Consider the following 72,089-nt stretch of genomic DNA (forward strand, 5'->3'; position numbering starts at 1 on the left):
GTACCTGTCGAACTTCTTCCATGTCAACCTTTACTGATTCAACCTTTTGTCCCTTATTGATGGCAATATAAGTGCACTCCATTATAGGGACTACTTTTTCTATGTTTTGTGAGGATTACTGTCATTAGTCCTGGATTAGCACCCCATAGTAATATTTATACACATTAAAATAACTGGTAAGAAATATTTACATTAATATGGGTCATGTTGCATAAATTGACACTTGATGTCTTTTCTTTGGTGCGACCTTTCAACTTTGTTTTATGAAAACCTTTTGTCCCTGTTTATCTATTAACTAACATCTGGGGTCTATCTAGACACTATCGACCTTTTTACAGTCTATCTAAAGTCCAGATACCGGCATTAACACTGAAGAAGTCCATTGGCACTAATTAAACCCCACCTACATTCATTTCACCTGTGTGGGTGTAGCAATGGAGTTTCTGCCGAGTTCCTATGAGCTGAATTTTTTGCGGGCTCCACAGTCAGAAAACTTGCATGGTGTCACATGCCAGTTACATAGACACCTTCTAAATCGCAGGCTATAACATCCTATGAGTTTTGGAACATTCTTGCAGCGAGTCAAGACAACTCGGACCCTATTACATTGCATCCAGGGAGGGGAGGAATAGAACAACGAATAGGAAAGATCCTAGACTTTGTCCAATAGATTGATATTTTTGGAGGCTTTTCTGGCCTTTCAACTACCTGCAGTAGGGTGATGAGGGAATCATGTGCATCGGCCAGAAACAGAAGCATGTCGTCTGCATATAAAGCAATCGTACCCACAACACCACCAGCCCGAAGGCCTTGAATGTCAGGATTGAAACATACCAGACATGCCAGCGGTTCAACAACCAACATGCCTTACCAAGTGCTCCTACAGTGTAAATGGAGTTGTTGCATAATGATTAACAGATAAATGTGCAGCCGGGGAAGAGTAGAACAACTAAACCCGCCAGGAAAATTTGACACCCAAAATTTTCCAATACAACGGCCCCCAACCTGTAACATAGGCCATTGGTGATAAAACAAACAGCAAAGATTCTGCCTTGTAGAGTTTCCAGGCATGAACCCGGTCTGGTCAGGGTGAACTGTAGTGGTAATCACTGCATTAAGCCTTACAGCAAGTAAATTAGCTAATGTTTTGACATCTCTAGACAATGAGTTTGTGTTACAGGACTCTGGCAGAAGGGGAACTTTACAAAAGAAAGTGGTGTGGCGCTGCAAACACAATGGTACCAATTAAAAGACATAGGGTGGCGCTACAAAAACAATTGTACTTTGGGAATCGGGAACTTTGCCCCTACAATAATGACAAAAGTGGATTGATATATCCAGCCAACTTATGGTTTCTTCAAGGACCACACCTTACCTCCAGTTAATTGAGCTTCCAAAAGGCACATATCAGAACCAGTGCCATAAGTGGACCTGGGTGGCCCCATAGCAAAATGTCATCGTCCCCACTCGACTTACCTCTGCTACGTGGTTGCGTCCTCCTTCAACAGTGTGCTGGCCAGGCACATGTACTCTCCCGGTCGGTTCCATCTCTCCTCACTGACTGATGCTGGCAGTCAGGACATTCCCGGATCACAGCCACGCCTCGTCTCAGTCAGTGAGGAGACGCGGAGGTGGAGCCGACCGGGAGGGCAGATATGCCTGCTCTGTGCAGCGCAGTACACTGGCACTGCTGCTGATTCTTCTGTTCGTGTTTATGCCCAATATTTTAAAAGGGCAAAGCTTTTTTTTTTTTTAGCCATGTCTGGTTAGTAAAAGCATTGCCCTTTTGAATATCGGGAATAAAACAAAAGTGTTGTGTTTTACAACCCCCATAGATAAGGTGAAGGAGCAGAAGCCTACTCAAAACACACCACACGCTGTAAAGCAATTTCCCAGACTGCACATCACAGTGTATTACACTAATTTACATAGGTCTGTGCTGACTTCATGAGATGCTTCCTATAGATGGTACATGTACAGCATCTGTGGCTGCTTAAAGCATCAGGTATAGCTCAGGTATAACATCTAGTCTGCAGCAGACACAAGGAATTCTATAACAATGGTCTCTCTAGGGCAATAGTACAATATTCACAAAAGTATAATCAGAAAAATAAGTCAGAATATAAATAAAAAAATAAAACAAGTCTTAAAATCAAGACCATTGTATTATTCCCATATACACTTATATTACTCTCACAGCATCCGCAGTCACTGAACTACTCCCAGCATCCATCAGTATGCAGTTACCCCAGCATGCAAACTCATTACAGATGTGTTAAAATGTTAGTATAATGCAGTGTCTCTCTGTATTGTACATTAGTTAATATATCTGTATATCAGTCAATAGAGTGCTCTATTTCTGTAATGTATAGATCAGATATTAAGATATTTATTGTTATGGGGGACATTTTGTCATCCAAACCTACTACACCCATCACTGCCAGTGTATATAATGGGACAGGAGTTGGAGGGCAGCCTAGCATGTTCTAAAGCCTAACCATGGTTCTTGTGTGATGGCCACATCCAATTAAACCATCCCATCAATGCTCAGGCCACACCTAAAACATAAGACAATCTTAACTAAAGGATAGATAAGCATGTCAATTGATTCCATGGTTATAACCATGGAGTGCCGTGCGGAGGAGGAAAGGGGGAGGGGGTCAGAATGTTTGCAAGGAAGTTGTAACCATGCCCCCAAAATTGAGTGTCAAAATTCACCTATCAGGCCATGGATATGCCCTGCACTACTGAATGAATATGCACATGAACATCTACCTCAGGGGAGGTTTTTTTTATATATATATATATATATATATATATATATATATATATATTTTTTTTTATGTCCACCATGTAACTCAACAGAATAGTTAATCATTCACATATTCCCTGCTCCTAACAGTTTTAATGCTCTCCCCAATGATTGTACACACAGGAGGAAACTCATACAAATACCACAACGATGATCAGAATGAATCCATGGCCCAAGCACTGTAGAACAGCAATGATAACCATCACTCTGCCCTATGTTTTAACATGTATATTCTTCCTGTGTATTTGCTGCCAAATGCATCCTTTAATAGTTAACGGATACACAATTTCATAAGACATTATCAAAGCAAAATAATCCCCTATGTGCATACTGTCAAGACTATACCCACAATAAAATGATTTCCTTTAACCAAGGAAGCAATTTGTTTCCATCATAAAGAAACACTTTTCCAACAGAAGTGGCTCTTTATCTCATTAAACATGTCAATGTAATGCTCCCACTATACACATTTACAATAAAGCAAATCTGCTTACAATGAAATACTTAGTGTGAATTTTTAATACGTGCAAGATTAACAATTAACCATTCACCTGCCAAAGGCAGAAACACTTTGGTGCCCCTCAGTTGTGTTGGGGCCCACACCAGAACACTTCATGTCAGAAGTGATGAGGTCATATGTGGTTTTGCAAGTCTTCAAGTTTATAGTCTCACATTCCAGAACGTTCCAGAGATGAGAGTTACAGCACAAGGAGTCGAGTTCTGTTGTGTTACAGAGTCCAGTTATCCATTGAAAGACCCAATGTCGCTATACGACTCAGCAGCAGAAGTCTAACTCTTCATGACTAAAGAGTTTTAGTCTTAAAAAAAAGGACTCCATTTGTCCTCACGTTGTCTCTTAAATCCCCTCCCCCTAACCCCACTCCTACCATTAAAGTTCTGAGGACCACACAGGACATCACTGGTAGCCAGGCAGCACAGATGCAGCATACAAAACATGGCAGCACGCAGAGATGCCAGATATGGACTTTGTGGGAAGGTACACTGCCTTACAGGGCGTTTTTTTTTTTTTTTTCTTCACAGTAGAGGGTTTATTATTGGGGACAAGGGGTGAGGCTGGTATCAACCATTTGCAGCCAGTGGGCTAAGCAGGCAGAGGTAACAGCCCATGTATAGAATGGCCCACAGATTTACGGTCCATTACACCAAAACATCCTTCCTCTCAGTTGAGTTCACTGTACATTCCTGGTGTCAGCGGGGCGGGGGCTTTGGGTTTCTTTTTTTTGCTGGCACCCCCCGCACTGCCCAAGTTGATGTGACTTGGCTTTTTCTTCTTGGGTTTCCGAGTATCTGAGTTATTTGTACCTAGGAGCCAGATAACAGGAAATACAATGATGTAATACAAGGACGCAATATTTTTTCCTATAAAGTTATTTTCTATTGAAAGGTAAGAAATTTTGTTGAGGAGAATAGACTTGTAGGCAATGTTATTTACAAGGCCCACAAATCATTGCCTTGCCAACTGGGCATGACACTGACTTGTGGTAACACAGAATATCCACATATAGACAACCCTTTCATCCTTGTGGGACAGGACTTGCAGCCAGCATGTGAAGTGGGGACTAAAACTCAAATACCTCCTAGAATTGCTATAACATGCACAATGTTGTGATAGGAGACTAGATTTATCAGAATACAGCAGATTTTTATGAACGAGTGACAGCGCTGAGGCATATCGTAGTTAATATCTAATGACTATTGACTGAGCCCACAAAATGGCTGCTTTCTTGGCGTCTAGACAAAGGGTACCATTTAAACCAATCTATAAAATGACAAAGTATGTTTGGTGCAATGTCTGTATGATCGCAGTGGCGTCATGAGGGGTTGCGGGCTGCACAAAGGTGTCAACCTCGGAAGGGGTGACACCAAAATGCCAGCTCCTCTTCAGTGACAGGAGCCGGGTGCTGCAGGAGAATATCACGCTGCAGCACCCGCTCCTGTCATAGAAGAGGAGCAGACAGCCCAGTCTCCGCTCTGGGGGCAGCCCAGTATCTTCGGTGACTTTCATCCTGGGGCGACTCCGGCGCACGGGGGTATCAGAGTGCACACTGGGTGTCTGTGCCACCTCTGTCTGACCATATACCATCAGGTAGGATCTAGTGGTCTACGGTCATAAATCTGACATAGTAAAGGATGAAGCAAAAACCAAGGGAAGGGAATGGGGGAAGGTAGATGAGCACAGGATGAGGAGATATCATCAAAAAAATATGTATAGGGTAGAGTCATATGAAAAATCCACAATCATCAGGATCCAAAACCCTATAATCAATAGGGGTGTAGGAAGATAAACAAAGTGGAGGTGCTCCCCTGAGAGTATAAATCAATAGAAAAAAAGAAAGAAGGAAGAAAGAACTCTCTGGTTTGCATTGGACATATACTATCACTACCTATAATCACATATATATGATTTTTTCCCTATGGGTGTGTATGTATGCATGTATGTATGTATGTATGTACGTATATATAGATATATATATATGTTTTCTGCACAATTTTTATCCATATGTATTCAATCTATTAGGATTCACTCATACTATTCTAATTAATTTCATTTTCTCCCTGTTTTTATTTTTATTTTATTATTTTTTCATATCTTATTTATTTTCAACATCACACATCATTATATTCATATTATCCATTTACTCACTTCATTTATACATTTGACACATTTTTCTTCATCAACTACATTCTATAGCTATACTATTTAACATGCTTATTCCTAAACCCCACCACTCACCGCTATGTGCTACACTTCACCTTTGCTGTATTGCTCACTCACATCAATACACGCCATATAATCTATTATTTATTATTATATTATCCTCTCTTCCTTATTTCCATCTCTTTGTCATATCCACTCATTTATATGCCTCCCTACTCATGTAATTACACTCTACACACAATCCCTTTCTCCTCTCCCCCCCCCCCCCCCTTTCCCTCCGCCCCCTCTTCTATATGTTCTTCTCTTACTACTATTTTATATTCTCCATTCGTTGTGGTGGTCAACTAATATACAAAGTATTTGCAGCCAGCACTATTATTAATACATTTTTACACAGCGTTAACTCCCATTTATTTAATTAGCCACGTGCAGCTATTTTTGCTTTTACTCTTCCTGGTTTCCCGAATCTGGGCCAATCAGGAGGGAGCTTAATACGACCTATCACTGGGCGTCTTACATACTGCACAGCAGGACCTGGCCCTCTGATTCGCTGACACATAGGCTATAGGTAAGCTGTGCGCTCTCACCAGTATCTGAGGAAGCAGCTCGTGAAACGCGCGTCTGTTCTGTTTTTTGTTTTGTCCTTGTATGTCCATTTAATTACTTCTATTTAGGATTTGTACTGTACAATGGAAGTTATTTTAATGCATATCTATAAAAAGTTATTTATTAATTACGTAATTATTACAATTTAAGAGTGACCCCAACCAGAGAGTTCTTTCTTCCTTCTTTCTTTCTTTTTTTATAGTAAAGGATGAAATAAGATATTTCTAATAGCCTTACAACACCCTTTCACTGCCTCTTAAATTTCTTACTGGCTTTGGAGGAGGCAGAGTCAGATGGAGAGATATCAGATGATCCATCCCATGGCAGTCGACTCATTAGCGCCTGTCCCTCTACCACATCAAAACTGTCATTATCCGTACTGCCATCAGCCTCCGGGAGAGAACTGTGTAAAAAGAGAAAAAGAGTGGTGTTAACAATGTAGTGCTGGACAGTAGCCCTGCCTACAGTGGCCTTTTATAAGCATGTGATACAGCCCTATACCAGTCAGTCTCTTGAAAAATGAGCCACTTATGTTAAAATCGAGGGACAGTGTTGGAACCACTGGAATGAATGGTGTGCAGTGGAACATATGGGGCTAAATCGAAGTGTGCCTTTCCCCATTCCGGTTTGGACTTTTGCATTTTTTAAACTTTAATCAGGAGCTTCTAAAGTATGAAGCCATATATAATAAAAACTTACGCAGAAGAGCCTAGGAGGTAAACCCTGACAGAACGACGCTGATCATCGGTGTGTTGGGGACAACGTAGCGACCTGTATGGTTGAAGAGGAACAGAATAGATTTAACCAACATATTTCAGAGGCAACCGACTAGTATTCCAGTGAAATACTGCCATACCTCTCCATATCATTACCCTGCTAATTATTTTCTGAATGTGGACCTGCAATTTCCACATAAAAGTGGTTTGTCCCAGGATGCACCAAACATGTAATCCTCATCAGCCAAAGCCATCCTTCCGCCCCAGTTACCCAGTTTAAGTGCCAAATTATACCTTAGCACAAACAAATACAAACCAAACGCTACTTAACTGCCATTGAAAAGAAAAACAGATATATAGTCACATCAATATAAAAAACATTTTGTATAGTGGTATTAAGAAAATATGCATCAATTCAAGCCAATAAAATGGTCAAAATACCATAATTTAATACTGAAACAATGCATCAGCCCTTGTTACAATCTTTCTAAAGACAAAATACTTGCAACTATCTTATAATATGTACTGTAGCAGCAAGTCTTTGCTGCAAATATCATAAAAAATGCTTTGGATACTCAAAGTATTCATGTAAAATTGTGTATTTGTAATAGTATTCCAAACAGCTGTGTCCGGCTGCGGGAAATGTAAAGACAATCTCACCTCATTAACTTCTATTGGAAGATTTAGATATCCATTTGCTGGTATAAAAGAAAAAAAAAAGTGTGCTAATTGGGTAATGAGGGCACAAGCAAATGTCCTCTACTACGGTTTCCTCAGAACACTGTCCTATGTTAAGTGTAGCTGTCAGCTCAGCAGTCCTCCGTGGTCTGTTATGGCCGTGGTGGAAAAATGCGGCGTCCTGTCTGCGCTATATGCAAACAGTGGTGTGCAACAGGAGAAGAGAAGAGGTACTGCCTGGTAGTGCCAGCTCCCGAGCATTCATTTGCCTGTCATAGCCACAATTAGGTACAGCGTCCTGTCTCTGGCTGTTTACTCAGAGGTGTCCCAGAGCACAGTGGTGGGCGGCAAGTAGGTGCAAAATGCAACTTGCTGATACAAGGATTGTCCGTGCAGGCAAATGTGATAATGCTCTACTAAAAACGCGTTTCTTCTAAGAGGATATCTTCAGGAGGTTCACCTCGCCCACTTCAGGTCTACCTCCTGCAAAGGTTCAAAGGGAGGCAACTGAAGTGCTGATAGTACAATATTTAGATCCCAAGGCTCAATGGGATGCCAGTAATGTGGTCTATTTCTGAAAAAAGAGAGACTTGTACCTCAAGGGAACCTAACCCAAGACCCAAATTGAGGTCTGCCTAAAGAAAAAAAAGAATTGGTAACGAAAAAGTAGAATAAGAAACCTTCTCCTTATTACACCAAGCAATAGAACATTGCCAGACTGTTAGTTGTCTGATTACGTTCGCTCTTAGCTGCCGATGGCTTGCATCGTGCGCATGCATCACAGTGCGCGAACCACTGCGAAAGATCGGGAAGTGTTCGCTCACAGAGCATAGACAGCCCAGCAGAGTGAGTGACAGGAGAAGCCGTTTGTGGGTGGTAACAGGGGCAGGCCACTAGAAACGAGGGAGTGGAGGTACAAATGCAGGCGTGCCTGAGCGTCTTAACACAGTTTCAGAGGCGTGCATAATTAACAGGCAGCGTCATAGTACACATTACCTGACTGTTTTTTACAGTGAAGTGCTCGCAGTGCTTGCGGCAGGGTATAGTCTACCACAGTGTTGGCTAACCTTGACACTCCAGCTGTTGTGAAACTATATATCCCAGCATGCCCTGCCACAGTTTTAGCATGCCTTAATAGCAAAACTGTAGCAGTGCATGCTGGGTTATGTAGTTCCATAACAGCTGGAGTGTCAAGGTTAGCCAACACTGGTCTACCTCAAGCCCTGCGTTCGCTTCCGATGGTACCCGAAGAACCGATTGTTGCATACACTTCCAGGAGATGACGTGCGCAAGTGTGCGTCTTAAGACAGGCTGGTGGGCGTCCACATACACAAAGTGAACGCACGGCAAGACATAGTGGGCGTGCTTATGCCTTGCGATCGCCTGCCTTGCTGGGTGTGTTCCGAATTTGTATACGTTGGGAACGAGCGTACGCATCTAGCGAGCGGGTCTGAATTGAGCCCATAGTCTGAACCACTGAATCCGAGAAACCCTTCTTTAAAGTCTTGGCTGCAAAAGCCATGCCATAAAACGTAACTGTTGGATGTCCTGACATACAATCAGCTCTAGACAACAGGTCCTGTCAAAGTGGAAGACTGATCCCCAGATCCACTGCCATGTTTAGTATCTCAGAGTACCAAACTCTCCTTGGTCAGTCTGATGCTACTAATATTACTGGAATTCCTTCCTTTTTTTATCTTCTTGAGGAAGCATGGATGGAAAAATGTAACCCAGAAGAAAGTTAAAAGGTACCATCATAGCATCTATTAGGAAAGCTAATAGATCCCTGACTCTGCAACAAAACTAGTCCATCTTGCTGTTGAGCCGAGGAGCCATAAGGTCCATCTGTGGCTGACCTCCACTACTCTATCAGACTGTTTGCAACTTCCAGATGCAGAGACCATTCCCCTGGAAGAATAGACTGGCGCTCAGAAAGTCCTTCTTCCTATTCTGTATTCATGGAATAAAGAATGCAGATATTGCTGGAACATGGATCACTGCCCAAGATAGGATCTGAAACGACTGTCTCATGGCCAGGGAACTTCTTGTCGTCACCCTCGCCAACTGATTTATGCATGCTACTGCTGAGTTGAAAGCCAATATTTGGAACACAACCAAGCTTTTAGAATGTTTAATTCGAATGCAGCCTTGCCTACTGGACTGCTTTGAACAAGATCTTCTTTAATAGTTTCATACAACAAAGAACCGACTCCTGACCTTCAAAAGTTTTTAAACTAAATTTTGTATGTGTCTGATCTTTTCTGTTGGCAAGAAGGCCCTGGCTTGTTTGGTATTAAACATGCGGTCTAAAAACCTCATACAAATCGATTGGGAATCACTTTGGACTTTCGCAAATTGATAACCCAGCCATGGGACTGAATAGAAACAAGTGAATCTGCCTTGAAAAGAAAATAGTCTAGATAGGGAACAATCTTTATTCCCATAGCTCTTAGGAGGCCTGCCATGACCTTTGTAAAAAAAAATTTAGGAGCTCAACCAAAAGGAAGACCCCTGAGTAGGAAAAGGCTTCCTCCAACCGCATATCTTAAAAGACATTGATGGTCTTCCCAAATGGGCACGTGAAGATGGGCATCCTTGAGATTTATACATGCCAGAAACTAGTTTCCCTCCATTCCGTTTATGACTGGATCTTACCAATTCCATTCTGAATTTGTCCATTCTCAGTCTTGTATTTAAGTCCTTTAAATTTAAAATGGGTCTGTGACTCCTATCTGGTTTTTGGACCAAAAAATTGGAATAAAATCCTATATCTCTTTGGATTCTGGGACAACATCTCCTGAAGAGTTTAAGCCAGACACTTCTGTGCCGTCTGGTAGCCCTGTTGAAGTACCCTTCTTGGTTGCGGACCCAAAAGAGCGATAACTTAACCATTTTCTATTATACCTGTCTGTAGAGGACCTTCTCCATTGGCCCCTGAACGACAGTAGACGGGCACCCACCAAAGACACTTCTGGGTGTATGCCCTTCCTGTCATGCTGAATTATCCTGGAGAATTAGTTATAAATAAATCGGACAGGGTATCCCGATTTTCAATTTATCCAAGGTCAAGAACCTGACGCACTGTTTTAACCAGGTCATCTAACCCTCTAACGCTTGATCCTTCTTTCGTAATGAATACATATTCCTCAAATTCAAAATCTTCCTGATGTCCTTCCTCTTCCGAGGAAACATCAGAATCCGAAAATCCCAGCAAATGCTCCATAAACTGCCGCTTACACATCTTGGGCCTAGCTGAAGATTACAATTTTCTCTAATGAAGAGAATGTCCTTTCCAGACCCTAAAGCAGTCCTCTCCATCGCCCTGGCACAGGATGGCACCTCCCGGGACCACAAGGTTCTGGACCCCCCAGAAGAAAAACTGTCTGTGTACCACTCTGGTCCAATTTAGATGAACCCAATTGAGTATCAGCAATTTTGTTACTCTGACTAAACACAAAATTAGACAAATTTCACATTAACAGAAGCTATGGGCAGAGCGAAAGACTAAGCCCAAGCAGGTTCCTCCACAGGGTCACTGGGGACCTCTGTAACCGCAGATCACTGGTGTCCTTGCAGACAGCACAGTGAGCATGCATGTCCCCACTACGTAATTTAGCCTGACAGCTAACAAAAATTAAGTGAACTACTTTTCCCTCCTCCAGGTTTGGCCTTGGATGTACTCCCTGTTTCAGACATTTTTAACAAAAGTATGAACAAGGAGAAAAATACTGCAGTCATCAGAAGATCCTCTTTGCAGGTGTTGGACTGTACCATGTGCTGCAACTCCTCCAGGCTGTCTGATGATCAGCCTTACCACAGCATGTTACCTTTCTGGTTAAGGGTAGAAACTAGGTATATCCACTCCAACTTTGACCCTGTCTTTAGGGTGAAAGGAAGCTATTGCCATAGGTCCAGCAAATCCCCCCCTCCCCCACTAGGGAGGGTGGCCTGGTTTGGACTACTTCCAGCTGCTAGCTGACAGAATCTGTACTGGCCTGGTAGCAGTGTTTCACAGAAGAGTGCGCCTGCATTTCCTCCAGCGCTGCTTTCTCATATAGATCCTAAGATGGAGCTTGTGTTCCCCTACAAACGCTGCAATTGTAGTTGGACTACCTGCTGAGCCCGGCGGAAGAACTGGTTCTTGCTGCTGCGCCTTTCCTCTGCTACCAGGAACCTTCAGCAGACTCTCCTGGTACCTGCAGCTGTGCTTCCTGCCGGCTGAGCCTCAACAGCAGCAGGTCCTGGTCTTAACTACCTGTTGGTGCAGGCATAGTTTACCTCACAACTACCAAGCCACTATTCCCTGCTGAACCTCAGCAACAGCAGGTCCTGGTCTCAACTAGCCGCCAGTGCAGGTACGATTTACTGCTACAACCTTTTGGTGGCATGTCCGGGCCGCCGCTGCCAGACTGGAAGCTACATCAGTCTGCAAGGACACCTGGCCAGCCGGTGCATGCACCCCAACACAGCCGACTGCCCAAGAGACCGCCGGCATCCTCAAGCCTACTGCAGTCGCTGAAGGTAAGGAGAGTGGTGGTAACAGATAAGGTGCAGATAAAAAAGCACTAGGTTAATAACACGTTTTTGTGGAGTTTTTTGTTTATTCTTCTAACGCCTTTAGCACTTAATTTTAAACCTGAGCAAGCAGTTGTAGGAGTTTATATACACCTTTAAAAGAAAAATGTACCTACTAAATGGTAGCTCCACAACCCTTACTATGTTCAAGAAGTGTCCCCCAGATGGAGGAAGGAGAAAATATAACATTTCCATACTGCAAATGTGTACCTTATTACATCCATATTCAGATCTTAGCGTATGTTAAGCTGGGTACACACAATACAATTATCGGGCATATCAGCTGAAATTTGTATGATGGGCCTGACAATTGTATAGTGCAGAGGTTCCCAAACTCGGTCCTTAAGTCACCCTAACAGTCCAGGTTTTAAGGCTATCCATGCTTGTAGACAGGTGACTTAATTAGTACCTCAGACAATTTGATTTAATCACCTGTGCTCAACCATGGATATATCTAAGACATTAACTGTTGGGGTGCCCTAAGGACGGCGTTTGGGAACCTCTTATATAGTGCATTACAGTTGTGTTAGCCGATAAAGGTCTTCAAAAACGCTGCTGCAACAGTCGGATCGGGAGGTCGGGATTTTATGTACCGCTTAAAAATTCCAATCCCCAACCTAACTGATTAAATCAAACAGTGAGCTAAATATTGCTCAGTGTGTACAGGATGCACATTGATCAGAAAATCGCTGTCGGGTCAGAGCATTTATCTGATCTGCAGAGTTGACCTGCAAGTGTATACCCAGCATTAGAAATGTAGCCCCTTATATCTGGAGAGGCAGAATGAGAGTGGGCAATGGGAAGTAGAGTACAGTAAGGGTGTGTATTTTTAGCACACCCGTGGAGATGCAACATAACCTTGCAGGCATCCCCAGGAGTCATATTTCATGGGTAAGAGAGACCTGGTGTAAAAGGTTTTCTTATGATGGTTTCACCAGCAGCATTAACTAGCTGCTTCTGACTGACTGTATGTGTTCTGACTATTACAGCTAAGGGTTGGGTATGGGAGACCAGTCGGGATACCAGCTGTTAAAATACACAAAATACAGACAGACAGTGGCATCCCGATGCTCAGAATCCCAACAGGCCGGAGGAAGTATTCCAACACCCCCCCACCCATCCCTCCCCCCCTGCACCCTAACCCTCCCCGTTAGTGCCTGCCTAATTCCAACTCTCCCCCCATAGTGCCTAAACCTAAACCCCCCTCCCCCCGGCATTGGCATGCCAACTGTCGGGATTCTGTCACCAGGATTTCAATCGTCAGCATCCAGTGCGGTGGTCACATAACTACATCCCCCAGCTAATAGTACTGCATTGAGTAGTGTTGCAGCTATTTTATGTGAAATTGTTATTTCCATTCTTCTACTACAGAAAAAAAACAAAACACAAAAACAAACATCCATTGGATTTATAAACATTCTACGACAAGAAAACGATAACACTTACCTGGTGCACATCTTCTTGGTATGCTCAGATATTACACCACATTGCTATGAGAAAGCAATCAAAGAAAATTTACATTAACACTTGTTAGAGCCAAGACAGAAGATCTGCAGAGAAAGTTACTAAGCATACCGGCCGCTGATGATCATTACATTTATGTAAAAATAAAATTACTGTGATTCACAATAAAGACCTCATTAGAAACTTCCCTATGGCTAAGGAAGAACAGGGATCTGCGCGGGAGGGCACTCTAAAACAGACATGGGGTGAATGACCACTTATACCTATAATACAGGCAGTTTGGAAAGTCCCTCTGCAGTGACTGTGATAGTGTGTGTGACAGCCCAAAATTCAAATAGCGAGTCCTGACCAGTGATGTTTGGCAGCATTTGGGGTGACAGTTGGTGTGGCTCCGCTATTTGAATTTTGGACTGCGCTGCAGACCCACCTCTGGAGCCATCACTATCTGTCACACTTAGCACACTGGGGTAGATGAAGCAGTGAAATGAGTGAAGTTGCCCATGGCAACCAATCAGCTTTGACGTTGCATTTATCAAGTACATTCTATAAAATAATAGGTAGGCGCTGATTGGTTGCCATGGGTAACTCCTCCACTCTTTTCACTGCTTCATACATCTACCCCAATGTCACTGCGGAGGGACTTTCTGAACTCACTGTATAAGCTTTCTGATTAGAACTATGTAAGTAAAATCAATTGATCAGTGGAAACAATACATTATAACAGGAGCTGCATTGGAATATCTCCCCACTTTACAATACAGATGATATCTGAAACTCCAATTTTGGTGTCCTAAATGGATATGAAAGGGGACTCTCTCAGTTCAGACTTCTGTGACATCAAAGGCCCTGCCTCTGCATATGCCTACACCGAGATCAGTATGATTTACCGCCGGGCGCATGGCCGATGGTTGAAATCCTGACAGCTGAAGCCCGGCAGTGAAGATCCCAACAGGTAAGAATTTTCTATTTACTAACCTAAACCCCCCCTAACCCTAAATTAGGGGTGCCTAACCCTAACCTCCCCACAAGTGCCTAACCCCCCCCTTCCCCGCAGCCTAACCCTAATCTCCCCCCCGGGGGTGCCCAACCACAAACCCCCCTACCCCTGGCCTAACCCTAACCTCCCGGGGGGGTTCCTAACCCTAAGTCCCCCCAGGGAGCCCCTAACCTAACCCTTCCCCTCCCCCCGACTTACCTTCAATCAGTAAGCCGGGTGTTGGGCTCCCGGCGTAGGTCTAATGACAGGCGTCGGGATTTCATTAGATACTTGCCGGGATTAGACAGTAGGGAAGCCGGCAGTCGGGATTTCGTCCGTCGGCTTCCCGCCTACACCAGATCAAACAGCACTTTTCTTCTAAGCAAGTCTCACAAGCATTCAGTGTGTTTCTGTGTTAGAGAAGCATCTACAGTACCTCTTAACATAACGTGCTGCAGTGGCGTGAAAGAGCATTACAGACTTATAAAATTATGAATAAACACTCCAGTTATTTAAAAAGTTTGTTATCCAGCATAATATTTAATCGTGTGAGAGCTTACAATCACACAGGATTTTAAAAATGTTTTCTTAATTAAAAAAATTAAAAATAAAATTTATGAGCATTATTTTTTAGGAAAAAATAAATAAAAATTAGCTGGTTCAGTGGTTAACCACGTAGGTGATGTAATCTATCTTGCTGGGTCAGTAATTATCCCACCTGTTTCCTCAGAGAAAAATCCTGAAAACATGAACTAAGGGAAGTGAGGGAGGACTAGGGTTGAAAACACGTAACATAAGTGACCAGAAATGTAGCAAATTTGGTTACACACACTGCAGACTGAACTGCACTAATCAACCCACCCTCCCTCCTTTTGGCTGTTGTACAGCTCCAGAGAGGAAATGATCACATTGTTTCTCCTAAGTACTTCTGTGCCGAGCCCCTGCTTGGTTAGAGGAACTGATACGTTCCCCTCTGAGAAAATGTAAAATGTGAAGCATCGGACAGTTGGGCCGTGAAGTCAGCATTATGGGGCTATGATGCCAGTGGCAGAAGTCCCAGCAGAGAGCTAATAGTAGAGCTGTCTGCTCTGCAGCTCAATTTATGGAAAAAGAAAAGATATTAAGCATAAATAAAAATAAAAAACATTAGAAAGGTGTGGGCCACATTTTTCACTGGCATAAGATAAGATCTAGCAAGTTGGTTTGAAACATATTTCAAAGAGAATGCCTTTTCAGATTAAAGAATCAAGAGACCAAATTCAGGAGAAAACAGTAGTTGCTTAAGTGATATTAATTCTTCCCTTTCAAGCACAGTATCACCCCAAGTTGTGCCAGCCAGAAGGGTCCAATCAACACTGGAGTGTAAGTGTTGGATGCTGTGACACATTGGAGCCTACGCACTGGTATTCCTGTGATGCAGGAATGAGAGTCGGGCATGACTGAACTCGCAACTCCACACCTCAAACTTGGCTCAAAGAAGAATCGTACTAAGTGGCATCATGCAAGAGATTGTGAAGCACATGCTACAATCAACTTTATGCCATATATTTGTAAAAGTCTCTACTTAGCATAGAAGAGCACATAACATGCTTTAATGAACAACAGATGCAGAGAACTATAGTATTTTCTGTCATTCCTTGCGAAGACAAATTCTATAGCAGAACAAATAGGAAAATGTAGGCCTTACTGATGAAAACATTGAGAAATGCTAAATATATCATAGTACAAGGCTTAAATGCTGTGAGAATACAACCTATGTTTGGTATATACCCTGTGATTCAGCCTTGTTCGGAGATAAATAGATGCCAGACTATTATTAAAATATACATTAATGCAGATTCACTCACATTGGCAGATGGGGTAGAGGGGCCGAATTCCTTACCGTGGTTAGAAGGGTATGTAATTCTTCTGGACCAAGATTTTCATAACTAATTCCCGTACTACTGTACTGCAAAGGGAAAAAAGATGATGAGGGATATTTTTATTACACACACTTTCAAAATGAACTCCACTTACAGGCGTGCTTTCTTACAGCTGGTCACAAATTTAATCCAATTTCGGCAAAACATCCTTCAGAAGAACATACAAATTAAAAGCAAAAACATGAAAATATGTCTAAAATGTAGTTTTATTACTCAGCCTTGATGTTGGTGGGGATAGAACAACCTGCCGCCAATCAGATTGTGGGCATAGTTTCAGCAGAAGGAGACAGTGATCTCTTGCTGTTTTCTTACGGAGAAGCAGGAGTGCTTAATTTTTTACCCCAGATTCTTGGAGATTTCGGGGGGTTTTTTTCTGTTTAACTAAAAATTACACGTAATACTACCTGTTCAAACATCGCAAGTGTAATAGTTTAGACATATTGTTAACTTCTAGGAAAATACAGACTACTCTTTTTTGACGGCTCCACTGAGTGAGTAGAAGGTACGTGGGAAGCAAGTGTCCCTCAAAAATAGGGAATCTAACCAAATCTACTTTACAGCTGAATGTACAGTGTTTCAACATGACTTTTAACCACCAAATTCTCAAAACTATTATTTATTACGCTAACATCTTCAATCCTTCTATTGATGTGCCTACATAAGATGTATAAATGTAGCTCAAACAGCTTTACCAGATACCCCAATGCAGTTATTTTGTGGACCGAGACAATATTCATAAAATACAGATCACCGCTGAGGCAGTCCATTGCAAGAACGAGAACCTTCACATCTCTTGTATGAACTGAACAACCAATTAATTTTGTTTCACTACGTTTTATGCATAATATTTGTTAAAATCATGAATTTTCAAGGAAAGATCATAGTGCCACAGGGATACTGTAAGAGACACCAGAAATGTGCTGGACCAACATTCAGAATGAATGTAGCATATCACTGAGACAGGAGACAAACGGATCTCATTACTATTGACAATTACAATGAAGTGCCAAAAGTCATGGTATAGATGCCTAGTATCGTGTAGGACCCCCTCTAGCCCAGCGAATGGTGCAGCAACTTGTCATGGCATCGATTCCACAAGTGGACAGAAGACCTCTGGAGAGATGTTGACCCATGTCGATACCTACCCATAGCTTCGTGATATTTGTAGGTGCAGGATCTTGGGTGCGAATGGACCCATCCACCATGTTCCATAAATGCTCTATTGGGTTCATGTAGGACGTATGTGGTGGCCACACCATTCGCCGGAACTCTCCAGAATGCTCCTGGAACCAATTCTGGACACCTCTGGACCAATGACAGTGCATTTTGCTGCTGGAATATTCCATCGTTGTGGGGGTACATGAAGCCCACGAAGGGCTGAAAATGGTCAGCAAGCAATGGTCAGCAGTTACCAGTCAATGACGTGTTGGTGGACCAGAGAACACCAACCCATGCCACATGAACACACCTCACACAATTATTAAACCACAACAAGGGTGCATGTTGCCTTGTTGCCTACTGGTGTCCATGTCCTCATGGGATCTGCAACACACCTGAACCCTACAATCAGCACAAAACAACTAACAGTGTCACTTCGGACCAGGTCACATGTTGACAGTCCACCAGGGTCCAATTAGAGGAGTCTCAAGCCGAGACGCGTTGTCTGGCGTTAACAGAGATACTCTGGTAGGTCTTCTGCTCCCATATCCCTTGGAAGCTAAGCTAAAGAATGCAGCACATGCATCTGATACCTCCAGCAATAAAGGTGGATGTGAATTAAGCCAGGGTCGCTTGGTTACCATGGACAATTCTGGCCAGATGCCACCTGTCACGATCATTAAGCACATGTGGTCTGCCACTGTGCTGTTCATGGTTGGCGGTAATGCCTTCCATGAGGTATTCCCGATACGAACATGACACCTTAGATTGAGGAATGTTGAATGTCCGCACAACTTCGCAAATGGAATGTCCCATCCGCCGTGCACCCACTATCATGCCCGTTCAAACTCATGAGATGTCAGATTACTACTGATGCACGTCTGGGTATTTCAAAGATGTCACAGTACAATGATGCCACCTACCATTGCCTTTACACACTGCTATCCCATGACTTTTGGCACTTCAGTGTATATGATCAATAGCCAAGCTTGTCTATTATTTCTGGAAGCTGTAAAGGAAGAGATGAGGGCTGGAACTGTACCTTAAATGGGTCCGTGCTAACAGACAGATCTCCTTTAAAAAAAAAAAAAAAAATGAACAGTTGCATGAAAAAAATAAGAGACAAGTCATATTATGTTATTTGGAGACATAATGAGGTCATTTACTTAAAAAAAATAAAAAAATTATAATATATATATATACACACGTATGTATGTATGTATGTGTATATATATATATATATATATATATATATATATATATATATATATATATATATATATATTATCCTATTTAATTCCAAAAAAATTCTGATATAAAATCAGGTTTTTGATTTTTATTTTTTTTTAAATCCAATTTTATGCAACCCTGCTCAGTCAATTTGATTTAATCATCTGTGCTTAGCCATGGATGTCTCTAAAACCTGAATTGTTGGGGAGGCTTGGTGACCACGTTTGGGAACCTCTGAGCTAAAAAAATCACTGAGGCATGAAGAAGTCTGAGTGTGGTCACTATCTCCTAATTGAAAGGAGCCACGCACTGCACCCTAATATTTCAAACTTCCTGTAGCCTTATTGTCACATAAAGCACAATATGTCATTACGGGATGCAGCCATAATGTTGACATTCATAATATGGAGGGTTAGGCACTATAGGGAAGATTAGTCATGCTAACCACCTGAAGTGACACAGGATCCACCGTTAGTAACCCTGAAGCCACTGCCGGAAGACACCGCTGGAACCAAGTGACCCGCTGTACCAGTTAAGTCATCACTAGACCACCAGTGCATTTTAATCATGTTAATATTTCATTAGTGGTCACTGGCGACGTTCTCATGCTGACAATATACATATTGTTGGGATTCCAGCATCGGCGCTCAGAATGCCGACGCTGGAATATCAACACCAGTCACAATCCTGGCGCCAGCAACCAGAGCGCTGGGATTTAAACTATATTGTGTGTGTGTGTAATATCTATATCTCTCTCTCTCTAATTATACACACACACACACACACACACACACACACATACATACATGGGATATAGTTTAAATCCCGCCGGTCGGGATACCGGCGATCAGAATGCAGACGATAAGTAGTAGGGTTAAGGTACTGGTGGGGTATGGATTAGGCTGTGGGAGGGGGAGGGTTACGTTTTTGGATAGAGGTAGGGTTAGGATACTTATAGGTGTCAGTATCCTAACCCTGTTCGGATTCCTGGCGCCGGCATCCTAACACTGGCATCCCATATCCAACCCATATAGATATATATGGGTCATTCCATGAAATATAGGACACAATACATGAAAATTAAATTTCACATAACAGTTAACATTTTAGTATATTTTTTATCTTCTTGGAAGTAATTAAATATTTTACCTCAGCTCAGCGCTCTCCATTTCCTTTATTCTAACATTTTAGTATATGTATGCTGCTAAAAGATCGTACTATATTAATGTAACCATTAGTGACTTCAGATGATGTACTTAACATTGGTTCTACGTTGAATATGGTGGAAAGAATTACCCGAGTGAGATCAAGGACATTAGGGATGGTGAATACTTCGTGAGCACAATGGAGCAAGCTGGCAGCAACTGGAAATGGCATCACCACCAGATTAAATATTTATACATCTTCACAGTTAATCAGGAAGTTAAACAGGCCTATATTGATTAATTCACGTCGATTCTATAGATTTGAGTAATTTGTATCCAAGCCCTTTTGTCTGGAAACAGAAATGTAATGGGAGTCACATTCGTATTTCACATGTCAAAATTGATTTTAAAATATAGTTTGGTCAACATTCTTTCTTTGTGCATGCGTCAATCATAAGTTTAGGGTCTTATAAGTGTATAGTACAGTGGTTCCCAAACTGTGCGCCGTGGCACCCTGGGGTGAAAACCACTATCTGATACAAGCACCTACAAGGTGGTTGATTTTGACCCATTAGTAAGATTTAAGAAACAGGTTGATGACTTACTGAATGTGGGTCATGAACAGGGGTGGATCAGTGAGGAGACTTTAGCATTTTTGACGGTAGATCGTCCTATCTGTTCAACACTATATACGTTGCCCAATATCCATATGTTTTTCAATGATCCTCCTAAGCGACCCATTATTTCTGCAAGAGGGTCTTTATAAAACGAGCAATTGGCTGTAACAGACTATTTCTTGCAACCTATTGTAAAATCAAACACCTACCTGAAAGATACCGGATATTTTCTCAGTGAAGTGAGGCTGTTGGGGCCATTGCCCCTGCCTGCTTGGCACTCTCAATGTCTGTTCTCTTTACACAGTAATCCCCCATGAGGGTGGGATTCATGCGGTCAGGGAAGCGCTCCTAACCGGCCCTTATGATGGACCACCAATTGAATTTATGGTGTCTTTTACGTTTAGTATTGGAGCTAAACTACTTTATGTACCAGGTTGATAGGTTCATACAATTGGCGGGCACCACCGTGGGTTCCAACCTGGCGCCATCTTACGCTAATTTGTACATGCACCAGTATGAGCAGAGACATATTTTTGAGCATTTTTCTGTTAAGTTATTTTTCTTTAAGACTTACATTGATGGCATTTTTGTTATATGGAGAGGAGATACAGATTCATTTTTTGATATGGTGTGGTACCTAAATCTGGATACACCCATCCATTTCACAGCCGCTATTGAGGAAAATCGGATGCACTTTTTGGATGTGATTAAGTCAAGGTTCCACCCTGGGATATACATTATTCAGGAAGGAGACCGACAGAAATACTTTGTTGTGGGCCTCAAGCCATCACCCTGATCAATTAAAATCTAGTCTACCAGTCTCACAATTTGTGAGGGTTCTGAGGAATAACTCAGACCCAGAACAGGCCGATCTACAGCTAGCGGAATGCCACAATAGATTCTTGGAGCGTGGCTATAGCAATAAGTATGTAGAGAGATGCCTCACCAGAGCAAAAAAAGATTGTGATGGGCAAGCATACTAGATTAAAAAGGCCCACACTGATACTGTGATCTTAAACCTTTATTGTTATACTAATCTAAGGTCTACACAAAGGTCCATTAAGAAAAACTGGCCGATGCGCTCTGCTGCCCCAGCATTTAAGAGACTTAAGAGGAACTTCCCTCTTCTGAGTGTCAGCAGAGGCTGCATCTTGAAAGAGACCAGATATGCATCCAGAGTCCTCAGAAAAGAGGAACTGGCTATCCCAGAGAAATGGTTGCTTTAAATATCTTGGATTCACGACCAGCAGATCCCTGATAACTGGAAAATTCTTTTGTCATCCGCATAGCGGTCATAAAATGGAGCACAGGCTTACTTGTCAACTAGATGATGTAATCTACTTCCTCACTTGCCACTTGGGCTGATGTATGTAGGGAAGACAATCTGAACATTTAAAGAACGCATGTCCAACATAGTTTGTCCATCCGCCTTGCATACAACAAGGGCTCCACAGACAAACCTGTGGCTCTGCATTTTTTGAAAGAAGGTCATCAGATCTCTACTTTACAGTGCATGCTAATTGATTGGATTCCTCGTCTGGCTAGAGGGGGTGACAGGGATCTGCTGCTGTTGATTAAAAAAAAAAAAAAAAAAAGAGGCTAGATGGATCCATCAGCTGGACACCGTGGCCCCCAGGGGCTTGAATGAGATAAATCCTCTGAACATGTTTATTTAATGATCTGCATCTTCCACAATCTCTCTCTCAAAAAAAAAAAAAATGCATTATTAATATTAAAATATATATATGATTTGTAGATATGTTGTATTTAAGTTACATTTTAGGCTGCAGGCCTTTGGCTGCTGGTGCATAATATTTATAAGTGCATCATTTTAAAAGTGCACTTTACATTTCTAACCAAATTCGGCATTATACCGGTGTTAAACCGAAGTTAAACAGAAGAAGAGCACTAACTTCAAACCATTCTGAACCCAGAACATTTGGACAAAGTATAATCAAGAAATGTAAGTTCACAATCTCTTCACTACAAGCACTACTGTCTGCATAACCTGGACATTCATCACTGGACTCTGTTTACTCGCTATAAGAACTTAACACTTTACTTGCTAATATTTGTGCTGGCTCTCTGGTTTCACAAGCACCTCAAAGCTTACTATATTCAGTGACAATTTCAGTTTAACTCTTAGATAGAATGTCTTCCTACCTTAGAAGACAGATGACAAGCTAGGCAAAGAACTAAACCATTTTACTTCAATATTCCATTTCTTCCCCATTAAATCTCCACTTTCCTCCACTTAGTAATAAACTTTGGTAATTGTGCAGACACCTTTTCCTTCACTGTACTTTTACTTGCTCCTCTGCAAATCTTCTGCACTCTCTCATTCATACATCTAGTTTTCCTCCCCCTATTCAACTCATCCATACCATTACCATGTGTTCTTCCACTTCCCCCTCCACTAAGTGTCTACCTAATTCTCTGCCCCATCTACCACCTTTATCATTTCCCCCTTGTCGCCTCCACCTTCTTCCCCTCCGCTGTTTGCCTTCCACACTCTATACTGCCATTACTCCACTTTCATTCTCTTCTACCCCTCATGGGTCCTACTACCCTACCACTAGTCCCTCCTCCAAACCTCCTCTCCATGTCACCTTACCCACATCTCATTAAACTCCCTCCCTGCCCACCACCTACAGGTACCCTTCCCAGCACTGGTGCCCGCTGTTTCTCCACTACATTCATTTCAAGCACACAAATCAATCTCACTTTCTCGTTACAGCAACCCTGATAATTTCATTTACATCTCTCCCACAAACAAACACTGTCCCTCTGGAATGCCAGATCAGTCTAATAAACTCATTGCCACCCACGACCTTTTCATCTCCACAAACTCGCATCTCCTAGCCATTACAGAAACCTGGATTTCACCCTCTGACTCCACTTTCCCTGCAACGCTCTCCTCTGGGGGCCTCACCTTCTCTCACAACCCTCAGCCTGGGGGTCACCATGGTGGTGGTGTGGGGGTCTTTTGTATCCCAGAGGTTACTCGTACCCTCTGAACCATCCCTTCCTTTCTCTACATTTGAGGTTCATGCCATGCGCCTCTTCCAACCAGTACACCTGAGAGTAGCTGTCATTTACCGTCCCCCCTTGCCCTCCTACCAAATTCCTTGACAACTTCGCTTCCTGGCTCCCTCGCTTTCTCTTCTCTGAACTTCCCTCCATTATCCTAGATGACTTCAATATTCCAATTGATATCACCAAAGAATATTCTGCCTCCAGACTCCTTACCCTCACATCTTCATTTGGTCTCTTCCAATGGTCCACCTCACCCTCCGATGTGAGTGGCCAATAGTTTGACCTGGTCTTCACTCACCGTTGTGATATTTCTGATTACTCCAATTCCCCCTCTGTGACCATCACCACCTTTCTTTTAAACTATCCCTCTGTCCTTCACTTCCTCTACCTCCTAAGGCCACCATCACTAAGCCCAACATTGAGGCTATTGAGTTTCTTTTCCTTCCCTGCTTGACTCACTTCTCTCCCCTATCCGCTCTCTCTCCTGCCCTGAACAAGCCGCTTCCCTATACAATGCCTCCCTTACTCCTGCTCTGGATTTTGTTGCTCTGGTGATCACTAATCACCCTTGCAGATCCACACTCTTGTCCCCGGCATTCCAAATGCACCAGATACCTGCAAAAGTGTTCACGAACCGCCGAGCGACAGTGAAGAGGATCACGCTCTAAGGCAGATTTTCTCCATTTCAAATTTATGCTTTCATCCTATTAGTGCTGCCCTTTCCCTCTCTAAACAGTAATATTTCAAGAACCTCATCTCCTCCCAATCCTCAAATTCCCAGCGTCTCTTCACCATCTTCAACTCTCTCCTCCGCCCACCCCCTCCTCGCCCTTGACTTTACATCTAAAATTTACTTCACATCTAAATCCTTTCCCGGATCACCCCTCCCTATCCATTTTACCAACTGACATCCTTCTCCCCTGTATCTGGAGAGGAAGTCATGTCCCTCATCTGGTCCTCTTATTTTTCACATACCCACTTGACCCTATCCCTTCACGTCTCCTCCGCTACCTCTATCCTTCTGCCTGCTCCCATCTTGCCCACCTCCTTAATATCTCCCTCTCATCAGGTCCCTTCTGCATTCAAACATGCCCATGTCTTCCCCATTCTTAAAAAACCTGCCCTTGATCCTAACACACTCTCCAACTACCGTCCATCTCTCTCCTCCCTTTTGCCTCCAAGCTCCTTGAGCATGTTGTTTACAGCCATGGCCAAGAATGACACAAGTAATTGTGGGTTTTTGTTTGTCCACCCACCTCTTGAGGATTGACCACAAGCTCTCAATGGGATTAAGTGCTGGGGAGTTTCCTGGCCATGGACCCAAAATTTCAAAAGTTTTGTTCCCTGAGCCACTTAGTTATCACTTTTGCCTTATGGCAAGGTGTGCCGTCATGCTGGAAAAGGCATTGTTTGTCACCAAACTGTCCTTGAATGGTTAGGAGAAGTTGCTCTTCGAGGATGTTTTGGTACCATTCTTTATTCATGGCTGTGTTCTTAGGCAAAATTGTGAGTGAGCCCACTCCCTTTGCTGAGAAGCAACCCCACACATGAATGGTCTCAGGATGCTTTACTGTTGGCATGAGACAGGACAAAGACTTTTGGAAGAGGATGGCCTTGTGTCAAGAAGGGCAGCAAAGAAGCCACTTCTCTCCAGAAAAAAACATTAGGGACAGACTGATTTTCTTCAAACGGTTTATGGATTGGACTGCTGAGGACTGGGGCAAAGTTATTTTCTCTGATGAAACCCCTGAGGCATCTGGAAAAATGCTTGTCCAGAGAAGGAATGGTGAGCGCTGCCATCAGTCCTGTGACATGCCAACAGTACAGCATCCAGAGACCATTCATGTGTGGGGTTGCTTCTCAGCCAAAGCAGTCAGTATGTGGCCCAGAAGTTGATTCACAGCATGCCAGGGCGAAAAAGAAGGGTCAACACTGCAAATATTGACTCTTTGCATAAACTTAATGTAATGTAATTGTCAATAAAAGCCTTTGACACTTATGAAATGTTTGCAACATCTGACAAAAAGGTCTAAAAACACTGAAGCAGCAAACTTTGTGAAAACCAATACTTGTGTCAATCTCAGAACTTTTGGCCATGGCTGTACACAACCGCCTTATCACCTTTCTTTCCTCCCATTCCCTCCCTGACCCTTTTCAGTGTGGCTTCCGTTCTCTCCACTCCACTGAAACTGCCCTCACAAGTCAGCAATGACCTCCTTGCTGTACGGGCCATTACCCCCTGCTCATTCTCCTTTACCTTTCTGCTTCTTTCAACACTGTGGACCACCCTCTCCTGCTGCAAATCCTTCACTCCCTTGGTCTATGTGACACTGCCCTCTCCTGGCTATCCTACCTCTGTCTTCTCTCATGACTCCTCTCCCTCCCCAAATCCCCCCCCCCAGCCTCTTACGGTAGAGGTTTTCCCCAAGGTTCTGTTCTTGGACCGCTCCTATTCTCACTCTATACATCCTCACTAAGTGAACTCATCAGCTCTTTTGACCTCATTTACATCTCTATTCTGATGATACTCAGATCTACCTTTCCTTCCCTGACCTCTCCCCCGCTCTCCTCACTCGTATCTCCAACTGTGTCTCTGCTAGCTTATCCTGGATGTCCCAGCGATTACTTAAAACTTAATATATCCAAGACCGAGCTGATCATTTTCCCACCCTCCAACATAACCTCACTTTCCACCATTTCTTTATCAATTGATGCCACAACTATCTCCTCTAGCCCCAAAGTGAGCTGTCTTAGAGTTATCCTGGACTCCTCACTCTCCTTCAAACCACATATCCAGAATCTCTCGCAGTCCTGTCATTTTCTATTTGAAAATATTTCCAAGATTAGACCCCTTCTCACCTAGGATGCCACTAAAACTCTCATCCACTCACTGGTCATCTCCAGATTGGACTACTGTAACCTCCTCCTATCTGGCCTTTCCAAATCCCTTCGCTCTCCTCTCCAGTCTGTGCTCAATGCTGCAGATTGTCTCATCTTCCTCTCCAAACCCTCTGCATCTGCCTCCCCTTCCCTACAAACCTTCCACTGGCTCCCTTCCCTTCCAGAACCCAATTCAAGGTTCTCACACTCACCTTACAAAGCCCTCACACATTCCTCTCCTATGTACATCTCTGACCTCCTCTCACTTCACTCTCCTGTACGCCCTCTTCATTCAACAAATGCACACCGCCTCTGATGCCAATTGATTACTTCCTCCCACTCACGATTTTGCCCGTGCTGCACCCCACCTTTGGAACTCTCTCCCTCTACCCGTCAGACTCTACACCTCTCTTCGGTCCTTCAAACAGTCTCTCAAGACCCACTACTTCATCAAAGCCTTCCAGCTCTCATCTAAACTTGCAGCTACATGCTCCTTCCTCCCCGTCTACCCAATCTGTGTAACACCTGTTTGTCTGCCCCTCCCCTTTAGAATGTAAGCTCTTATAAGCAGGGATCTCTAACCCTCTTGTGCTTCTCCTTACTTTACTTTTATCTACTTTTTACTCCCCAATAGGGCACCTAACACTTGGTTGCTTTGCTCTGTTGCTTATCTGGGTGTTACGGTAGCTACTGTAGCAATGTATATTATCCTTGTCCTCATCATGTATTATATTGTACTTTAAATCACTGGTCAACCTGTTTATGTACTTTGTAAGGCGCTGTGGAACACTTGTGGCACCATATAAATGATAATAATAATGCCAGGTATATCTTCACAATGGGCTGTTTACACAACCCATTAATACATGACTGTGCTCTTGTGATTGGATTGTTTTTTCATAGCTCAGGGCACTAGGAAGCAAATTGAGGTTCTAGTGCCTGGATGCTATGGCCGTTCTGGCTTGTGCTCCATGGCTGTGGAGCGCATGATAATATTACTAGCCGGCGGCCCGCCTTTATGACAATGCAGGAGTTCTGCGTAACCATACGGAAGTTCCATGCATCGGGCGGTGACATAGTTTGGACTCTGCAGCTCATGCCTTTTGGGTATGTCGTTTTCTACCGGTGGGTCTTTCAGGCATCCAGAGTTTTGCCGGGCGATGCGTTCCATGGATGGAAGGCACGCTGTCAATTTGATTCATATACATTGGTTTGATGGTGATTTGTGCTTTGCATATATTGGGGATTGGACTGCATTTGTGTAGTAATTGATTGCGTTGTTTAGATACATCCACAATGTATGTTCAATGTGAGTTCTGAGTTAAATTAACACACTTCCTGGTTTACATGTGGCTTTTTCATCAGGACTAACAAAAAGCTAGTGCATCTTACCTTATAACGGCTATTTCACCTAGGTGCCTAAACTCCCTAAATGCAGGCCAAACTTAAATAAACAGGAATTTAAGGCACTACATGACTTGGCTGATAATCCGGAGTTGATTTTTCGCCCAGCTGATAAAGGGGGTGCCCTGGTTGTTCAAAATTTGAGTGACTATAAATTACAAGTAGCTACACATTTGGATGATACAAAGACCTATAAACGGTTGACAACAGACCCTACCATTGAATTGAAGGAGGAATTAATGAAGGTATTGGCTGAAGCTGTACACAGTAATATTATTTCTTCGAAATTACAAGAGGCTCTACTTCCGCAACATCCGATTGTGCCGATACTCTATACGATTCCCAAAATCCATTAATCTTTAAATAATCCCCCTGGTCGCCCAATCATTGCGGCCAGGAACTCGTTATTTCAACCAGTGTCGGTGTATTTGAATGCTCTCATGCAACCAACCATTAGATCACATCCTCGTTATCTTTTGGATACCTCCACATTATTGAGGAAACTAAACATGCTACCTAGTTTTGAAGAGGAGATCTGGTTGTGTTGCATTGACGTATGCAGTTTATATACTATAATTCCCCATGACGATGGAGTGGCTGCCACTATGAATTACCTCCATCAGTATCCAGATTATACAGGACCTGAGTTATCATTCGTTAGGAACCTGTTGTATTTGATTTTGACAAAAAATTATTTCATGTATGATGGCGATTTCTTTTTACAGTTAATTGGCTGTGCGATGGGGTCCAGTGTGGCCCAATCGTACGCTAATATTTTTATGTTTTCAGTTGAGTATGAGATTTTTTTTTCTCATTCTGAAATTGCATTTAGAATAGCGTTTTTTACGCGCTATATAGACGATTTACTGAGTTTTTGGAGGGGTCCTAAAGGTAGACCTCATTAATGTTATTGAGTAACATAATTTGAGTCAATCACCGGTGAAGCTCACTTATAACATTAGTGATGTCCAGATTCATTTTTTGGATGTGTTGATTTCAATTAACCTTGCCAAGATTACAACTAGTTTGTACTCTAAATTACAGATAGAAATAATTGTTTCATAATGACAGTTGCCATCCTATGGCACTAAAACGAGGGCTGCCATACTCAGTTATTGCGGGTTAAGCGGATTACCTCTGACCCCGGGTTGGCTGAAAGTCAAATGGATGCAATGATATTGAAGTTTTTAGATAGGGGTTATGATAGTCAGGAATTGGAGAAAACTAAGCAGAAGGTTATGAAATTGAATAGGGCGGATCTGTTGGATGGTAGGGTTCAGACTAATAAACCTCCAGCATTAATTTGGACTAGCCATTGTAGCAATGCTAGTTCTAAGATCAACAGAGCCGCTAAAAATTTATGCCCAATGGTCCAATCAGATATTGGTAGGACCGAGAGAAGTTTTAAAGAATGTATGGCACTCCATCGTTCAGCTATTCGCGCAGCTCTAAATACAGGGAACAGCGAACAGCCTGTAGCCAGGCATTTTGCCACAGTGCCCCATACCCTTGCTTCCCTTCGTTATCGCATGATTGATCATGTGCTGGCCTCTATTAGAGGTGGAAATCGACCTCTTAAATTACTCCAATGTGAGGCCCGTTGGATACACACGTTGGGGACCCTTGCTCCCAAGGGACTCAACGAACAATTGGGTTGAAACTGCTTTATGCAGGTGGTATTAGTCATAGGGTTTATTACTTATTGCTATAGTTGTCAGTCTGTTATATTTATGGTTATTTGAGGATATATAGAGATATATATATATATATATATATATATATATATATACACACACACACACATATATATATGTATATATACATACATATACACACATACTATCCAGTATTCATTGTTGCTGTAACATTAAGTGTAATTATGGGATGTTACCTTGTGCTTAAACTGGTTTTCATGGCGCTATCTCTTTAACTGTGCAGTCGTTATGGGCTGCTTGTTCTTGATTTACCCAATCACTGTTACATTTAGTTAGCCATTAATATTTTTATTTAATAGGGATCAGTCCATGTTTTATTAATTGTTGTTGTGTATTTACGTTTTGATTTTGTTATTTTTGCAGAGATCCGCTGTTATGCGGGTTTCCATGGTGATGGGGAGCACTGCTAGGTCATCAGCCAGGGCGTATCATGTGATCTGGGTTTGATTACGTCATTTTAGTGCTGCCCGCCGGGGGTGTGGTCCCGATGCGGACATGGTGCTTGTTCACTGGGTGAAATAGCCATTATAAGGTAAGATGCACTAGCTTTTTGTTAGTCCTGATGAAAAAGCCATAAAATAAAGGCTTTGAAACGTTGACAATTTACGCTGTTTGAACCTTGTCATCTGTACCAGGAGTGGCGATTACTGGTGTATCCTACATGAGATTTTTTTCAGTCAGGCACCCGGGCAAGTATTGGGAGTGCCGGACTCTTTGTGCTTATATATATATATATATATATATATATAAAATCAGGTGATGGTACTTGCTATGGGCATCTTGTGATCTTTGGGTCTTGACAAAGGGCCCAGCGTGGCCCGAAACATGCTTATTTGATGACACTATGCGAGTGAATAGAAGTTTTTACTACCTTTTTGCATATAAGACGACTGGCGAGTGCTCGCTCTACATTTGACTATATTATGGCTAACTTAGTACTACTTCTATGGTGATGCCCGAGTCTACGCACCCCAGCAGCATTGATAGGCTTATGCAGAGTAGTTTGTGAACATTTGTGGGAGCTCATCATGTTAACTACCTTTCCAGTCTCTCTCTCCAGAGAATTCCCTTAAGGTAGGACACAGGTTATAACCTACACATCAGGAGAAATATCTATTTATTTAATTTGCTAAAAGACATGAAACACTTAAATAATTTGGATCATAAAAATAATACTGTCACATAACATGTTCAGACAGTAAGTGTGAGCAGCATGGCCACATTGTGGTTCTCACTGGTGCCTCAAAACACTGAAGTCATGAGTCCAACTCCTGACCAAGACCCTATAAGTGTGGAGTTTGTATTTTATCCCTATTATGTTTGTGTGGGTTTGTTGCTGGTGCTCTGGTTTTCTCCGTTACGCCAAAAATATATTGGCAGGTTAACTGGCTACCTGCAGAAAAAAAAAAAAATAATAATTATATATATCTCTCTAGTGTGTGTCTCCAACTGGCAGTGCAGGATTGGTTGTTAGGGGGACATTTGCACCAGGTTTGCACATTACTCCGTGGGCCTAACTGAAACTAGCGTTCTACAGACAAAACTTGTGGCTCTACAGTTGCAGTTTCTTATTACAGCATGCTTCCATTCATTGGACCATAGCTCTTCCCAATACAGGCATACTGGAAGGTTTTGGTAGAAAATAGCTCGAGAGCCACAGATTATTTAATCCTGCTATAAACCTACCACTTACCATTCTTGTGTTTTATGGATTTTGATCTCCGTGGAGAGTTTGGGTTCTGAAAGAAACATATCATTGAATACTTAAAGAAAGGAAGTGGAAAAAAAAAAAAAAAAATGAAACCAGAAATGTTTCAGGTACAAAAATATTGAAAAACACCGGAGCAAAAAAATATCTAAAAATTGTAATATTAAGCAGGGGAAAAAAAACAAAAAAAACATTGGTTACACCAAATTTCTCAGCTGCTGGACTTTAAAGCCAAGTACAGCCGAGATGATCCTCATTTCTGTACTTAGGATAGGAAGCTTATTTTTAAATCACCACAACGTGATTCCACCTCAGAGGAGGAAAAAAAAAAAAAAAAAAAAAAAAAGGAGAATGAATTTGGCACCTAAAAATTATATTACAGAAACACTATTTTGGCTGAACAATCTGCCTTAATATAAAGTGTAAAATCATCTTACCTTTTCTGATTTTCTCTTCTTTGCTAAAAATTGGGGTGGTTGGGCAGGAATAAAGAATATGAGGGGTAGAAGAAAAAAAAAAAGAGCAGAATGGAGGAATATTATATTATAGCACAGGCGAAACAAAGTGCACAAAAAGGAAAAATTTCCAGACAGAATAAGCAAAACATAGCATGAGGATAGGTTAGGAACATGGGAGGAAAAAAAGTAGGGAGGAGGGGGAAAAAAAAAAAAGTAAAAGTAAAGGTCAGACCAGGTCAATGAATTAATAACAGAAAATCAGCATAATATTAGAATACAGCACTAGTTAGTTACCTCCAGACTGACTAAACGCACCTTTCTTCTCCGATCCGTAAGACCAGTCATTATCATTCACATCATCATTATCTTCCTGGTCACTCTCTGACTTGTTCATGTTATTGCTGCTCGCAATCCTGAAAGCCAATCAAAAAGGTAATTCTGCATGTAGCTACAACATAACCGACAAATAAATGAAAGCTGGTGGCTTTTCTGATCAAATCAGAATTGATTTTCTCAAAATTGTAATGAGCAGAGATTGGAGAGGGTGGCGGTGCTATATTGCAAAAAAAAGTACTATTGTAAATTAAAGATATAAATGAGCATTAGTATCTTTTCATTTTACATTCCCTTACCTCCGGTTTGCGATGCGGCTGCTGTTCCTTCCCATGCCCAAACATTTCTCTAGGTGGGGGGCAAAGCGGGAGGCTGCTATACTGCGATTGCAGTTAGGACACACACACTCTTTGCTTTTCCACTGGTTATAGACCTGACCAAAGATATCCACCCCTGGCTGGTCTATGATTTCTGCAAAGTGTAAACAAAACAGCAATGAACCAGTGCCTATAAGCAAGGCCATGGGGAGAAAGCAAACCCAATACGTTGTACAGCAGTAGTATACAAAGTGAAGACTACAAGAAATAATGTGATGTATTAAGGGAAAAGGGACAAATTAGGAAGTGCTGGAACTCAGGGTGTAACAATTATAAAGCCTAACAGTGTTATTAAGTGTTCTATAAAACCTTATGTGTATACATTAAAGAGGTTTTGCACCATAGTCCCTGCCTCTCACATTAAGTGGGGGGGTTCAATTATGTGCGATTATCTTGCACACACACACACACACGAGTAAATGCAGCTATATTTATGGTACCTCTGGACTCACGGATTTTTTGTTCGCAGCCCCATAGGAACACAACAAAAAATGTGCGAGTCCCCACCCCGAGAGGGGTGAGTTCCGATGCAGTTAGCAGCATTTACACAGTCGCAAAAAGCAAAATGCCACTACTCGCGAGCTGGGACAAGTTAATTGAATTCCCCTGATGTACCTAGTGCTGCTTCTGACCGGAGAAAGTAGACATGCAAAGGTGGAGGCAGCATGCAATGCCATACAGATTGGAACATGAATACAAGCATTTGCCACATTCTATGATGTTTCTGCCAATTGCTATGAAAACACTAATGGCAAATAAGCAGAGTAAAGACTTTCAGCAAGAAACTTATTCCATGATATAGCCAGTACTGAATAGGAAAATAGAACCCAGGCGCTGGAGAGTTGATTAGAATATCAAAATGGTTGGATGAGGTAGTCACCCTCATAAATAGCAAGCATAAATGTATTAAATATACAACCATAGAGTAAGGAGTATTCTAATAACGCACTCAAATCAGTTGTTCAATAAGAATTAGAGATGTAATATGTATTAAAACATATTGACAGTGTAACAAAAAATAATTAAAAAGTTAAGATATATGAAAATTATTACCATATATAGCAATTGATGAAAAGTAAAATCGTAATATGCACAGTGATCCCAATAGCACAGGATATTAAAAGATACAAAATTACTTCCAAGAGATTATTATTTGTATCCAATTTAAAGTTGTGCCAATTAGGCACTGTAATATTATATATGCAGTCAAATAATATAGCTCCATCAGCTGATATGTTCACTTACGGGGGTAGAAGCGTCAGGTAGTCACACTAAATTTGATTCTCTCTGTTCCAGATAGGTAACAGCTCCAGCTGTCTGGAAAGGGGATGCGGTGTTGAATAGTTAAGTCCGCAGCAGAGTAGGAGAGTATTAAGCCCCGTCTCAATAGTCAGAACAGAGGGCTGAATTGCAGTGTTCCAAGGGGAGCTGTGTCCACACTGAATTGCACAGTGAGCTCTACCCGTAGCTGAAAAACAGGCAGTTTGGTCCCTCTATTGGCTGTGAATTGAAGCAGGAATTTAGCAGGCACTTCACAGTGTACAAGTTGAATCCATTGGTTGGAAAATAATAGTAATAATAAAAAAATATTCCCAAGGGAGCACCAGAGGGCATATAAAAAGCACCTATGCGTTTCAACGCTCACAGCGTCTTTTTCAAGGTGAATGGAGGTCCATTTTGTGCATTAATTCTCAATTAGTTACATACAATACAGATGGTATCTGTTGGACAACTGATTTGAGTGAGATAATCAATGTATAATGTTAGGAGAGCCTGAGAATAAGGTATTTCTGTTATCCATGTGCTTTGATATATAAACTCCCCACATAGGGAGTGTTAGTGTGGACTGGTCACTAGGGTGGGGATGTTTTTACAAAGATTACTGATTTTTAATACATCTTCTAAAATAAAATATATCCTCAGTGCATTCAACTCAGGGAGAGTGTCTGAATTGTGTCCAACATATGTGGACAATGCCTTTGTCCCTCTGCGGACTCCGATCTCCTGAAGCGCTGCAAGAGAAGACTTGGCGGAAGCTCCTCCTGACTTGCTTACTAATGGTCAGTCAGGCAGAGCAGCGTTTCTAAAGCCAGCCTCCCACATGCAAGTCAGAAATCTCCAGATACTTTCTTATTGGTTGGGATAGGATGGGGAGATACAATAATATGGATACAAATGACAGGTTACATACCAAAATCCTTCATACTTTCTGGGTCAGTTTCATCCAGCAGAAAATATCCACACTTAACAGCTCGGTGGACCTCAAAACTCAGCCCCAAACACGTGTCCTCTACCAGATCAGTGTAAATGTCATGAGAAATGGCCTAAACAAAAGCATTTATAAGAGTCAAGAGAAAGCACTGAACACTTATGTTTATTTACAATGATGAACTATAATCTATAACAAGAAGTCAGATATTGCCATCTAGCCATGAAGTGACAGTTAGCAAGGATTGGACATTGAAGATCAATATACCAGAACCATTGATCTTAAGGGTTCAACATTCAGCAGGTTTTTATGATTTTTACTTTTTTTTTAAATCAATAGTTCGATATAGCAACGGCATCAGTAATTGGCCGCAATATGAGCATTGATATTATACTTGTACTTGGCTTTAATCTCCTTCCAGCTCTATTTGAGAGTCTTCTCCTGCTGAAAGGCTACAACTTAACAAGAAGTAGTCAGTGAATCTAAGTGGAAATACAAGTCAGTGCTGTACAGCAACCACTGCAGGCTATTATGGTACAGTACACACACTACATGCTGGCTGGCTCTCACTGCTCCAATCAGAAGATGGATTCTGTATGGTTCCGACTAGTTCTAGAGCCCATGATTCAGCACAGGATATTAAAGTATTGGATACTGGGGTCTTTGATTACAGTCTGATCAGATAAACTGGTATTTTAGTCAGTTATATAGTGCTTTCCAATACTTTAGTGGTCCCCACCCTAGGCAGATATTGCACGGATAGCTACTTATGGAGGGCTGGTTGTCAATTATATATTTTTACCTGACTATAGAAATGGAAAACATGCAGTTTTTGAATGCAGAGTTTATTCCTATAGAAACATGAATCACAATGTTTGGGGTAGTAATACGAGTCTTTGATGTAGGTGTTCTGTTAATTGCATTAAAATAATCTATTGTATATTTACAGTGGTGGCCAAAATTGCGGACACTTTTTGAAATTTTAATGTTTTTCAACTTCGAATGCTTATAAAAACCTGTTTCACTTCACACAGTGAAATGATTCATATATCAAATGAAAGGAAATTTAATGCCAATTTCAACACAATAAACAGAGGCCAAATATTTGCATTACAAGGGAAGTTATGCAGTGAAATCAACACTTAGGGTGAAAATCCCTGTGTACTTATGATGTTACTGTCATATCAGTATTTCGTTGGGTATCCTTTATTTTTCAAGACATTGTAATGCTAATGTTCTTCATTAGCACTACCCCCCAGTGGTAAGAGACTCCCATTTGTGTAACCTTCCCACCCCCAGTGTAAAAGGTCCCCATTTTTGCACATGCCCTCCTCCTACTCCAGTAACCAATGTAATATTTTAACTATGGTATGTGACCGTGTCAGTTAAAGCCCAGCTAGCTGTGATCGCATCCCATGCAACCATGCCAGTTAAGTGGTTACAGAGAACCTTGTACCTTGCATCCACACTTGCAGTTTGCAGAGTACAGAAGAACAGCGCATCCCAGGACTCAAGTGTAGTCTCTGCATTTGTATACAGGGAATATTATCTAATAGTGTGTAGTTTTTAAGAAAATTAATTTCAAGACCTGTAATTAAGCCTTGCCCTGCCTTTGTGAAGGCTGTAGTCTAAGGATACAGAGCTATAACTGGAGTTAAACTTGATTTGGACTTGGTTTTTGCCCACTCCATAATCTTAAAAATACCACAAGTTCTCAATCATTACAACTCCTGCATGTTACTACTGCAACTTCATCTGGTAGTTTGACATATTGGGGCAGATGTATGAAGCTGTGGTAAGTGATAAAGTGCAGAGTGATAAATGACCAACCAATCCGCCCCCACCTGTCATTTTTCAAACACAGCCTGTAACATGACAGTTGTGAGCTGATTGGTTGGCCGTTTATCACTCTGCACTTTATCACTTTCCAGAGCTTCATACATCTGCCCCATTGTTACTTATCATGGACTATTATTATTACTGCATTCTGCCTTAACACATTTTTGAAGTATGGCATCCGAGTTATTAATTAATTTTACCTTTTACTTTTATGTGCAATATACTGATTGCTTTCTCCTTACCTCCGACCCATGGACTCCCCCTTCTCTACTATCCCTCCCCTGTCCCCTTTCTTCCGAATCTCATTTACCCAGTATCTCTGCCCACTTCAACCTACTGTTCTCTCTTTTTTCTCTGTAATTTCCCACTGCATGTTACACTTGTATTAACTGCTCATCCTGCTCACTGTGACCTATGTAGCACGTCTTACTTTCAATGGCAGGATGAACAACTCGTTGAATATTTATGCAGTGGGCAACTTGTTAGTGTTCATTTTATCCTTGCATGTTTTATTTCCATGTATTGCTTACCGAACATTGTGACTAATGTAGTTCACCCAACATGGCTGCCCTGTCTGGTACTCTACTGTGTAGAATGAACAATGCATGGTATTGATGATTTTGCAGGGATCTTGCCCTGTATTTTTAAACTACCCCATAATGTTGCATTGATACCTGGCATTGCCTATTCTGGTCAGAGTAATCCTATGTAGTGTGCCTAAATGGCTGCCTCACTTGGAACCTTCGGGGGTAGGTTGAATAATCCTTGGAAATTGTGACCCAAAATGGCTGCCAGACATTTGTATTATACTCATGGTTTCTGTATTTAATTCAATCCTAAACATCATTTATTATGTTCATGGTTTATGTTTTTTCTTTCTAAAAATCGAAATCTCTGTATTATGGTCAATCTATTAAGCTCCTCGAGTCCTATTGGAGAAAAATGTTATGTAAAATTATTATCTATTTTCTCTCCCAAGGGGAGGTAGCATAGAAAAAAAAATATATTTTTTTTTTTTAAATTTACACAGCGAATACAACATTATGCAAAAAAATAAATGTATCGAGTCAAAACTGACCATTTTTTTTTATGCTAGAATATATTGTGAAACACTTATAAAAACTGGTGCATGTTGTAATCGATAGCAACCAATTCAAATTATATAATTTTGCTATTGCAGCTTAAGCTTGTGAAAATCTAAATTTTAGATAATATTTTTTGGAAGAAATTGGATTGATATATTATATATTTAATTTAAACGTATATTAAATATTCAAGTGAATTGTTACCAGCTGGCAATGTACAGTAGGTCTGCAATAGATATGACCAATTCTTAAGCTTCCAGCTGCATAAAATTTGATTACAATTCCTCACCTCTAGTTTACTGTTATCCAGGCCAGACAGAGACATGTCTTCCATTCTCATTTGCAACCAGTACTTGGGGGATGAGGATGCCTGACCAGGCAGAAAACAGGCAGCCACCCCCCCTTTTCTATACAAAAGGAAACAAAGGGAATAAATTGATCACAACATGTGGCATAGTCCAAGCTAAAGCTTAAACTATGAACAGAGGACAGAGACTGCATTCATAGGAAATCAAAGCTAACTCCATATGTGCGAGACAAACAGGCACCTGACAAGTACTAGGAAACACTGAGATGCATGTTTAGGGCACAGTCAGTTCGTAACTATATGCAGCAATTTAAATGGAGTTCTACATATACACACAGCATGAGTGTTCAGCCTGTGCAGCACTGTGTGTCCCAGGAAGCCTCATGCTGGGACTTGTAGTTTCTGACCAGATGGAGAGACATATAATTCCCTCGTAGCTGGTCATGTTATACATCGCATGCAGGGATATGTAGAATATAGTTGGAGGAGGAACACATACTACATGCCTGTATATTGCACAATACACACACTCCTCTAGGTGTGCAACATTCAGTACCCACATGCACAGCTCTACCCCAGAAGCAATACAGAGATTATCATACAACGTGCTATAGGCATGTGAGTCACGCTGAGAGGAATTTAATTGTTCATACCCAACATTACCCCCAGCCTGCCTCCACTGTCCGGTCTCCTCAGCACCTAAAACCACCGACCGCCATTTTACCTTATCAGGCGGACTCAATCACCGGCTGAGAACATCGAGCGATACACCACGCCCACTTGAGGCGTGTCGGTAAACAGCAGCAAGTTCTATGTTAATGGATCCACTGCAGGAGGAAACTGCAGCACCAGCGAGAGAGGGCCGGTGTTGCTAATGATACAAAGAAAAAGAGAATAGCGACAGCCAATCGGAAGGAGGGGAAAAGTACAGTCGCCAATCAGGAACGAGGGGTATAATCTGGATGTTGAGCAGCTGCCATTCGTAGGCAGAGGTGGGAGTGGTGATGTGGTGTTGTCATGGAAACAGAGCAGGGAGATAGGCTGCCAATCTCATTATAGAGCAGCATGTTGTTGTTAATAAGACATGGAGACAGATAGCACTTGTGTTCCCCCCTCCCCATTCATGCTCAGTTACATTTAAATGTATCATTATTTACATCATAGTTGCTAACTAAGGGGAGAATTATCAAATGTTGGAGAGAGAAACATTTGAGAAATAGCTCATAACAACCAATCATCTTCTAATGGTGCGTAAACACAGTACGATCAGTCAGCGATAACGATATCGCCGACTGATCGTCCTGCACCTTCCCGATGTGCTGGATGATCGTTATCGTTCATCCAGTACACCACCAACCCACCAACGATGGGCCGGGTCACTATGTAACCTGGTCGATATCGACCAGGTTGGCCTGCATGCACAGGCGATGGTCGATATCGTTATCGTCCATATGTGCCCGTGCATCGCTGGTCGTTTGTGGGTTGGTAGGCACCAAAAAATTAACGATCCGAACAATAACGATGGTCGATATCGTTATCATTCATATCGTGCATTTTTATCGTACTGTGGGCCTGATTCAGAGCCGCTCGTAAGCGGTCGCTCGTTCGCTCCGAGCGATGTTCGCACATCTGCGTATGGGTCGTAATGCGCATGCGCCAACCAGTCATTGCGGTCGGAAATCGTGCGCTCGCAAAACAGCGAGGGCCTGCTAATTTGAATGAGGCGTTTGTGGGTGGTAACAGGGGAAGGTGCTTGAAAATGGGGAGTGGAGATCCGAACGCAGGCGTGCCAAACGGTCAAAACGGGCGTTTAATGGGAGTGCATAATTAACAAAGCAGCGTCATCGACCACGTCACTTGGGTGTCTTTTAGCCTGAACTGCTCACAGTGATTGCGGGAAGTAAAACCTACCACAAGCACTGCGAGCAGTTCAGACGCCTTTCGATGTACTCGATTAATCTAATAATTAGCGGAGATGACGTATGATGCAAACGGCCAGGGGGCGTCTTTACAAAATAGCGAGCGCATGTTTCGTTCGCTCGCTCAGACATAGAAGCGTCAACAGACCGCAATGAGCGAGCGCTCAATTTAAATAGCCTGCCCCTTTTTCTGAACGACCGTTCGCAAATAGCGTCCGGCTCTGAATCAAGCCCTGTGTGTATGCACCTTAACTGCTATTTTTCTAGCACAGCCTGTAAAATGACAGAAGTTGATATGTTGGTAGGGTTACCAGCTTTGTTTTGACAAAATACAGTACAGGAGGTGTTGTTTGTCAAATCTGGGAGGTACGCCCACGTCCCCTACCGAAAAATAGAATATAAAATATTATTGTAAAGTGCAAAGGACTATGCTGCGCTATATAAGAAACTGTTAATAATAATAATACTACTATGTGTGGCATCACAAATGGGGGCACCGTGCACAACAAGGGGACAACCCTCAGTAGCGTTTGGCGGCCCCCTGCAAAGGGGGACATTTGTTACCCTGAGCAGCACTGCAAAGGGAACAGTGGGCCTGATTCAGAGCCGGACGCTCTTTCAGAGCGCTCGCTCTGAATCAGTGCCCATCTATTGTACTTTTAGAGCGGCCTCCTGGCAGCTCGCATAGCTGTGGGTGACCACCCACAGCTAGTGCGAGCGGCCAGGATGATGGTCGCGATGGTCAAGACCATCGCAACCATCGGACTTGCAACGAGACCCTTGTGGTAGGGTCTCGTTGCCGCAAGTCCCAGTGGACTTCTTGCTCTTACAGAGCAAGAAGTCCACCCACTGACATCACTTGTGATATCAGTGGGGCCGGCCCTAGATGGTAGACGTTCCCATGGGAACGCCTCCGTCTGGGCAGCCACGCCCCCGGCCCGCCCACCAAAGGGGGCGTGCTGTCACTCAACATCGACAGCACGCCCCCTTTGTAGCGAGACCCGGAGCGACGGCTTGCCCGTAGCTATCCGGGTCTCGCGCATGCGCACAACAGAGCCGCCTCCGTCATACGCACTGGGCCAACATCGACCCACTTGTGAGCGCTCAGAGCTCGCAAGCGGGTCTGAATCAGGCCCTGTGTCCCCCTCAGCAACTGACCCAGGCCCTTCCAACAAGCATGGGTCCAGGTAAAGAGTGTTTAATGTTTTTTTTTGTGTGTACTAAATAAATATACACCTTACCTATATGGTGGTTTCCCTGCAACAAGGAACCTCTGAAATAATTGATCCTCCCTGGGCAGGCATTGTCTTCAGTCAATATTCACTATTCATGTAGAAGATCACATGGCCCAAAAGGTGCCTGTTTGTGTAGGACTGTAAACAATGTCATCATTATACAACAGAGGTTAAACCAGACTCGTTCACCCTGTGTCACCTCCTGCCCCCTGTGTCTCCTACAGCCTCCTGCCCCCTGTGTCTTTCCAGCCTCCTGTCAACCGGCTTTAAAGCCTCCTGCCCCATGTCCTTGCTGAGGGGGAATCTTTGTTCTAAGTGGGCACAGAGGTGGAGTCTCACCTGCAGGAGAAAGGATGCCAAGGAAGGAATGATTGGATGAGTGCAGCCAGGAGCCATTAACTCAGAAGGCACAAAACTTCTAAAGGGTAACGGCAGGGGTCTATGGAGGTAGGCCATACATGCCTACCCTCCCGGTTTTCGTGGGTGGCTCACGATTTTTCGGGTAACCCCCGCACTCCCGGAAGGGTAGGCAATTCTCCCGCATTCTGCTCACTTCCTAGTTAAGTGGGCAGAATGGGGAGAATTTTCGCGGTGATCGCGGGTTCCCGTGTAGGTGGCGGGGCTTAATGACACGATTCTCAGTGAATTGCGTCATTTAGCCCCGCCCCTATTTATATTTAAGCCAATCACAACAATTTACTGTGACGGAGGCGGGGCTTAATTACACGAAACACCAGGTCCCGCCCTCCTCACAGACCACCTGCTTCTCCTACCAAGGTTTCTCCCAGAGGAGAAGCCAAAGGTAGGCAACTATAAGGTAGGCAAAGACTGTGCTGGATTGGTGCTCGTCGCTCAGCTTCTGCCTGGGTGCTGCTACGCGACTGAGAGAGTGCACATTACAACGTGCTCTCTCAGTCATGTTGATGCTGCATGCAGCGCATCGCACATAGGCTGAGAGAGCCTGTCACTCTGACCCAGAGGCAGAGCTTTCAGCTCTGCATTACACAGTCACTGCTGGGCGCCGGAAGGAGTGCGGCACAGCACCATAAGTTCACAACACATACACCAGACCTAACAATGGGACAAACTGCATCCCGTATTGTATCAATACCTTACTCAGAATGTCCCTTTCAATTATGGGAAAATCCTGTATAATACAAGAAGGGTGTCAACCCTATTGCAGAGGTTCCCAAATGTGATCCTCAGCCACAGCAGTCTCCTATGCCTGTGCAGGGGAGCGATCACAGTGATCGCGCCCCCCCTGGCTTTGCGCCGGGCTGAGGGGGCTCAGAGCGCCCCCCCTCCCCAGCGCACAGCGCTGCAAATCTTTTTTCTTTCTCGGCAAGGGGGCGTGGCCACACCTCCCGCGATTAGGCCACGCCCCCCATTACCGGGGCCCGCCACGGCTCTTGGCGGGCCTGTTTAGAGATATCCATGGTTGAGCCCAGGTGGTTAAATCAAATTGACTGAGGTACTAATTAGGTCACCTGTGCTCAACCATGGATACCTCTAAAACCTGAACTGTTAGGGAGACATGAGGACCATGTTTGAGAACCTCTGCCCTATTGGTTGGTAGGGGCAACTTCTCCAAGATTTGATAAATCTCTGCCTTCAGTTCTATTGACAGTTTTAAGGATCCCTGGAAATAACCCATTTTATTTTAAATACACTGTATAGTTCCCGTTGATATTATAATACAGTTTTCATGGATCTATAAGTTACTATTTGTTAGATAATTAAAAAAGGTATGATAAAATAACAAAAAACAAACATAACAAAGTTAAATAAGTAACCAAGTTAAATAAAAATGTTATTAAGGAATTTAGGGCTCGAATCAGACCCAGTCACTAAGAAGCGTTTACTCGTAGCTGGCCGATTTCCGCATTATGCACATCGCAATGCGCGTGAGTGAACCAGTGCGAGAGATCGGGAAGTGTTCGCTCGCTGCGCATAGACAGGCCAGCAGAGTGTGTGACAGGAGAAGCTGTTCGTGGGTGGTGAAGGGCTGGACATTATTAACGGGGGAGTGGAGGTGCGAACACAGGCATGCCTGAGTGTCTTAATGCCGTTTCAGAAGCGTACATAATTAGCAGGCAGCGTCATAGTACACGTCACCTGGTTGAATTTCACACTGAAGTGATCGCAGTGCTTGCGGTAGGGTATGGTCTGCCTCAAGCGATGTGATCGCATCCGATGGTACCCGATGTACCGATGGTTGCATGCACTCCCTAGAGATGACGTGCACAAGTGGGCGACTTAACACAGGTTGGTGGGCATCTGCATACACAAAGTGATCGCACGCCAAGACATAGTGGGCGTGCTTATGCCTTGCCGTGCGATCGCCTGCTTTGCTGGGTGTGTGCCGGATTTGCATACGCTGGGTGCGAGCGTACGCATCTAGTAAGCGAGTCTGAATGAGCTCCTAAGCACAAACACCATCTTTTTAGAAGGGTGTTCCAAATGCTTGCATGGGGGAGTCTTTTTAACAAGAATTGCGGCAGTCCTTGTACTGCCACAATACCCGATCTGTTATGACCATCGCAGGATGGTGGTAATAGACTACTATGATCAGGGGCGTATTAAAAGAGGAGGGCCCCCTCCTCTCTAGCCGGCAGCCAGCAGCTCACTGAACGCAGCAGACTACAGGCACTAGAGTAGACTCTAGTGGTATGCCAGAGTCTACTACGCATGCGCAGGTCACTGGGGAATGGCGTGGCAGCCATTTTCTTAGTGATTTCTCTACTGCGTCTGCGCAAAATGCAGGGAAAATGGCAGGGAAAATGCAGGGAAAATGGCCGTGGCGGCCATTTTCCAGGTGATTTGTACAGAGATGCTACCGCTAGTGCAGAACTCCAGAAAAGAGAGGATTAGTATTGAGAGTATTAAGAGAGGAGGGCCCCCTCCTCTCTACCCAGCAGTCAGCAGCTCACTTTAGTGCTATGCCAAAGCCTACTGCGCGTGCAGGTCACCCAGGAAATGGCATGGCAGTATTTTCTCTGTGTCTGCAGAAAATGTAGGGAGAATGGCTTCCGCGGCTATTTTCCAGGCGCTTTGTACAGAGATGCTACTACCAACGCAGGACTCCGGAGCACGGCTGGTTCTATAATTACGCATGGTACGCGGCCGAGTAGGGCACCACATAGTGGAGGGCGTCCTGTCTGCGACCATGCTAATTTATTTTTTAACACAAGGCAGCCAGCAGCTGAGCTCGAGGCGAGCCGCAGGCAGACTGTGTCACTCACTGTCACAGCTGCCTGCGCAGCACCACTGTCGGCTGTTCCGCTGCTCGGCGTACCCATCCCCTTTGCATGTAAGTGGTGACTGATGCTGCACATTACACCATGCATGCCACAAATAGGGCTGGGAATGGGCGCCGCATTAGTTTGAGCACGCAGCCCGCCTCTACTCTTTTTAAGTACAGGACGGAAGACAACGCTTCAGAGGGCACAAGTGGAGAACTGCAGATGGGACTCAGCAATCTCAGGCACATGCTCCAGCAGGACCCACCGCCAATATCTAACTGCAGAGGACTCCAGCAGAGACGGGAGCAACCAAGTTGCAGGAGAAAGGCACTGTGGAACAGTCACCAATGATCACATTTGAGGGGGCCAGTACCTCCCAGGGAGCATATATATCCCTGTACTGGCCCACAGGGGTACAGGGGTAACCCACGGTGGGCCCCACTGCCTGAGGCCCACCCCTGCTCTAGGCAGTGGTGGGCTGGGCCGGGGGGGCAGGGTGCCATGTGCCCCCCGGGCCGTAGCGTCATGCGGGCCGCGGGCAGTCCGTGTCACTGTGACACAGACTGCACCGCGTGTGTAGCGCTGACCGGACAGAGTTCGGTCAGCGCTACACAAGTGACAAACACACAGCTGCCGGCAACGGCAGCTGTGTGTTTGTTTTGATCAGCAGCCAATGAGAGTCTGTCAGACTCTCATTAGCTGCTGCTGTGCCCACTGCCGGAGCCGCTCCATCTTCCGGCTCCCGCAGTGGGCAATGGGAGAGGCGTTATAACGTCATATGACGTCTCTCCCATAATGCAGAGCAGCCTGGCCCAGGAAGGACAGACGGAGGAGCGGATGGCGACGACGGGAGCGGGGATTCAGGTAGGTGTTTTTTTTTACTACGTTTGTCTACTTTGGAGGAGGCTGGCACTACAAGGGGGAGACCATTACTGGGGGCACCACAAGGGGGGAACCACTACTGGAGGCACTGCAAGGGGGGGACTACTACTAATGGGGGCAATACAAGGGGGGGACTACTACTAATGGGGGCACTTCAAGGGGGGGATTACTGGGGGCATTACAAGAGGGAGGGACTACTACTGGAGCACTACAAAGGGGGAACCACTACTGGGGGCCCTACAAGAGGGAGGGACTACTACTGGGGGCACTACAAGAGGGAGACCACTGCTGGGGGTACTACAAGGGGGAGATCACTACAGGGGGGGGCACTACAAGGGGGGACCACTACTGGGGATTATAACTGGGGGCACTTCAAGGGGAGGACTACTACTGGGGGCACTACAAGGGGGGGGACTACTACTACAAGGGGGGACTACTACTTTAGCACTACAGGGGGGGACTACTACTACTAGGGGAACTGTATAGGGGGGAGGGGACTGCTACTAAGGGCACTACATAGGGGGGAGGCGCTACCACTGGAGGCACTGCATCGAGGGACCACTGCTGGAGGCTCTATAAAAAGGGCAATACTGGGGGTACTGCACAGGGGGGAGACAACTGGGGCCACTATTTAAGGGGCACTGCATAAGGGTTACCACTATTGGGGGCACTGCATGGGGTGTGGACTGCTACTGGGGGCACTATATAAGGAGCACTGCATAGGGGGTACCACTACTGGGGGCACTATATAAGGGGCTTACTACTGGGGGCACAAGGAGCACTGCATAGGGGGGATCACTACTGGGGGCACTGTATAAGGGGCACTGCATAGGGGGGATCACTACTGGGGGCACTACTGGAGGCCTGCATAAGGGGGTTCTCTCCTGGGGCACAGGGGGGCACTGCATATTGGCACCACGACGGTGCTGTCCCTAATCTTTATTTTTACTTTACATTAATCCCATATGGACCCGCCTCCTCCCTGGAACACTTGAGGAGGGGGGGGCGCCGTAGCACGCACGTTCTTCGGGCACTCTGGCTACATGCTACTCCTCTGCCAGGGCCGCCTGCATGCATTTGCCCCCCAGGCTAAAAGTTGCCAGCCAGCCCCTGCCTCTAGGGATCAGGTTCCAGACTGTGCACTTGAATTATACAGCACAGGACTATTGTGTATTTTCAATGCACTACTGTTATTAATCTGGTACATTATCCTACAGTCACTAGCAGTATATATATATATATATATATATATTTTTTTTTTTTTAAATGGACCCATTCTGGAGGCTGGCCACACCAATAAGCATGGGCCCCTATCCACTGCATTCCCCCGTTGGGCCCTTCATGCCCCAGTCCGACACTGCTCCTTTGTGCTGAGGGGGAGATATATCCCAAAAAATCAGGCAATGGTGCACTGGACCTGGGAGAACAGCAGTGTGAGTGACCCTCTTACAGTATTCTGTGTGCGTGACATTCATCATGGTCACCTGCCTGCTTGCTGCCATCTCAGCACCTCGCTTCACTGGTGGCAGCACCCTGGCAGTCACAGAGGTACCCAGTGATATGTCTGTATGCTACCTAGACAGTGGCGGAACTCCTGGAGACAGATGGAGTCAGTTGCGCCGGGCGCCCAGCCCTGAAGGGGCATCTGGCTGAGCTGGCTCTATTGTCTCCAGGGTCCCGGCCGTTCCACCGCATCTACACCTATACCGCTACCGCCGGCTTCGTTCACTACTTCACTTCTACTGTAAAAAAAAGAAAGCCAGAGAGAGGAGCCGCAGAGCTGAGCACCAATCAGCATCAGCGGCGCTCCTCCTCCGGCTCCACTACACACTCTGTGGTCTCGGCGGGCCGCGGACTTCATGTATCATGTGACCGCCCGCGACCTCACCCTGTGCCTACCCCGTGCCCCTTACTCTGAGGAGCCTCCGACACTGCAGACCGGACCGTGGTGCAGACACTGTGGAGAGTGCGGCCGGGACCCGGGAGAGAGAAGATCTGTGTGGGCAGCGCAGCGGGCTGTGGCACTGTGACAGTAACAATCAATACAGTAAGTCTGTCTGTTACACAGTGTCTGGCAAGCCAAGCCTGATGAGGGTGGGGTGGAGTGGGGTCGTTGCCTGGCGTTGGACTCGGTGTGGGGGGGGGGGGGGTAGGTGCTGAGGGAGGGGGGGGTGATATATTTATAAAGCATATATTTTATCACTCTGCCATGTTGAATTATTTAACATGACAGAGTGATAAAACATATGCTCTTTAAATATACTCCCCCCCTAACATTACAGTGATAATAAAACATATGCTCTATAAATATTACACCCTCCCCCTTACATGAGGTAGTGATAAGATATATACTGTTTAAATATATCACCGCCCCCCAGCACCTACCCCAAATTCATGATACATTTAAATTTAGAGCAAGATTATATCTTTAAAATAAATCAGATACACCTCCACCAGTGCTACACACACTATATATATATATATATATATATATATATATATATATATATATATATAGTAAGCTAGATAGCATTACAAGTTCTGCTTGTATTGGTTGCTCTGCTATTACTTGTGCATTATTTCCTGTAAAATAATCTTGAGTTTTATCTAAGTGTCAGGAAATCAGACAGCACCTGACACTTGTCACAAATGATGTATGCTCACCAGGAACAGACTGGGGCTGTAGCACAGCCCTGACAGTCCGCCCCGTGCGCGCTCCCCAGGTGCGGGCGCTCGCAAAGGGGGCGCGCCGTGAGTCACAGGTGCCTGGCTTCGCAGCTTGCCCCCTTCTCTTTCCGGCCCATCACTGCCATGACGGCCCTTCCCTCCCCCTGATAACCTGTATCCGGCAGCGTGGGGTGGAGGGTGGGGATACTTCCACCCTCTTCGAGCCGACCCTGAGGCCATCGGCCCTGATGCTCACTCACTTCCAGTCCACAGGGCAAAAGCTGACTGTATAAGTACTATTTGGTTAGGTCACAGCTTTATTTGTGGCTTGGTTTCTATCTGTCTATAAAATCTTATGCATGTGGGTAATGGTAACACTCACAAAAAGTATCAAAAATAACAGGTGAAGAGACCGTGCTCTTGATTTCTTATTTCTGATGCTATTCATGAGGGCTGAATAGAGCAAGCGGTGAACAAATACTGCGCACATGCATGCAGCATCGATTCACTGGAGAGAGGGACAAAAATGGGATGCAGCTTTTCCCACAAGATGATGCCCCTTTAATTTTTTCGGCTGCACGCAAAAATGCACAGAGGGGGCACCAAATAAAATATTTGCTTACTAAAAAATATGAGCTAGGGCCGGCCCTACTCCAGAGAGGTAAGTATTTAATAAATGGGTGCAGGGTGTGGGCCCCCCTGGACTCAGGGGCCCGTGCGCACAGCACACCCTTCACCCATTATACATACACCCCCTGACTATAATTAAAAAGAGAATGTATTCTTTAATATAGACTTTTTAAAAATAAATTAAAGTCTTGAAATATTTCTACTTTTTATTAGAAACTTAGGGCCTGATTCTGCAAGGATCGTAATTGCAAAGCTGCACGCAGGCTATAAATATATGATGTATGCTTGCAGGCTATAGATATATGATGTACGCATGCAGGCTATAGATATATGATGTATGCACGCAGGCTATAGATATATGATGTATGCACGTAGGCAGCTTTGCAATTGCGATCCTTGCAGATATGGTAATGCAGCAGGAGGCATCACGCCTTCTGTGCATTATGTATCCGAGCTGCGTTGTCCAACGCAGCATCGGATAATCTGCGTAACATCGGCCGGCCGCGGTGACCCATGGAGTCCCGAAGCCAACTGCCACAGTTTAGAGAATGAGGACAGGAAATCTCCGTCAGCCAACGGAGATCCTGGCTTCTTCCCTCCCCCGCAACGGCGATGACACGCCTCCGTTTCTGGAAATGGAGGGTATCGCCGCCCTTTCCCTGCCCACAAACGGCAGCAGACTGTCAATCACTGACAGTCTGCGAGCGTGTTAGCAGGACCCATTCTGCGCACTCGCAAAATGGGTTCTGCGCATGCACAGATTCCCGAACACTGCTGAATCAGTCCCTTAATTTGTATCTGTTGCTCATGATCAGAGGGTGATTTGTGCACTGGGGGTTCTGGAAACTGACAAATGTGTGACTAGCACACAGGTGGGATAAGAGGAAAGCTGAAATTTTAATACAAAAGCTATTTTACACTTGTTTTGAAACATCCTTCTCTTTTTATTATTCACTTCCAATTTGAAATAAATTAATATTTCAAATAAAAAATAGTTAGCAATGACTTTAACACTGTAGGGCATGTCACAATTGGTGTCTGCGAGTTACCTGTCTCAGGTGGTGATCGGGTTTCAACGGAGGCCGGCATGACTGGAACCACAGATGATGTAGATGAATAGCTCTTTTATTATAAGAAGTGGGTAGCAGTGAGAGCTGCCTTTGGTGATGAGTGACTGGAACTGGAAACTTGAGACGTTGGAATGTGACCAGAAGAAACTTGGAGGGACTGGACTGGGACCGGCAGGTAGGCTGACTGAGCTGGTCGGGTTACTAGTAGATGGGCTTGCAGACGGATGGTAGCGTGGAAGCTACTTGTTGTGGCTTGGGAAGCCGTGGGTAGACGTTGGTAGCTGGGTGGCTACGTGGAGCGGCTGGATAGCCGTTGGTAGCTGGGTGGCTACGTGGAGCGGCCGGTTAGCCGTGGGTAGACGCTGGTAGCTGGGTAGCTACGTGGAGCGGCTGGATAACCGTGGGTAGACACTGGTAGCTGGGTAGCTACTTGGAGTGGCTTGGGAGCCGTGGGTGAGAGATGGTAGTGTGGAAGCTACTTGGTGCGGCCTGGGAGCCATGTGGAGAAGCTGGTAGAGTGGAAGCTACTTGGAGCAGCCTGGGAGCCGTAGGTCAGAGATGGGAGCGTGGAAGCTACTTGGTGCGTCCTGGGAGCCCTGGGTGAGAGATGGTAGTGTGGAAGCTACTTGGTGCGGCCTGGGAGCCGTGTGGAGAAGCTGGTAGCGTGGAAGCTACTTGGAGCGGCCTGGGAGCCGTAGGTGAGAGGCTGGTAGCATGGATAGCTGAATGCAGCAGGCTTACGGATAACACTGGTCTAGGAACCAGCAGGAGCCTGGGACACACTGATACTCAGAGGTACAACTATAGCACAAGTTGTACACCACGGGACGACGAGATGTTCAGGCCCAGAATGCTATCAGGGGAGGAAACATACCCTGGGTCTGGCAGCAATTGGTGGATATGGACAGGTGGTCTGGCAGTAGCATTCTGAGTGGTGGAAGGCACAACATGCAGAGGGAGTATTCATCTCTGCAGCTCTGAGAATCAGAACCACACCTGCGACTCCAATCAGGGCTAGCAGTGCTCACAGACAGGAGAGACCAGGTGCAGTAATTACTGTGACAGGAATGCATAGAGAAGTCAGAGCAGATCCCCCAGGAGAACTACAAACACAGATCCATGGGGACAGCTGACAGGGGTAAGTCTCAAGGCAAAAAGGTGACAACTAGAGAGGGTCGTGACAGTACCCCCCTCTTTATGGGTGGACTCTGGACACAAACAAAAAAACTTTCTTCAAAGCTCTTCCCCATTCTCAATTTTGTTGGGGAACTTAGAGTGCAAAGTCTACAAGGGAGATAGTTCAAGACCTTCGCCGATTCTTCTTTTTGCTGCGAGAACGTTTTATGCCAACCAACGGACAAGGAATCTCTGGTAACTCCTGTGGAAATATGTGGCTGGGAAGGACAGGATCAGAATTTTGGGAGGAACAGTAGCAGAAAGGGGACAAGGAGGTGTGTGCACAAGTCATGTTCTGGGCTACAGATTCAAAAGTGCTGCTCTCTTGGGATGCCTGGAATTCGGCACGCTGGCCCTTGAAAATTTGACCTTGTTCGGATTTCAGAGGAGTGGAGGACGAATTCTTGGTAGCACAAACAGACTGCTCGGACAATATTTTGGAACTGAGAACTTCGCTAGAATTTTGGTTTACAGGGTAAGGACCAAATTCTTTGACAACAGCTTCACTGAAAGTCTTTATATTTTGAAGCATTGGATCATTGGAGTTGTAAATAGGGGCAACCCAGTCCCAAGCTTTACCCTGAAAAGATGAGATAATAAACGCTACAATATTAGTAGACTTGACTCCACATGACAAAGAAGAATTCATCATACCGAAGAATTGTTTCAATAAAGCATAGTATTGAGTTAAATCCCCATCAAAATAAATGCATGTTGGAGTATCCGACGAATCCTGTGTGTTCAAGGACTGTGGAGCACATTCAGGTGCAGGACTGGAAGAGAGTTGAGGATGCTCCGATTTATGGGGAGTCAAAACAACAGAAGCTGACAGATGTTCGGTATTCGGACCAACTGATGGGACTGGAAGGGGTCCAGAGGAGCTAGAGACAGTAGCATCGACAATCAAAGCTGAGAACAGACTACAGAGATTGTCATCTTCTGGAACCATATATGCAGGAGACGGTGAACAGGAACCATAATCAGATTTTGTAGTACAAGACACTTCTCCCTGATAACAGGAACTTGAAACCCCCTCCTGAGGCATGAGACTTGAGACCCCCTCCTGGGGCATGAGACTTGAGACCCCCTCCTGGGGCGCGAGACTTGAGACCCCCTCCTGGGGTGCGAGACTTGAGACCTCCTCCTGGGGCGCGAGACTTGAGACCCCTCCTGGGGCGTGAGACTTGAGACCCCCTCCTGGGGCGTGAGACTTGAGACCCCCTCCTGGGGCGCGAGACTTGAGATCCCCTCCTGGGGCACTAGACTTGAGATCCCCTTCTGGGGAATGGGAGTTGAAACCCCTTGCTGGGGTGCAAGACTTGAAACCCCCTCCTGGGGTATGAGACTTGAAACCCCCTCCTGGGGTACGAGACTTGAGACCCCCTCCTGGGGTACGAGACTTGAGACCCCCTCCTGGGGTACGAGACTTGAGACCCCTCCTGGGGCTGTTGACTGGAGTCCCCTGCTGGGACAAGCAGAATCTGGGCTGGGACCGGAACGGGCAGAATCTGGGCTGGGACCGGAACGGGCAGAATCCGGGCTGGAGCCGGAACGGGCAGAATCCGGGCTGGAGCCGGAACAGGCAGAATCCGGGCTGGAGCCGGAACGGGCACTGAGACGTTGACACTTGGAACCACTGCTGGAGTTGCAAAGGGAACAGTCTTTAATGAAGTGGTCAGAACTCCCACAATAGAGACAGAGCTGGATAGCCGTGGGTGGACGCTGGTATCTGGGTGGCTACGTGGAGCGGCCGGTTAGCCGTGGGTAGATGCTGGTAGCTGGGTAGCTACGTGGAGTGGCTGGATAGCCGTGGGTGGATGCTGGTAGCTGGGTGACTACGTGGAGTGGCCGGATAGCCGTGGGTAGACGCTGGTAGCTGGGTGGCTACGTGGAGTGGCTGGATAGCCGTGGGTAGACGCTGGTAGCTGGGTAGCTACGTGGAGCGGCTGGATAGCTGTGGGTAGACGCTAGTAGCTGGGTGGCTACATGGAGCGGCTGGATAGCCGTGGGTAGATGCTGGTAGCTGGGTGGCTACGTGGAGCGGCTGGATAGGCGTGGGTAGACACTGGTAGCTGGGTGGCTACTTGGAGTGGCTTGGGAGCCGTGGGTGAGAGATGGTAGCGTGGAAGCTACTTGGTGTGGCCTGGGAGCCGTGTGGAGAAGCTGGTAGAGTGGAAGCTACTTGGAGCGGCCTGGGAGCCGTAGGTCAGAGATGGGAGCGTGGAAGCTACTTGGTGCGTCCTGGGAGCCGTGGGTGAGAGATGGTAGTGTGGAAGCTACTTGGTGCAGCCTGGGAGTCGTGTGGAGAAGCTGGTAGCGTGGAAGCTACTTGGAGCAGCCTGGGAGCCGTAGGTGAGAGGCTGGTAGCATGGATAGCTGAACGCAGCAGGCTTATAGATAACACTGGTCTAGGAACCAGCAGGAGCCTGGGACACACTGATACTCAGAGGTACAACTATAGCACAAGTTGTACACCGCGGGACGACGAGATGTTCAGGCCCAGAATACTATCAGGGGAGGAAACATATACCCTGGGTCTGGCAGCAATTGGTGGATATGGACAGGTGGTCTGGCAGTAGCATTCTGAGTGGTGGAAGGCACAACATGCAGAGGGAGTATTCATCTCTGCAGCTCTGAGAATCAGAACCACACCTGCGACTCCAATCAGGGCTAGCAGTGCTCACAGACAGGTGAGACCAGGTGCAGTAATTACTGTGACAGGAATGCATAGAGAAGTCAGAGCAGATCCCCCAGTAGAACTACAAACACAGATCCATGGGACAGCTGACAGGGGTAAGTCTCAAGGCAAAAAGGTGACAACTAGAGAGGGTCGTGACAGGGCGGGGGTGGGGAACCTTTTTTCTGCCGAGCGCCATTTTGATAAATATAACATTATTCGCATGCCCGGTGCAGGCCACGCCTCCTCTGTGTGATGTCACACAGGGGACGGGGCCACAATCGCCAGTGATTACAGCACTACCTGGAGCATCCTGAGGATGGTTCGGGGAGCTGTAAGGGCAGCGGTGTGACCGTCTGAAGTGTCAGAAGGACGCTCAAGGCAGCATTACTGCAGAGAGTCTGGCCGCAGGGTGCCGTTATAGGCACCCTGCTTTCCAGATGAGGCTAGCAGAAAAAAGCTCAGAGGGCCAGACCAAATGACTCCGGGGGCCTTTGGTTCCCCATCCCTGCTGTAGGGCTAATTCCCCTAATGGTTGTATTTAAAAAAACAAACAAACAAAAAAAAAAACATTCTTAAACAATGAAACAAATAGAACATTTAAGGAAAAGTAATAGTAGAAGTCAATGGAACACAAAAAGCTTAGCTGATGATTACAGTTGTCCATTGTCATAATGGAATGTAGTCGGCATCCAGCGTTCAGAATACCGGCAGTGGAATCGTGGCAGCAGTCAGAATCCCGGCTCCAGAATCCTGACCGCTGACATCTCAATGATAAGTATTAGGGTTAGGTTTACGGCTGAAGAGGGGGACCGGACGGGCGAGGGTTAGATTTGAATTAGGGGAAGGTTAGGGTTAGGCTGCAGGAAAGGTGGGTTAGGGGGCGGGTTAGGATATTTACCCAATTCTATAGGGATTCTGACTGTCAGGATACCGCTGTCGGTATTCTGACTGACAGCATCCCGACCATTGGGATCCAGTACCCAACCTGTCATAACCCTTTTGTATGCAATGCAAGTTTAATGCCACCTTCACTCAATTGCTCTCTTGTATTATAATCCTGGCAGCTCTTTGGAGTTAAGAGATCCAGCCACAATTTGCCAGAAGTTGGGCCGTGCACTATGGTAATAGGCTGCATGGCTGCTATCTACAACGTGGTAGCTGAAGGGGGTGTATTAAAATGGGTACCTACTTTTTATTTTTTAAAAGATAAAAATAAATTCTTCTTGTGGCTGGCCTTAGGAGTTGTTGATCCGACACAGAAGGAGATGGTCTCGGGGCAACTGGAAAACCCCCATAAGTGTATACCTGATGCTCAACAGCAGTGTGTGCATGGCAATTACTTTCAAATTTGGCTAGTATATTTATATAGTTCATATTAAACATCTTAGAAGTACACAATCTCAGGAGCAGATAAAAGATACTTGGGCCTGATCAGCTATGCATGTAAGTGTACATGCAACGAATAAATCTGGATTTCATGGGGTAAGGGGTAGGTAGAGGAGATCTATTGTGTATGTGTAAGGATCTGCTGTATTGGAGTGAAAAAGTGTAACTCTCTCAGCCTCTATTATCAGTATGGTTGCATTGTATATATTACAGCTTGCTTCTAAAGGGGCCTATTCATTAGATGACTTTTTGAACGATCCGACCAAAACCAGGAGGTTTTGGTCGGAACTTTCAGAAAGTCGTCTAATGGATAGCCGGCAAGGACCAGCGATGCGCGTGCATGCTGGGTCCTTGCTGACGCCAACTATTTGTGGAACATGCTGGTCAACCTGATGACGATCGTCAGGTTCCACATGTTCTCAGATAGGAGGTCGGTCTCCGGCACTGAATGACGTTCAGTGAATGCCGTTCAGTGCGGGCACCGCACCAAGGCGACCTGAAGGACTGAACGTTAGTCGTTCAGTTTTTCAGGTCGCTTAATGCTTAATGCAATATTATAATTATATGATTTTAATAAGACCAGTACAACTAATTTATTCCATTTCCAAACTATCATGGGACACAAATGATCAATTAACATGCTGCTTTTGCTGTATATAAAATAAATATGCAAGACTTCCAGTGAGCGGGGCATCAAGCATGGCTGCCGTTTAGCCTTCTCCCTGACAGAAGATCTGGAGATCAACCCTCATCCTTCGTTTCTAGGGCATTTAACATTTTACATTTTAAGCAGCTCACCTTGCCCTAGTGGAGGTGGTTTGATTTATTTATATGGTGCCACAATGGTTCTGCAGCGTCTTACAAAGTACATAAACAAATGAGCACACAAGAAAAGCCATTATTAAAAGTACAAACAATACAGGACAAATACATGATTTATAAACATTGCTGCTTAACACTTAAATAAGCAGCAGGATATCAGCATCCAAATGTTAAATGCAGTTGTAAATGACAATAAAAGTAAGGGAAGGAGAAGCACGTGAGGGAAGAGGGCCCTGCTCATGAGAGCGTACATTCTAAAAGGGAGGGCCAGACAAACAGGGGTGACACAGATGGGCTGGATTGTAAGGAAGGAACATGGAGTAGTGGGTTAGGATGAGCACTGGAAAGCTTTGAGGAAGAAAGGGGTCTTGAGAGCCCATTTGAAGATTAGGAGCCAGGAAGCAATGTTATCACGGAATTTTGAGCTAAGGCCAGGGGGACAAAAAAGGTAGCTACTCGAAGAAGTTGGAAGAGGTGAATATCATGAGCATTGAATGGAAAGAGTGAAATGGAGAGTTTAAAAGTATAAAAGTTGGTGGGAGTGACCAACTTAGAAGTACCCTAACACCGTGAAGTACCCTAACACCGTGGCAACCTCCAGGCCTGAAAGAATGTGAGGCCCACAAAGGAGATACTTACAGGAGAAGTGGTGTCAGATGGGTAAATCCAGGATTTGGTGATGGCTAGGAGATTCAAGGAGTTGGAGTGAAGCCGTTATGGACGGGGATCAGTTGATTATAGACAGAACTGGCTTTCCAGAGGACACAGGAGAGAGGGACAGGTAGGTGGAGAGAGAAGAAGGAGATTTTTAGGGTTGCTGTAGTGTGGGATTGAGATTGATATAGAGCAGGGGGATAAGGATAGTGTGGGTATGTGGTGGGCTTCAGAATGAGGAAGAGTGACAGCAGGTGGTGGGCAAGGTGGAGGTTTAGTGTGTTGTGGGTGGAGAAGAGGAGAGGTAACTTGGAGAAAAGGGAGGGTGCAGGGCTTATTTTTGGTATAACAGGACCAGGGGAGTATCTATAATAGGTGCAGGGTCCAGAGGGAAATTTTGAGCCCATGGCCGGAAAACTCCCCAGACCTTAATCCCATTGAGAACTTGTGGTCAATCCTCAAGGGGCGGATGGACAAAAACCCCCCCACAAATTCTGACAAACTCCAAGCATTGATTAGGCAAGAATGGGTGGCCATCAGTGTCAAGACTGCGACTATTTCAGTACATAAAGATAGATTACTTTTTCCAAAGTTCCTTTGTGGCCGTTGGAGGAGTTATCCTGCTTGCTGGCGTTCTTCACATACAGGGAATATAGAGTTAAAGTGATCATCTGTTTCCAAGGTGTTGTCAGGTTGTGGGATTCCTAGATTGCTAATTATTTCAAACCTGATTCCATTTGGGTGACATGTTCTGAACTTCCTATGGATCACAGACCTCTAGTATAAAGCCTGTTACTAACGGTGTCTCAGTGTCTGTGCAATGTTACTTTCAGGTCTTTCTTGGACTCCTGCCAGATCCCTGCTGTGCCTGTGGGTTGCTGTGGACTTTGCTATATTTCCGCTCATGTTCCAGCTTAACTTCTGATGCCAGTTACCAGCCGCACTACAGAGCTCAGCATAACCATTGCCTAAGTATTGGTTTCTGCTCCACTACTGTGGTTTGACCTTTTGCTGCACTATTTACTTTACCTGTTGTCTCTCACTCCTGTGGACATCGAATCCATCTTCGTTACAGTTGTCAACTGCAACGTTACAGTTTTCATCACCACATCACGGGGCTCAACCCAGTTTGGATTCTAGTCACACCGCAGGGCTCAACCCTGTTCCGGAACCACACCGCTTCACAGGGCTCAACCCTGCTTTAACCTTCATTGCATCGCGGGGCTCAACCCCACTCCGGATTCTAGTTACACCGCAGGGCTCAATCCTGCTCCGATCTCACTGCATTAAAGGGCTCAAACCTGCTCAGACCTCATTGCATCACAGGGCTCAACCCTGCTCCGACCTCACCACTTCACAGGGCTCAACTCTGCTCTGACCTCATTGCATCACAGGGCTCAACCGTGCTCCGACCTCATTGCATCACAGGTCTCAACCCTGCTCCGACCTCATCGCATCACAGGGCTCAACCCTGCTTCAACCTCACAGCATCACAGGGCTCAACCCTGCTCTGTCTTTCATCGCATCACAGGGCTCACTCTGCTCCAGGTCTCCATCATTACAGGGTTCCACCCAGGTGAAGCTCCTCTATACCATCCTGAGGTGTTAGCCTCATACTGGACTCGGGGTTCCCTACCATATTAACTTTTCTGTGTTAAAGACTATGTGGGGGGGTTTTCTCCTATACTCATTATTGCTTATGTGAACCTCAGTGTTGTTGAGACTTTATGTGAGACATTGCTATTATATTTCTCCTGTGAATAAATTCTATTTACTTTAATTCTGTGCTACCGAGATTTCATGAAAAGGTCATACCTAAAGCCACCCCAGTTTATTGTGCCTAGTTGGCCTGCCTCCTCCCAGGAGTCTCAAGTGTCAGCAGCCGTGACAGTTTGCACAGACCTAAAAATGAATCCGGATCTGGAACAGGCTACTGGGGTACAGGTGCTTCAGAGTTTGACCGCTCGTTTGGAAGTACAGGAAAACACTCAAGTTCAAGTTTTGCAATGTCTACAGGATCTTTCCACACATCTTGATAAACTTAAGATTCCTGTTGCAAGTACATTAGGGGTTTCTGCTTCTCATTTATGTTTACCGATTCCTACCTCTTATGATGGTAATCCAAAAATATGTAGAGGATTTCTCAACCAATGTGAGATTCATTTTGAATTGTTACCTCAAAGTTTTACCACCTCTCGTGTTAAAGTGGCTTATATTATGTTATTATTGTCTGGTGCTGCTCTTGAGTGGGCCTCTCCTTTATGGGAGAGGAATGATGCCTTAATGTCTAATTACCAAGCTTTTGTTTCTACTTTCAAAAGGATATTTGATGAACCTGGAAGATCAGTGGCCGCGTCTGGGGATATTTTGCGAGTAAAGCAAGGAACAGCTCCAGTTGGTCAGTATGTGGTTCGTTTTCAAACTATAGCTGCAGAACTTAAATGGAATAATGAGGCATTAAGAGCAGCATATTGGAATGGTCTCTGAGAGACTTAAAGATGAGTTGGTGACTCGGGATCTTCCTGAGAATTTGAATGAGTTAATTTAATTGACTATTAACATTGATCTGCGTATGCGAGAACGAGGGGTTCAGAGGAGTCGCTCTGAGTGTTCTAAAAATTCTCTTCCCCAGTCTCGCTCTTTTCATAGTACATCTGATGAGCCTATGCAAATTAATAAAGCTAAATTGTCTGAAGTTGAGAAGCAACATAGGAGGCGTTCTAATTTGTGCTTGTATTGTTCATCACCAGAACATTTCTTGGCTAAATGTCCAATAAGGCCGGGAAAACAATCCTCCCTAGTTGATGGAGGGGAAGTCAAACTAGGGGTATTTTCTAAAGTTTTCCCCAAAAAGGATTGTTAATTTCTGTGAACATTCATGATTTTGGTCCTTCGTGTCAAGAGTTTTCTGCATTGCTAGATTCTGGAGCAGCTGGCAATTTTATTTCATTGTCTTTGGTTCAGAAATTAAAAATTCCTGTTGTCAAATTAACCCGTTCTTTTTCCCTTTCTGCAGTTAATGGGACTGGAATTTATAATGGATATGTTACGCATCAAACAAAGTCTATAAAGTTGAGGGTAGGAGCTTTGCATGAAGAAAGTTTAGAGTTTTTGGTATTACCCATTTCTATGTATGATATAGTTCTTGGTTTATCATGGTTAACTCTTCATAACCCTCATATTGATTGGACTTGTTCTCAAATTCTTTCTTGGAGTCCTAAATGCAAATTAAATTGTTTGATTCCTGTGGTCCTGTGGTACGATTGGCTGAAATGAACGTAGATGTTCCACCTTCTCTCCCACAGCCGTATCATGAATTTGCTGATGTCTTTTCTGAGCAGGCGGCAGACGAACTTCCACCGCATCGTCCCTGGGATTGTCCTATTGAACTTATTCCTGGTAAAATGCCACCCAAAGGTCGAGTATACCCTCTCTCTGTTCCTGAGACTCAAGCCATGTTGGAATATGTGCAAGATAACCTACGAAAGGGGTTTATCAGGCCTTCTTCATCTCCCCTGGAGCGGGCTTCTTTTTTGTAAAGAAAAAAGATGGTGGTCTTCGTCCATGTATCGACTTTAGAGGTCTAAATGAGATCACTGTAAAAATTAATTATCCTTTGCCTCTCATTACAGAATTGTTTGACAGAGTTAAGGGGTCTCAACTGTTTACTAAACTTGATCTAAAGAGAGCTTACAACTTGATCAGAGTTAAAGAGGGTGATGAGTGGAAAACTGCGTTTAATACACGAGATGACCATTATGAGAACCTCGTCATGCCTTTTGGTTTATGTAATGCTCCTGCGGTGTTCCAGGAGTTTGTGAATTAAATTTTCCGAGATATACTTTATCAGTTATTGTTTATCTTGATGATATTTTGATTTTTTTCCAGGAATCTTTCTGATCACCGTACCCATGTTAAAGAGGTATTAAGTCGTCTTTGAGCTAATAAGCTTTATGGTAAGATCTCCAAGTGTGTTTTTGAAGTCCCAGTGGTACCCTTTTTGGGGTATATCATTTCCGGTTCCGAACTTCAGATGGACCCTGAGAAGTTAAAGGCTATTCAAGATTGGGTTTTGCCCACTTCATTAAAGTCTATTCAGAGATTTTTAGGCTTTGCCAATTATTACAAAAAGTTTATCAAAGCGTTTTCAACGATAGTAGCTCCAATTACTGCTATGACAAAAAAAAGGGGCTAATCCCAAAGTGTGGTCCCCAGAGGTATTGGATGCCTTTCAGACTCTCAAAGATGTAATTTCCGCGGCCCCCATTCTAGTTCAACCGGATGTTGAGAAACCATTTATGCTAGAAGTAGATGCCTCCACTTATGGAGTTGGGGCTATTTTGTCTCAAGTGGCTGCAGATGGGAAAACAGTGTCTTGTGGATTCTTTTCACAAAAGTTTTCTAGTGCTGAGATTAATTACTCCATCGGGGACCAAGAGTTGTTAGCTATTAAGTTAGCTTTGGGAGAATGGAGATATTTATTAGAAGGTGCAAAGCACCCTGTTACTATTTTTACAGACCATAAAAATTAGTTGTATTTGAAAACTGCCCATTGTCTGAACCCACGACAAGCTCGTTGGGCACTCTTTTTTTCTCGTTTTGATTTTGTCCTCAGGTATCGTCCATGTTCATTGAATAAAAAGGCAGATGCACTTTCACGCTCAATGTTGGAAGAGAAAGAACAAAATGAGGATCAAAGGTACCCTATAATAAACCCTCTGGCTTTTTCTTCAATTTCCATCTCTCCTGATCCTCCTCCTGGGAAGATATTTGTGGCACCAGAGTTACGAGGTAAACTTCTTTCCTGGGCTCATAATTCTCATTTCTCTGGACATCCAGGGGTTCATAAAATGTACTCTTTTTTGCAACGTTCCTATTGGTGGTCTTCCATGAAAAAAGATGTCCAAGAGTTTATACGTTCTTGTTCTAAGTGTGTACAACATAAGTTCTCCTGGCAGTTTCCAGTTGGTCCTCTCCATCCACTACCCATTCCCACCCAACCATGGACCCATCTTTCCATAGATTTTATTACAGATCTTCCTGAGTCTAGGGGGTGTACAGTTATTTGGGTAGTGGTGGATCATTTTACCAAGATGGCCCATTTTTGTCCAATGGCTCGAATTCCATCAGCCCCAAATTAGCACAAATATTTATCAAAGAGATATTTCGTCTTCATGGACTTCCTTCTGAGATAGTGTCTGATTGGGGTGTCCAGTTTGTTGCTCGGTTTTGGAGGGCTTTGTGTTCATCATTGCAAATTAAATTACAGTTTTCTTCTGCATATCACCCTCAGTCAAATGTACAAACTGAAATAGTGAACCAGGAGTTGGAGACCTTCTTGAGAATGTATATTTCTTCTTCTCAAGATAATTGGATGGATTTCTTGCCTTGGGCTGAGTTTGCTCATAACTTTCATTATTCGTCTGCTACAGGTGTAAGTCCTTTTTTCGCCAATTCTGGTCAGCATCCTCGAGTTCCTGAGCTTCAATCAATTCCTACAGTGGACGTTCCAGCAGCCAAAGCTAACCTCCAACATTTTTCTGGAATTTGGAGGCAGGTACATAAGTGTCTTAGGAAAGCCTCTCATATTTATAAAGTCTTTGCTGTTCCTAAATACTCTGTTGGGGATCGTGTCTGATTGTCTACTAGAAATCTTCGACTTGAAGTACCTACTATGAAGTTTGCTCCCCGGTATGTTGGTCCTTTTCATATTACAAAAATTATCAACCCAGTGGCATGTAAGTTACAGTTACCTCTAACTATGTGTGTACCTAACTCCTTTCATGTATCCTTGCTTAGACCATTGATTCTTAATCGATTTCATGACAGCTTGCCTAAAGTACCTCCCATAACAACTGCTCGAGGTGTTGAGTTTGAGATCAATAAGATTCTGGATTCACGTAAGCATCAAAATCAATTACAATACCTTGTAGACTGGAGGGGTTATGGCCCGGAGGAGAGATCTTGTATTAAAGACTCTGATGTCCATGCTCCTAAATTGATACGTAATTTTGATGCTAAATTCCCTTTAAAACCAGGTGGGTGTTCGGAGACCACCCAAAAGGGGGGGTACTGTCAGGACTGCGACTATTTCAGTACATAAAGATAGATTACTTTTTCCAAAGTTCCTTTGTGGTCCTTGGAGGAGCTATCCTGCTTGCTGGCATTCTTCATATACAGAGAATAGAGAGTTAAAGTGATCATCTGTTTCCAAGGTTGTGGGATTCCTAGATTGCTCATTATTTCAAACCTGATTCCATTTGGGTCACATGTTCTGAACTTCCTATGGATCACAGATATCTAGTATAAAGCCTGTTACTAACGGTGTCTGTAACGGTGTTTGTGCAACGTTACTTTCAGGTCTTTCTTGGACTCCTGCCAGATCCCTGCTGTGCCTGTGGGTTGCTGTGGACTTTGCTATATCTCTGCTCATGTTCCAGCTTAACTTTTGATGCCAGTTACCAGCTGCACTACAGAGCTCAGTATAGCCATTGCCTAAGTATTGCTTTTTGCTCCACTACTGTGGTTTCACCTTTTGCTGCACTATTTACTTTACCTGTTGTCTCTCACTCCTGTGGACATCGAATCCAATGTCAACTGCACCGTTACAGTTTCCATCACCGCATTGCGGGGCTCATCCCCATTCTGGATTCTAGTCACACCGCAGGGCTCAACCCTGTTCCGGAACCACACCGCTTCACAGGGCTCAACCCTGCTTCAGCCTTCATTGCATCGCGGGGCTCAACCCCGCTCCGGATTCTAGTTACACTGCAGAGCTCAACCCTGCTCCGATCTCACTGCATCACAGGGCTCAACCGTGCTCCATCTTTCATCGCATCACAGGGCTCACTCTGCTTCGGATCTCCATCACTACAGGGTTCCACCCAGGTGAAGCTCCTCTATACCATCCTGAGGTGTTAGCGTCATACTGGACTCCGGGTTCCCTACCATATTAACTTTTCTGTGTTAAAGACTATATGGGGGTTTTTCTCCTATACTCATCATTGCTTATGTGAACCTCAGTGTTGTTGAGACTTTATGTGAAACATTGCTATTATATTTCTTCTGTGAATAAATTCTATTAACTTTAATTCCGTGCTACCGAGATTTCATGAAAAGGTCATACTTAAAGCCACCCCAGTTTATTGTGCCTAGTAGGCCTGCCTCCTCCCAGGAGTCTCAAGTGTCAGCAGCCATGACAATCAGTCAGTATGTGGCCCAGAAGTTGATTGACAGCATGCCAGGACGAATTACAAATGTCTTGAAAAAGAAGGGTCAACACTGCAAATATTGACTCTCTGCATAAACTTAATGTAATTGTCAATAAAAGCCTTTGACACATATGAAATCTTTGTAATTTAACTTCAGTATACCATAGTAACATCTGACAAAAAGGTCTAAAAACACTGAAGCACCAAACTTTGTGAAAACTTTTGGCCATGGCTGTAGAGTCAAAAAACATACATACAAATATTAAAGTGAAGCAAACTAACTGGTAGTTGCTTGCAATGCTGAAGCAGAGTGTTGGCAAGGTTATACTGAAAGCTGGTGGCTGAGTTGCAGGGTATCCAGTAGTTCAGAAGATCATTTTCAATTGTTTCAAAGTTGTAAAGAGTTATTTTTAACTGTTGTCCTCCTGTTTAACTCTTGTCTCTTTAAATTATGCCGTGCATGTAATACCATACATGCCTACTCTCCTGGGAATCGCGGGAGGCTCCTGATTTTTCAGGTAAGCCCCCGCACCCACGGAAGAGTAGGCATATCTTCTGCATCCCACCCACTTCCTAGTGAAGTGGGCAGGATGGGGAGATTTTACCTGGAATTTTCGGGTCCGTAGGGAAGGGGCAGGGCTAAGTGGTGCAAATCATGTAATTTAGCCCCACCCCCTCCTTACGGACCCGCTAATAGCGGGGGTTTTCTGTGAAGGGGAGGGGCCTAATGTCATATGCCCCCTGCCCCCCGAAGAGGAGAGCAGCAGGTGCCCTCCTGCTGCTCCAGGAAAGCTGTCGGCAAGTATGTGTAATACCACTTAGAAATAAAACCTATGCAGCCTTGTAACAGGCCTGCAGCCTGTCCCCTTCTAAATATATAGTGAAGCATACATGTGTAGTAACTGATTGCACCTCACCCACACCAAATGCAAGTCATAAAGGTTTAAAACAAATGGACCCTAAACAGCATCCCATGTATCTAGGAGTTAATATATAGTTATACAGCCAGACTTTAAATTACTCTGGATTATGCAGATATTAATTAATGACAATATACCTAGAAAATCAGTATATTCAACCAGCACTTGTATTTCTATATGAGATGACTGGTGCCAATAGATTTTTTAAGACCTATATTGCTTTTGGGCCCTGTTCCTTATTAGTGGTTGGCCCCACGCTTATCCACTGAAAGTCCTATACCCGCTGGTGTCTCATTGCAGTGGAGTGTCTGCACACCATCCCCCCTGGAGAGCCTTTCTGACCACTGGGTACCCGGAGCGAACTTGAACCTTTACCGGCTGAGTGGATCCCCTGACTGTGTGTAGCTGCCAGTGGAGGTTGATGTTACCGTTTTGGCTACTCATTTAGCGATGGAGTTGTTGAAGATTCTAATGCCTTACCTAGACAAGTTTAATAGCTTATTGTTTCTTTTTGACACTGACCCGATTCCTCTGCATGCACAAAACCGTTGCCCAGCTACTCTAACCCAATTGCAGAGTGACTCTGAGATTAATGAGCCAACCCCAATTAGTTTGGCGCTAATCTACCCTGACATCTTCCCAATATGTTGCTTTTCCTAATTTGGAAGGGAGCCCTGCTACTCACCTCTTTGAAACTCAGGACTTACATTGCGGGATGGTGGTTTCATTAATGCACATTACACATTCTTCACCCCAATAGCACGTGGATATCCCCGGTTTTCCTGGCATTCTAAGGGTGCATACACACGGAACGATATATCGTTAAACAATATATCGGTTACATCGTTCCGTTTGTATGCAATGAATGACCAATGATGCGCACTCCCACTGAACGATAACGATGTCGTCTATCGGGCATGCATGCAGGCCAATCTGGACGATATAATAAATTTTCTATATGGGAGAACGATCGTTGGTGTGTGGATGAACATTATCGTTCATCCAGCACACCAGGAATTTCAAGGGAGATCGTTCAGCGATATCGTTCGCTGAACAGATCGTCCCGTGTGTACCCAGCATTAACCTTAATATTCTAGATAAGCTACTAGGTTTACTTCTTATATAAACTTATTCATATACTGCAAATGGTCCTTTGGCGACTAGAATTACCCCCTGCTATGTCTTTACCAGCTTTGTTTCAAGGCCCCCAGGCGCTGTTACTTAAATGTCATTAGCAGCCCTATAATTAAACACACTTGTACTGTGTTTATAACATCATTATTTTGGGGCTCTCTAGGTGCTGTTACTTAAATAGATTGTTATTTACACTGCTAAAGGGAGGCTCATTATTGGGCAATTCTGAATCTTCTTATACAAGATCTATGGGCCTGATTCAGGGCTGGATGCTCTGTAAGAGCGCTCGCTCTGAATCAGGGCTTTTTTTTGGGGGGGGGTTGCGGCCTCCTGGTCGCTTGTTAAGCTGTGGGTGACCACTATTTTGAATTTGGCAATAACTCATTAAATTACTTGTTAAAGTTTAAGGTATCTCAGATATCTTGGTTATCTGATTAAGGTATTACCTATGTGCATGTATACCATCATATAATTTTGGTTTTGAGGTATTGATTGCAATAATAGATCCTGCTCACATTACCTTTGTAGTATTTTTCAGTATTCAATTATAGCTCTTATATCTCATACATTCTGCACTTGTCTTCACATTTTATATTTTAGTAGGATGTAGTCCTGTTCTTCTTGTTATGGAAGCGTTAGAAGCATTGTATCACTGGATCAATCTGTGACGAATGTTACATTTTTTGTTTAATTTTTGGTCTTTCCTTTTGTATTTTGTACGAATATATGTTATAAATGTTGCATACTGTGCCTCATGTTGAGTCGTATGCTATATTATTATATGTTATATTTCTTCTCAACCATGTATGCAATCTATTTCCTGCTAATATAATTTGTTTTTATGCATATGCTTCAATAAAAAAAGATGATCAAAGAAATTTTGCAAAGCACTACATAGTATAGTACTACACAGTACAAACACAATTGTTAAGTTCAACCTCTTTTACAAACAAACAACTAGGGGGCGTGGCCTGGCAGCTTTCAGAGTCGGGTGTGTAGAGGAGTTGCTCCAGCTGAACCCAGGGGAAAAGCGGGATAATATATATATCCCCAACGCTTGGAAGGTTGGAATTGCCCCTAGAGAAGCAGAAGATCTGGCCCTACCTAGTGGAGAGGAACTCAGAGCCGGGCAGTGCGATATTCAGCAGCCGCAGGTTGAGGCCTCCGCATCCTGTGAAGCCGGGACCTCGATTTTGGCTGGCCGGACCCGCATCTGAACAGCAAGGGCGCGCTTCACAGCAATATTGCCAGCGTGACCAGCGGGGACTGCGGCAGAGTGCTCCAGTGTCATCCGGCCTGCTCACACACCCGCTCACCTCTATCTCCAGATCTCCGGTAGGTCTGGGGAGTGGCAGGCATCATCTGGCATAAAGACCGAGTGCAGGTCCTTGGGGAGCGAGGCGGGTGACGTCATCGCGGGAGCTGAGACGCGGGCTGCTCACCAGAAATTGGGGGTGAATATAAGGGGACAGAATTTTCATCAAATATTCCCCTATAGTTTACAGCAGTGGAAAGGAGCAGTGTTAATATAAATCTTGTCTTCTGCTGGATTAACTCATCATTGTTGAAACTCTGGCTCCATCTTGTGGCTGGTTGCTATTACTACATGGTGCATTGCTTCTATTATATATCTCATATATTTATTGAGTGCTGAGGATTCAACCCAATACTATATGATCTGATTACTTCGCTAGGTGGCGGGTAATTTCCTCTCAGTAAATTTTCAGATGTAATAGTGTTATATGCACAGATTCCCCCCACTGCTCCGTGATGTATTACTGAATATCATCACCGTATGATCATCACACATAGTTGATGCCAACTTTCCTGTTGAGAAAGATAACGGAAATAGAGGATTAAAGCAGTGGCGATGGCTCCTAAATGTCAGAAAGATCCTACGAAGGTTCCGCCAGTGAGTTTCTTTAAATGCCTTCCCCTGCACAAGGTTCTAAACATCATTCCAGCGACGGGGGTCCTAAAACTACCCCCACTACTGAACCAATCACAAAACCCCTTGCACAACCCTATGGAAATGGGGACTCATTGGGTGATGATGCATGTCGAAGCTGGATTATTGGCTGAGACAAGATCAGTTTAAAATTGAATCACAGCGATGCCATCTTGCGACTGGCCGCTAGACTCCATTTTAGAAACAAGAATCTGCAAGACGCCATTTTGCGACCAGCGCCATTTTAAGTTACAACTCACCAGCTAAGTACAGATGGCAATGTTTTTGATATCTACCATGGGCAACTGGAAGAACAGCCCCTGAGAAAAAGTAAATAGAATAGACAATGCACCTGAATACTGTGAGTGTTTTACATACAAATTGGGAATCCCAGTATGAAAACAAGTATAGTTGTGGCAATTGTAAAATAACCCAGGCATTGATCTACACAATTGAATTTGTCTGAATCCTAAACAGGTTTTAGTCCCACACCCAGACAGAATGGCCCCAGCTTCACAGCTGGGGGTAACACATTTGCATTACAGTTTGAAACTGTAAATAAGGAATGAGATATGTGTGTGTGTATGTGTATATATATATATATATATATATTGTGATAGGATCACTGGTAAAGTGGTCTGTGGCAGGTACATTTGTCCCAGATGCCTGTCTTTTGTGTTTTAAACCCCCAGGAGAAAGTCTGCAGTGTAGCAGGCTTGAGTTTTGGCTTTTTGAAAAGCCGGTTTGGGACCTGGGGGTTGTGGGTGAGAGGAGAGGGAGGGCTCCACCCACGGCCACTCCAGGTTTTGGTTCTCGCAGCCTGGTAACAGGATTGTTAGTTATCCACCTGAGAGTGGCCAATATAAGCCTAGTTTGTTTAGGGCTGATTGTCTCACCTGGGAGAGCAGGCAGGGAGTTTGCTCAGAGACACTTGAAAAACCTATTTGTGAGTACTGTGCTGTGCTTTGTTGCTGGCGAGGGCATTAGGCCCTGCCAGGTTCTGGTAGCGAGGGAACTACTGTGAAGTTAGTGCCCCGACAGAGCTAGGATTTATATTTATGTTTTCTTTATATTTTCTGTCATTGTACAATAAAGACTGGCGCCGACCAGCTTGTATTTGCTTCCAGAGTGGTGTGCTGCTTCCCTGCTGCTGTGTGTGTGTGTAAGGAAGGAGTTCTCTACCCAGAAGAGGGACCCCCTAACCTAACTGTGTCACAATATGGTGGAGAATGCGGGCACCCACACACACTGAAGTTGCAGCAAGAGGAAAACTTTCCGTTTAAAAATTAAAGGGACAGACACCCAATTTGTGAGTGTGGAAATAACGCTGTGTCCTTGGAGTCCCATAGAGGAGGCGTCAGCCAATGCTCAGAGAGGCAAGGTTCAGCTTCCAACCTACACCCCAGGACAAAATGGAGGACGTTATTAAGGCCTTGCTCCAAGCTACAGCAGCTCAGCAGGAATCTACCAGAGCTCAGCAGGAGACGAAAAAACTTCAGCAGGAATCTACCTGGGCTCAGCAGGAATCCACCAGGGTGCAACTGTTGGCCTTGGAGACAGCCCAGAGGCAACAACAGGTCGCCATCGAGGAAAACCACCAGGTCTTAGTGGAAAACAGCCAGGCCATAAAAGAGGTGGTACAGCACCTGGTCGCCCGGCCCAGAGATGTTAATACGGGTCCTCCCACCACCACTCACTCCGTACGAGCAAGTCACTTCCTCCAAAAGATGACTTCGGGCGATGATGTGGAGGCCTATCTCACCGCATTTGAAAGAACGGCCGAAAGGGAGAGTTGGCCCAAGGAGCAGTGGGCAAGTCTGGTGGCACCTTTTTTGTCTGGGGAGCCACAAAAGGCCTATTTCGACTTATGCCTGGCTGATGCCAAGGACTATAAAAAACTAAAACAGGAGATCCTAACTCGCTTGGGAGTCACCACCTTTGTTCGTGCCCAACGGGTCCACCGCTGGGAGTTCCATAAGGACAAGCCTCCACGTTCACAGATGCATGACCTCGTCCATCTGTCCTCAAAATGGCTACAGCCCGAGACGCTGATGGGACCACAGATCGTGGAAAGGGTCGTGAAGGACCGGTACCTGCGATCATTACCTGTGACTCTGCGCAAGTGGGTGAGCCATGCAGACCCTAAGTCCGCGGACCAGTTGGTCGAGCTGGTGGAGAGGTACGTGGCGGCTGAGGAGCTGATGAGTATGCCCCACCGAGCCCCGATGGCGCACCGGCGAACTCCCAGAGACACTGGTAAGACTGTTCCAGAGGAGAAGGGTGCTGGGCGGTGGAATGTACCTAAGACTGAGGGTGTAGAACCTGGAGACAGGCCTGCCAGGCCGGGAAGGTTCTTGCCCAATAAATGACTAGACATTAATATGACTCAGTGTTTCCGATGTGGTGGCTTCGGCCATATTGCCGCTAATTGTGCACTTACAACTGAACCTATGCAATGTGATACTGCTCATGTCCACCGCAGGGGGTCTTTCTTTGCACAGATAGCCTGTATGGCTGACTGTAGATGGCAACCGAGTAGAGGCACTGTTAGACTCTGGTAGCTTGGTGACACTTATAAAAGCTGAGCTGGTGAACCCCTTGAGGCATACAGGGAAAACTGTTGGTGTGACCTGCATACATGGGTATACTCAATATTATGTTACGGCCGAGGTGAACATCGAGACACCATGTGGCTCTGCTATAGTTTCTGTGGGTTTGGTGCATGGTCTGGTGTACGATGCAATATTGGGGAGAGACTTTGCTCACTTCTGGAAGTTGTGGGAAAGCCGTTTTGTTCCAGAGGTGAACAACCCCGATCCATTTGAGAAGGTTATCGATGTAGTGGAGGAGGGAGTTTCTTCTGAGTCAGAGTTATTCCCTTTTTCTACTATGGTTGGCGAACTAGAGAATGCGGAACGTGACGGTGGCCCACCAACTGATGTGCCTCCCATTGAGGTGGGAAGTGTTGTTGGGCCAGGTGATCGTCTGCCTGATTTAGAGGTCAGAAGAGAGGTCTTTGCTGTGGAGCAGTGGAATGACCCTAATTTGGTAAAAGCCAGGGAGAATGTAAAAGTAGTTGATGGTAAACCCGTAGACCCTGATAGTCCTTTGTCCTATCCCCACATGGCAATGTGTCAGGATTTGTTATATCAGGTGACTAAGGGGGAAGATGTTGTGGAACAACTAATAGTTCCCAAAGCCTACAGAAGAACAGTGTTGGATCTGGCCCATGGTCATATAACGGCAGGCCATCTAGGGGTAGAGAAAACCACTGAGCGAATAATGCAGAGGTTTTTCTGGCCCGGGCTTCATAAAGAGGTATCTGACTTTTGCGCATCCTGCCCTGAGTGTCAGTATCATGCTCCCAGGCCACATTTTAAGGGTCCACTAGTTCCATTGCCTATCATAGAGGTGCCGTTTGAAAGAATAGCGATGGATTTGGTTGGACCCTTAATGAAGTCTGCCAGGGGACACCAGTATATTCTTGTCATAATGAATTATGCTACCAGGTACCCGGAAGCGATCCCGTTGCGCAATACATCAACCAAGACCATTGCCAGAGAGCTAGTTCATGTCTTTAGCAGGCTGGGTATACCTAAGGAGATACTAACTGACCAGGGTACACCGTTTATGTCCAAAGTCATGAAAGAGTTATGCCGCCTGTTCAAAATCGAACAGTTAAGAACTTCGGTTTATCACCCCCAAACCGATGGGCTGGTCGAGAGGTTTAACAAGACGTTAAAACACATGCTTAGGAAAGTGGTCGACAAGGATGGTAGGGATTGGGACTACTTATTGCCGTATTTATTGTTGGCCATAAGAGAAGTTCCCTAGTCCTCCACCGGGTTTTCACCCTTCGACTTGTTGTATGGGAGACACCCAAGGGGGTTACTAGACATTGCCAAAGAGACATGGGAGGGGCAGTCTAGTCCTTACAAAACGGTGATTGAGTATGTTTCTCAAATGCAGGAGAGAATTGCTGCGGTAGTGCCGATAGTGAGAGAGCACCTGGAACAGGCTCAACAGGCACAGCAGAGGGTGTACAACCGCAATGCTCTGTTACGCAGCTTTGCTCCTGGGGACAGAGTGTTAGTATTGGTTCCCACTGTGGAAAATAAACTTTTGGCTAAATGGCAAGGGCCCTTTGAAATCTTAGAAAGAGTGGGGCAGGTCAATTACAAAGTTTACCAGCCGGGGAAAAGAAAGCCAGAACAGATATACCATATAAATCTGTTAAAGCCCTGGAAAGATAGAACGGTACTGTCGGCCGTCCGAGACCCTCCAGTAAGTCCAGGGCCCTTAGTTCCCGAAGTGACAGTGGCAAAAACCCTGTCGGCAATTCAACAACAAGAGGTCAAGGAGTTTCTGATTAGAAATAGGGTGCTGTTCTCTGACGTACCTGGGAAAACCTCGGTCATTAAACATGACATCATCACTGACCCAGGGGTTAAAGTTAATCTAAAGCCCTATAGGTTACCAGAAGCACAAAGAGAATCGGTGTCGAAAGAAATTAAAAATATGCTAGAGTTAGGGGTTATTGAAGAATCACATAGTGAATGGTCAAGTCCCATTGTGTTGATTCC

The 72,089-nt window shown here is 44.6% G+C and overlaps 1 protein-coding gene across 3 annotated transcripts; it reads right to left on the reverse strand.

Annotated features, from left to right (window-relative positions):
• Window positions 1-3,313: 3,313 nt before the first annotated feature.
• On the reverse strand, window positions 3,314-38,775 carry ATXN7L3 (ataxin 7 like 3). Of its 3 annotated transcripts, none has more exons than XM_088470635.1 (13): window positions 38,655-38,775; window positions 37,913-38,030; window positions 34,682-34,814; window positions 32,413-32,584; window positions 32,075-32,193; window positions 31,760-31,782; window positions 31,308-31,353; window positions 18,630-18,661; window positions 16,390-16,455; window positions 13,514-13,557; window positions 6,798-6,869; window positions 6,368-6,501; window positions 3,314-4,135 (listed from the first exon to the last, which is right to left on the reverse strand). In XM_088470635.1, the coding sequence occupies exons 2-13, from the start codon at window positions 37,961-37,963 to the stop codon at window positions 3,993-3,995; spliced, it is 1,035 nt and encodes a 344-aa protein (XP_088326761.1). In that variant the 5' UTR covers window positions 37,964-38,030; window positions 38,655-38,775; the 3' UTR covers window positions 3,314-3,992. The 3 variants fall into 3 exon arrangements, with proteins under 3 accessions (XP_088326761.1, XP_088326762.1, XP_088326760.1); XM_088470636.1 differs by having other exon boundaries at window positions 32,096-32,193; window positions 38,584-38,666; XM_088470634.1 differs by having other exon boundaries at window positions 38,584-38,666.
• Between the last annotated feature and the right edge of the window lie 33,314 nt (window positions 38,776-72,089).

Source organism: Taudactylus pleione, unplaced genomic scaffold (assembly GCF_031769625.1).
Source record: "Taudactylus pleione unplaced genomic scaffold, aTauple2 ptg000102l, whole genome shotgun sequence".
NCBI lineage: Eukaryota > Metazoa > Chordata > Amphibia > Anura > Myobatrachidae > Taudactylus > Taudactylus pleione.

What these genes read in the sequence shown, in the direction of transcription:
- ATXN7L3 (XM_088470635.1), bottom strand. Translation starts at nt 37,963, where the DNA reads ATGAGAATGGAAGACATGTCTCTGTCTGGCCTGGATAACAGTAAACTA. An exon ending in TTAGCACGGACCCATTTAAG is followed by an intron (nt 16,456 to 18,629) that starts GTACAGTTCCAG and finishes TTCCCTTTGCAG; the next exon opens with TACAGTAGTACGGGAATTAG. An exon ending in CTCTGCCTCCTCCAAAGCCA is followed by an intron (nt 4,136 to 6,367) that starts GTAAGAAATTTA and finishes TCTGGCTCCTAG; the next exon opens with GTACAAATAACTCAGATACT.